Source organism: Phaseolus vulgaris, chromosome 8, assembly GCF_051622355.1.
Source record: "Phaseolus vulgaris cultivar YP4 chromosome 8, ASM5162235v1, whole genome shotgun sequence".
NCBI classification, from domain to species: domain Eukaryota; kingdom Viridiplantae; phylum Streptophyta; class Magnoliopsida; order Fabales; family Fabaceae; genus Phaseolus; species Phaseolus vulgaris.
Window position 1 is genome coordinate 11,305,935 of NC_143505.1, and position 63,677 is coordinate 11,369,611.

Genomic DNA, 63,677 nt, shown 5'->3' on the forward strand with positions numbered 1-63,677 from the left:
TGAAACTAGTTGAGTGCTCTTTGGAAGTAATCCAAGTCCAAACCCTTAGTTGTGCCATTGAAAAAAATTTAGTTGCATCTACTATAGCATTTTTAAACACCACATTATTTCTTTGAACCCAAATCTCCCAATAATTGCAATCCAAATACAACCTTAAACCTTATTTCCATAATTTTTTATTATGTGTGACCTAAACAGTTGAAAATGTAGTTTTGGATTAATGTGTTGAACATATAACTCATTCATCCACCTATTACATTTATTCCATACAAGCCAGGCTACCCTACATTCAAAGAAAAGATGAATATTTATTTCCTTAAGCTGGTCACACATCACGTATAAATCACTATCTATGGAAATTCCCCTTCTAAGTAACTTGTCTTTTGTACCCACCTTATCTTCTAACACTCCCCAAACTAAAAAAAATGTGTAAATGGGAGATGCTTAATGATAAGTGTCTTAATTCAGTAATATTTCATACAAAAAGATAAACACTTATGAATTTTAATTGATGAAATATTCAACCTCTAAATTAGGAATTTGAACCTTTTTATATATTTTTGGATTATGAGATGAATAAGAACGATTTATTCCCAATTTTGTGTTATTTTCAAGAATTGAAGGAGAGATGAAGTAAAATGATATATTATGAATAAATATGTCACCTAACTCTAATCCAATTAGGTTAAATAGAAGGTGTGAGAGGCATAACCCTATAAATTATTAGGATAATTGGGAGGAACCAAAGGAAGGAATCCCTAAACTCCTAAAGGAGGCAGCCGTCAAGGAGAAATGCTATGGACCTTCTTTTCTTGTTGTCGATGCTTGTAATAGCCTCCATGAATGACTAATTCTTTTCTTTGGGATTGAGAGTAATATATTCAAACTCTTATGTATTGAGGTGATATTTATATATAGTATTCAATTCTTGATTGAAGATTGGTATTATCACTTTATTCTCAAAAACTTGAAACTATTCATGATTTTAATCTTGTAGATTTGACTAGAAAGTACTTATAAGCATCTGACTTAAATGATAATGCTTAACATATTTGAATGCTAGGAATAAATTTAAAATGTTAATTGCTTTATAATATTTGTTCGTAATGATAAGGAAAGGAGTTTTATATGTGCGAGAAATCGATATTTAGGAGACTCTCTTAATAATTTTGTATGCGAGAGATCAGTATGAATGATTTTTATATATGTGCATCCATGTTAATTAAGATGAAATTTTATATAAAAAGGATTAACCTCATTCCCAATTTTTTTAATTAAATTGTTTTACTCATTTAGTTTGTTTTCATTTAATTTTCACATAAACTTATGTTAATATCTCTCAAATCAAATTATTGTACATATTCTTATATTTAATGAATGTTACGTTCAATATTTTAAATATAACGGTTCCTTATAAGTTCGATATCCATCCTTATAAACACATTATTACTTCCTATACTTGTCGTGAAAAAAAAGTCACCACCTAAGTTCAAAAAAATTGAAACATAGTATGCCCATTTTTAAAAGTTTGTTGTATCCAATTTGAACAGAATATTCTACTGTGGTTCCATACTCCCATTTCCATTCATCATCATCGCCGTCTTCTCTTACAAATTTTGTTGTTTGTATTTGCATTAATTGTGCGTATTCGTGTATTCAATAAAAAAACTATGATTTATATTGTGATTTGTCACTAATACAACCTATCGAGATATATTCGTGAGAGTGGTATAAATTAACACCATTAAATTTCTATAAAAAAATATTTTTTGTTTATACGAGTTAGTTATGTCTAGAGTTAAAAAGATAAGATCCTCTATTTGGAATAAATTTCTTTTCCTAGATTATTATACTCTTTTATGTTTTGGGTTTTTGCTTTACGATTAGGGAACTAAGAAAGAATCAAAATTCGTAAATTTCTTGTTTAGTTACACTTTATAATATATATATGTAGACTTAAAATCTACTTCTTATAAAATATATATTATTGAAGAAAAGGACATAATTAAATATACATATAGAATATTAAGATATGATTAAAAGGTTAAAAGAAAATGATATGAAAGAGGGTATGAAGTAGATTGAAAAGAGAGTGTAAAGAAAAGATGGTTTAAGTTAAAGAGAAAGGTTTTGGTAGGTAAAAAAGTGGTGTGGAAAATTATTAAGGCTTGATTGAGAGTAGTGGAAGCCGAGGCTCGGCTAAGCATTTAGCTAAGGTAGGGTTGTTTGAGGAAGCAACGGCGGCGTTAATAATCTAAAAAGTAGGTTAATTCAATGTAAGGAAGCAGCTGTTGGTATCCACTTCCAACCACTCACTCTCACAACCACCTTCTTAACCATATCTTTCTCTCTCTCTTTTTTATCATCTTCTTCCTTCCTTAACTTATATCTCACGATACCCTTTTCACTAAACCTACTTTTACACAACAACAACAACCTTTTTACGATCCCTTTTCTTAAATGCCTCTCCTATTTTAACATTCATCCACTACAAAATAATATTATCTTCCTTTTTCATAGTTTTCATTCAATGGTGTCCTTTGGAAATTTAATCCTTTCCATTTTCAGTATTAAGATTTTATCAGATTAACTTCCTAAAATCAATGTTTTTCTTTCCCCACTTCTTCCCATAAATATTTTATTATTATTTTGTACTTCATGTTTCTATTTCTCATTTTCAACCACTTCTTTGTAAAAAGTTATCATTACTTTAACTCCCTCACCCCATTTTAACCATTTTTACGATTTTGTACACTTACTATTGTTTCTCATTAAAACTCTGTTTTTGTATTGTTTTATACACAATTTAGATGGAGTTCTTTATATATTAATGTTTTTTCCAATTATATGACAGCATATAAAGATATTATTTTGTAAAATTAATAAAAGCGTTTACATGTGTATTTATTTTATTAAAAAATTTCATAATACTTGACCAAAATATAGAGAACTTTTTGTAAACAAGGTATTTTTATAAGTATTATTAACCTTAATTTCTGTAACCAACATTGGTGTCTTGTGTCTTTTAATCATGTTGGGAGGGAAGAACACTCTCTTTCTTAATAGCCTTAATAACTGTTTTCTACACCAATACCTTAATTGGGTATACTATACACACCAATTTCCCAGTGTATAGATCTTTAAAAGCCCCCCAACTAAATTTATTTTTTCCTAAAATTATTTTATCACAAAATTACAAAAAACAATACTATTTATTATGTTTAGAAACTCAACCATTATTTAATGAGTATTCACTATGCATATCACACTCATTGACACATGATTCATAACATTTAGAGTAACTTTCTATTTTATCACTATTGTTAATAAAATATTTTCTTTTCAATATGAACTACCTATATTCCTTTTGGAGTCTTAAACACAATAATACACTTGAGATCCAAGTTGATACCTATAATTAAAATAAGAAAAAAATTATGTAAACTGATAATAAGTTTGATAATAAATTTTATATATATATATATAATAAGTTTGATAATAAATTAATAGCATTAATTTTTGTGGATGAAATAATAGAGAAAGAAAACATAAAAGTGTTGTAACTACAATCCTCCCTGATTCAACTTCCGTTTTTAAGACTATATAAAGTATAATCACTGTAGCCCATACAATATTGATTATAATTCATGCAAAAAATGGTTGAACAACAGCACCTCCTCTCCTTTTAAAACCCCCTCTTCTCCCTCCTTCTCTCCTCATAATATTTCAAAGCTGGCTACCCTCTTCTTCTCCACCATCAAACAAGCCACACCTCATCACTTCCCTCCCTCCCTTAACCTTCTCCTCTACCTCTCATGGTCATGGGAGCCTTTCGCCACTTCCAACCAATCTCCAAATGCACCACAGAACACCGATCACACCAAACTGTCGCCTCAGACTTGGATGGCACCCTCCTCCTCTCCCCCAGTGCCTTCCCTTACTACATGCTTGTGGCCATCGAAGCCGGCAGCTTCCTCCGTGCCCTCCTCCTCCTCATCTCCGTCCCCTTCGTCTATTTCACCTACATCTTTCTCTCAGAGGTTGCAGCCATCAAGTTTCTCATCTTAATGGCCTTTGGAGGCCTCAAGGTTAAAGATGTTGAGATGGTTGCAACCTCGGTACTTCCCAAGTTTTATGCTGAAGATGTCCACCCCGACACCTGGAGAGTGTTTAACTCCTTTGGAAAGCGTTACATTGTCACTGCCAGCCCCAGGGTGATGGTGGAACCCTTTGTCAAGGCGTTTCTTGGGGCTGATAAGGTGCTTGGGACTGAACTTCAGGTCACCCAATCAGGGAGGTTTACTGGCTTTGTTAAGGAGCCTGGTGTGCTTGTTGGGGAGCACAAGAAACTTGCTGTTTTGAAGGAGTTTCAGGGTAATTCACCTGACTTGGGACTAGGAGATAGTAAAAGTGATCATCAGTTCATGTCAATTTGCAAGGTTGGTCAATTGATAATACTGTTTTTTTTCTTTATGTTACATGTTTAGAATAGATTTTAACTTTGCTTATTATGTTAATATGGATAAACTCTCTGAGTGTTTATAAAAAAATATAACAAAAAAAAAAGTATATGCTGTTTGTTAACTTGTAAGAAAAGTAACTAAAATCAGTTGAATGATAACTTCTGTACAATCTAAAAGACATAAGTTAATTTTACTCTATAGAAGATAGTTTGCAGATAAAGAATGTCTGAAGACATGAAAACGTAGTGATACAGTATAAAGAAGTAGTGTGGGATACTCGAGGAAAGAAAGGATTTGACAAAGTGTGAAGGAAATATGAGAGAATGAGAAATCATGATTGCATAAATATCAACTCTGTATATGTTGTTTTCATGTCCCTATGTTCAATTTTACTGTTTGGAAGACATATCTTTTTAGTTTTTCTTCTTCTTCCAATTGGAGTAAGGTAAAATGGTAATATATTCTATTTAATATTGAACTTGAGTTGGGTGAGAGCCTTAATGAGAAGAACATGTTGCTATCACTAGTAACGAGCCTTTCTTCTTGTTGTTCCTGTTTCCCTGTATCTGTCTCTGGCTGCAATCTCTCTCATTTGGTCTTATTCCTCTTATTTTTATTCATTCATTTACTAATGTCCAAGTGGTCCCTCTACATTCTATAGGCCAATTTATAGATACAACTTGTAACAGCTTCAGTTTGAGCTGTCCATGCCTCAGTTTTTTATTTATTTTCAGTTCATTGGTTCTTTTATCATTAGTCATAACCCTTAACTACTTTTAAAGACTAATAATTATAAGTTTCCCCCATTAGTTATTTTGCCTTCCCAAACCAAATTTCATTTCCAAATTTAGGAAAATAGATTACCATGAGTTTCATATGCACAACCCACTTTAAACACAAAATCTGCGCCCTGTTGGTTATGGCTCATGCAGAAGCAATGAAGAGATTTAAAGCAAATCCCTGCATAGAAAATCATCAATAATTTAGTGAGCAATATCCTTGTGACATTCCCCTCAACTTAATCTAAAAAATCTCAGCTGTACTTTCTGATTTATTCCACTTTAAATCCGGGGTTCATGGGAATCATTTTAACCCTTTAGTAATTTTAGCAAAGAGGTATTGTGAACTCTTGGAAGTACAAAGATATCCAGCGTCCTAGATCAATTGGTGATAATTTCAAGAGTTAGCAAGCCATCATCATAAACATAATTTTATGGAAACAGAACTGACGATTACTTTCAGTATATGTATCAAAGAGCAATGTCATCAACACACTTTTTTTTTCACATATACGGTTGGAAGATTTCATGTGGAGTCCAATAAGAAAAACTCAGGTCCACACGCTTTTTCTTAGTGGGACACACGTGACATTAACCAAGCAACCATAAATTTCATCTCTCAATTTTTACAGCTATGTTTCTGTTCTGTCTTTTTCTACCTTATCTTTTTTTACCACATATGTTATTTTTTATCAATTCTCTTTTTGTCTTCTTCATCTCGTTCCCAGAGTGTATAAACCTTGAGGGAGTGAAAAAATAATAATATTTTGGTCACCCAAATCATTGTGTCTCAACTCAAAAAATGTTGCTACTTATCATCATTTCACATGTGTTCAATCAAGTCATTAACTATATTTTTCCCTGCAGGAAGGGTACATGGTGCCGAGGACTAAGTGTGAACCACTACCAAGAAACAAGCTTTTAAGTCCAATTATTTTTCACGAGGGTAGGTTTGTTCAGAGGCCAACTCCTCTTGCTGCCCTCTTGACTTTCCTATGGTTGCCAATTGGCATCATACTCTCCATCCTGAGGGTCTATCTTAACATCCCTTTGCCTGAAAGAATTGCTTGGTACAACTACAAGCTATTAGGAATAAGAGTTATTGTGAAGGGTACCCCTCCACCACCCCCAAAGAAGGGTCAAAGTGGAGTCCTATTTGTTTGTAACCACCGCACAGTTTTAGATCCAGTGGTTACTGCAGTTGCACTTGGAAGAAAGATTAGCTGTGTCACATATAGTATAAGCAAGTTCACTGAAATAATATCACCAATTAAAGCTGTGGCCCTATCAAGGGAAAGAGAGAAAGATGCAGCCAATATCAAGAGACTTCTTGAAGAAGGGGACTTGGTGATCTGCCCTGAAGGTACAACTTGCAGAGAGCCTTTCCTCTTGAGGTTCAGTGCACTTTTTGCTGAACTCACTGATAGGATTGTCCCAGTTGCTATTAACACAAAGCAAAGTGTGTTTTATGGGACAACTGCTCGTGGGCACAAGTTGCTGGACCCATACTTTGTGTTCATGAATCCCATGCCCACATATGAAATCACTTTCTTGAACCAGCTTCCCAAAGAACTGACCTGCAGTGGAGGTAAATCCGCAATTGAAGTTGCAAACTACATTCAAAGGGTTCTTGCAGGGACTTTGGGATTTGAGTGCACCAATTTGACAAGGAAGAGCAAATATGCCATGCTTGCAGGAACAGATGGGACAGTTCCATCTAAGGAGAAAGCTTGAAAGAGAGAGGGACAAAGTTCTCCCTTTTGATTATTCTGTATTGGTGCCCATTGTGTTTTCAAAACACAAAATTATGATAGAAATAAAATCTGATTGTGGCTGATAAAAAAATTACAGTTTATGTATATTTTGTTATTTTGATATATACAAATCATAACTACTGTTATTGGGTCACTCCTGAAATCTAGTTAGCACATTATCTTGTTTTGAGAGTTTTTTTACAAGTTTGTTCTAATCTTGTTATCCGTTTTGTGACGTTTTTTCCTAAAGGTTTTACTTTTACATATATCGTTTGTGTCAGTATGAATATGGAATGGGTATGGAACATGTAGGACACAGACATATAGCACATGGGATCACAAGGTGCATTGATTTTCAATAGAGCAGTAATGTTATATTGTTGTTGTATCATTTATTTGCACGCAAGTCCAGCTAGAAGGCTGACAAACATGTCTAAACCAAGATAAATATGCCTTAATGGTAGAAAATGTACATATGACATAACAAGTTAACATGATCCAAATCTTACGATGAGGGGTCTTACTCAAGTAAATTGGTAGGGACTTTTATCAACCAAGGCAACAGAATGCATTCAATTTAATAGGAAATAAGACAAACTGTCTTATAGAAAAAGCACAAGCAAAGACTTGGATCACAGCAGCAGAGCTAGCATTTATATACAGAGTCATTCCTCCATTTTGATGACTTAGCATTAGTTTATGGGAAAGTAAAGGCACTGGATTGCAATTGAGGCAATGGATAAACAAAGACATCCTATATATTTACATGTAGATGGTGATGTAAAGATATGAGGCTCCCTTGACCTCCAGGCCTTTGTACCAAAGAATCAACTTCCAGAGTCTCCATGCCTTTGTTGATGTTTCAAATGTTCAAAATTCAACATCTAGTACGAGGGAGAAAACAAATCAGTCCCCTGTTCGCTGGGATAAATGATGAACAGTTTTTTTGTACGAGTAGATGTGTTATTTATTCGTTTGTTTTTGTTAAAGAAAATTTTATAAGGGTTAATTGCACTATGTTATCTGCATAAAAAATCAAATTGTATAAAACGAGAAACCATTCCTAGCATGAAGTTGTGAAAATGAAAACTACAATGTAAGTATATATGTTGGTTTGTTTTAAACATGATATGTGACATCAAAGGAATCACCACTCCAAGAAGCAGTAGCATTTTCCCAGCGATAGGCATGGAATTTATCAGGGTTTTCAGTTTTGGTTGGAAGTAATCTTGATAAATGTATGATGATAAGAGAGAAACAATATGATGAAAAGGGTGAATAGGTCGCAATGCACCATAAGAAACAATCATGTGGAGTGCGATAACTGCAGAATTAATGCAGTCACAGTAAACATAATGCTGCAACAGTATTTCGAAATGTCTAAATTTAATGTCACGTTCAAGCCTGCTATGCTATAAAATACATACAGTATCGTAGATCACATACATATATAGTTAGAAAATGTCTTTTAAAAATGTGTGTGCCAATTACAAGCTGAACCTAACTTGCTAGAGAGGCTATTTGTGGATGAATTAACAAGAGTTTGAGGACCTTCCTTCTTCAGAGAAAGCTGGGGGATTAGGGTCCATTTGGCTATTGTGTGCACTCTTTAATGACTAATGAAACTACTGAGACAGTTCAAGAAGCACATGGAAGTGCCAGTCTGTAGCACACTGGACTAAAAAATCTGATAGGATCGTGTTTAATTGGATTTTAGTTTCTGTACAAATCCAACACACACAATTGGGAGGCAAATAAAAGCTTATTTGGACTGTGTTATTTGTGGAAGTACACTTTGACAAGAGTTTTGATTCTGTTGTAAGCTTCTGCCTATTCATTGTGTTTTACAAAGTCACATGTATAATTGATGAGAGACTGTTTTGTTCATGTACTGGTAAAGCCTGCACCACCAAGACCTCGGTCATTACACCGACTGACACCACAAATCCAATTACTCTTAAGCAGAGTTAGAGAGGCTAATCATCAATCAAGAGTTAGGTAATACACTTCTAAATATGACCCAAGCTCTCTAATCTGACCCAATAAGAAAGACCCACCAAAATAATATAAATAACACAAATTCCAAGAACCAGTCATTATACAGTACTCAGAATACGAGTATCGAATACTAAATCTGACTAGAGCGTCGGAGTATCTTCTATAAGTACCATCCGAGTCGGGACTACGTGAAGACCGAGGAGTGAAACGAGTAGAGGGGAGGAAGGAACTTGTTTGGAGAGAAACCTGTGCAAACCGACCGACCGACCAAGAAAACAGAGGAGCAGTTTCAATCCTTGTTTAGACTCCAATCCTGTTCGACAACCGTTCAAAAGTTATATCAGATCACCATAGATAATGTGTTTTCCTTTTAAATATTTAACACACTTAACAAATCCAAGATTCAAACTCAAAATCACTTATTAATTAAGCTGAAATAACCTCATACCAGTTAATTCACAGGGTTGGTCAGTTATTCCTCCTACTTACATGTTCTTTTAATATTATAGTATTCAGGATTAATCCCAAGGAGCTAATCATGCAAGATAAGATAGACTATCACATCCAACAAGTCACAAGCTTAATCCTCATTCATCTTGGGACGAGGCTTAATTATTCTATCATTTTAGGAGATTATATTCCTCTCTTTGGTGTCATCACCTTATTTTTAAATTTTGATTAGTCTTCATAATTAAATAATGGTAAGTTTACTAATTCTCTCCTCTTATGTAAAATTTAAATTCTAATAGAAGATAGAACGGGTGTAAAATTTTATTCTGAAATAGGAAAGACTTTCACGTGATCTAGGTGAGATTGAACCGTGTTCTGTAAAAACCAATTTCCACAAAACCAAACTAATATCTCAGAAATATTCCCTTCCTAAGCAGAAAAACAGATTCAAATCTACAATGTGACTACATAATGATGGAACTTTGTGAGTATAAAATCCAAAATCATTGTAAAATAAACCAATAAAAAAATGTTACAACATACAGTCAAGGCGGAATACAATAACACTTCCAAACACTGATCATACTTGAATCACAGTAGCCTTTTCAGCCTGATAAAACACCAAGTTAGCACTTAACGGACCATATACAGAATAATGGCATGGCCTAATCTTAACTCCAAAATGTCTCCAATAAGCCCTTTTATACTAGCATGTAGAAAATCTTCAAAAACACTTTGTTGCTCCTACTGCATCAGATGTAGAAGTATGAAGAACATATTAGTTAGGAATGCATGTCATCTGATTAAAAGAAATACTTCTAATGCATAATTATTTTTTTTTCATTCAATCAAATCATATGAAACATCAAATGTTTGGTGTTTAAGTCACATTTTCCTGTTACAGAGTCAAATCAGTCTATAAGATTAGCAATCAAGGTGTCACTTTCAACAAATTTATAGAACCCCTCTTGATTGGCCTACCACCAGATGATTCACTTGACCTCTTTATCCCAGACCAAATTCTTCTTGGTTTGGATATCTACATCTACGTGCAAACAAGTAGTTACACAAGTTCAATAATATATTAATATCACTATAATTATTGTTCTTTCTTTTCACGAAGATAGTCAAATCAGCCATGCATTAAGTTGCAAAATAGCAATAAATTTCCAATAATCTGAAGATTCAGAGGTAAAGAATAATGCATGCATGAAGACAATAGAAATTCAGCTTAGGAGTAATAATTAAAATGCCATATTCAACCATATGTGGCTTCAGATGAAAAACATTTACCTATTGACAAGACCTTTTCCATACTTAGATTTTGGAATAGACATAACTCTACCTCACAGAAGGGTAGTTTCTCATTTAAATACTTTAATTTGGTCATATTTTAAATGATCTCCAGCATCCTCTCAAGTTGAAGAACGACTTGAATGTAAAGTTGGCAGGATTAACATTTGTGTTATAATGGTGTGCTAATAGGCGATCAATAGGTCTGACAAGACAATAATAACTAGAAATGGTGCTAATTATATGCTTTAAAATTTTAGCCATATCAGAAGTACAATAAATCTCCAACACGCATCACAGAAATCTTTCAGCAGACAAAAAGCAATACAACGAAATTCACAAGAGTGATCAAGCCAAGTCAAGAATTACCAACAGAATATAAACCATATAAAAACTTATGACTTATCTTGAAAGATCTCCATCCTCGTGAACAACACATATTTACTTTTTCAATAGGTAACTTGGTATTCAAGAATTTTGAAACTGCTGCATCTACATAACTAACAGCCATAACATTTGATGGACAATTGTAGAAGAAATCATTCTTTTACAATGTCTCGAGCATGACTATGATGATTAGCCCCTCCATAATCTTCCAACAAAGATGTCATTTTATTCTTTTCTAAGTTATTTAACTCCATGTTAAAATTCAAAACTATTGCTCTCTTTAGTCATCTATAATGAAGTTTGATGAAGCAAGTTTCATGAACCAATTCATATTCTGTCGTTTTTCTCATCAAAGCATTACTTTTGAAAAAAGAAATAAAAATTATTTCTAAAATAATTGAGAGACACACCGGAATAAAAGAACCACCTTATGAAATAGCTAAACTGATATAATAAAGGTAGATATGCGTCGACTTCTCGGTAAAAAATTACAGAAAAATATAAGAAAAAATGAAACGAGTTTTGTCATAAGCTAAATGCAGCTTGTACACAATTAAAAAAAAACAAAGAAATTTTATGAGGAAACTTTTATAAAATTTACTTATTTTAATCTATGGAAAAATTTATTTCATTTTTTTTTTTTGGTTTAAAAATGTTAATGGAGAAAGTTAACCAAACAAATCGTGAAACCCTAAGACTGTTTTCACTAAAGCACTTCACCCTACCTAAACCATTAATTAAACATACAAAAATTCTAATCCATGGATGTAAATGTTCCTTTGATTAGATTAAATGAAGAGTCTCTACCATGGCATAAGGTTGTACAACCCTGATCCAATGTGGAATTATGTGTTTACTAACCTTTCCACCTTTCAAACAATAAAGTAGGTTTGTTATTAATTTCTAACTTATTTGTTAAACCATTTATTTTTTTTCTCGCAATTAATTAACTTCCTTAAACTTTGAGGCCTTGTTATATGGTAATTTGTAAATATGGAAAAATAGGTCAAATATTGAAATAGTAATAGTTTTGGTGTATGGATCCCAAGTATTTTTAGAGTGAAGAGAGCAAAGAGCAAAGAGCAACCCAACACTTTTTGACAATTCATTCAGTGTATTTAATTCGCTTAACAACAATTGGACCAAGAGAAAAGATTTTTGTTAGAAGGAATTTTTCACTAGATAGTTAGATTTGTTGAGTGAAACTAGAGCTCTAAATTTTGGAGGTATCACTTAAGAAAATTTGCTTAACAAATCTTGATGAAAGTTTCAAGGTAAATAATACATTTTTAGAATTTGCTCATAATCCTTAGTAAAAGTATTAAAATATATATAGTTCCTTCTTTTTTAGAGTTGAATAATATAGTTTAAAAAAAAAACATGAGAGGGGAGGGCTAGCTAAAGTAAAAGGCATAAGGAAAACCACAAAGAAGTCATTGGAAAAGTTTTGAAAAGAGGAATTTTCCAAAGTCTCTCATGTTCAGCTTAGTTTGATTCCTTATCATTTGTCCTAGGGGCAATTCGGGAAATGGGCGCGATGGAGAATCATTTTGTTAAAAAGATGGATGTGTCAATTTATCCTGTGGGTATAAAAGTGCAAGAATGACATAGGATAAATTTATAAAGGAGGAGAGGGTATGATTATTGTTGGATTTTGTTTCTGTATCGGTCGATATCGGACGAGTCTATCTCGGTCTCGGTGATCGGTTGTCCGAGTCAAATAACGTAAAATGACAGAATAAATAGACGAGCAACAGTAGTTATGATAACGTTGAATGTGTCAAATAACATCCCAAAATATACTAGAAATATCTCCAACATAACAGATAAAACTGACTATCTCCAACATAACAGATAAAACTGACTAACTGAAAGATACATGTTCCTAGTATTAAGGGATCAATGCGTGCTAGTTAATAACTGATATTCGACCCATCAGAGTGAGGATCCATGAACCAATACTATAAATAGAACTCTTTGTTGAGTTATAAGGTACGTTTTTACATTCTGCTAGAATACACCTAAATCAGGACTTAAGCATCAGAGTGTAATTCGTAGGAACCCCCCCCCCCCCCCACCCGAACGAGCATCAACATTGAAGGAAGGAAGCTTGAAAGAATTTGGAAATCATCGACACGCCAGCAATTGTACATCCAATCACAGGTACTATTTGGGCTCCTCAGCCTATACAGGTACAATTGGCGCCCACCGTGAGGCCGAGGTAGTCTTCAATTTTCAGCGGCAAGTAACAACCAGCAACAATGGTGTCAACAAGGAACAATGCTAGCAACGACCGTATGGCGGATGAGCAGATAGCTATGATCTAAGCCCTTCAAGCACAAATGGAAGAGTTACGACGAAAAGGCATTGATGATCAGTTACGCAATGAGGAGGATCAACGTCGATATGAGGAGATGTTCCTATTGAAGGAGCAGAATAAATATTTACAACAATGACTTGATAGGCATGAACGGGAAGAACAATCTTGAGCACCGCTGATCGCCCTTCAAACCTATCAAACCCATCCTGCCCCTCAAACCCATCAAACTCATCCAGCCCCTCAAACCCATCAGACCCATCAAACCTATCAAACTGATCAAAGTTCTAAAAACATTCCTCTTCCGGATGACGTGGAAGACCTCAAAGGACATCCATTCACAGACGACATAATCGACACATCACTCCCTCCAAAGTGGAAAGGATTAACTATCAAATTATGTGATGGTTCCACCAACCTAGATGAGCATCTGAACGTCTTCAAAACACAGATGACCTTGTACACAACCAACAAGGCAGTATGGATTGCTCCGACTTCCCTCCAAGAAGGTTTGCTCGATTGGTTCACTGGACTCCCTCCCAACTCTGGTAAACTTCGATGTCCTGACAACGAAGTTCATTACACAATACGCACCAAGTCGACCGCATCATACCTCATTCATGTCTCTCCTTAATGTGAAACAAGAAAAAAGAGAGTCCTTAAGAGCATTTATGGATAGATTCAACAAAGTTTTCATGGGTATCAAAAACTTGATGCCCGAGATAGCCATGCATCACCTCGTCTCGACAATTCGACCAGGTCGATTCACTAAAAGCTTAATCAAAAGACCGGCCAAAAACATGGATGAGTTGAGGAACCGCGCAACCAAGTTCATGCAGATAGAAGAACACATTGACTGTCATAGGAGTCATCAATATCAAGGTGCCAATAAGGGGAAAGAGAAAGAAAAAGATAGAAGCAATCGACCTACACCAGGTGGGTCCGACCGTTTCAGAGAAAATCAGGGACCTTGATTTCTTAGTTACACACCACTGACTATTCCAAGGGGAAGAAGTTTGGACGAGGCAATGCAGACCGAGTTAATCCCGACATTGAAGCAATCACAGACTTCAAGAAATGCATATACATCTAAACATTTCCAGTATCACCACAACTACGACCATACGACCGAAGGCACTTCCGCAAATTTATTAAGACTGACACCAAAACATATCGATCTCCTCAAAGGGATCGATATCCACCCATAGAACAGAAACAACAATATGATCGGCCAGGACGAGGGGACTCACGTCGGCGTGATGACAACCAACGTTCAATAAGACAGAGACGAAGTGAAATACATGTAAGAAGGACTCGACCACGAAATGAAAGTCTTAAGAGGAATAATCGAACCAGGCAAAGGGTCCAAGAGGTTATCAATACTATTGTCGGACCAGTTTTACTCGACATTCTCGAACGAGAAGTTAATACAATAGTTTGAGGCTTTATGGGAGGTGGGTGCTCTAAATCGGCCAGAAAGAAACATCTCTGAGCCATTCAGTCGATCCATTCCACGACCACCCGAAACTGACCGAGGATGCCCCCAATTACATTTACTGATGATGATTTCACCGCAATAGACCCAATACAGGACGATCCAATGGTAATTACTGTAGAACTAGACAAGTTTGCTATTACCAAGGTCTTGGTAGACCAAGGTAGTTCGGTGGATATCCTTTACAGGAAGACCTTCAAGAAAATGAGGATCCCAAAAATCGAAATTCAGCCTTATGATGAACAGATTGTTGGATTCTCAGGTGAACCGGTAGATACCAGAGGATTTATCCCTTATACATTACGTTCAGGGAAGAGGGGTATCTCAGTAAAAGTATAAAAGTCAGGTATTTGTTAGTTAATGCAAATACCGCCTATAACATACTGTTTGGACGGTCGTCCATAAATCGTCTAAAGGCGATAATGTCCACCCCTCACCTAGCCATGAACTTCCCGTCAATGACTAGAGACATTGTCATAGTCCATGTGGACCAGAAAATTGCTCGTGAATGTTATGTCGCAAGTCTAAAGGTTGAACCTACCAAACGACTATATAGAACATCACCACGCAGACGTTTTCGTGAAAGAGTGGGACGGTCGACCGAAAGGCACTCTCGTGACAGGAGAACGATAGAACATATGGTTGCACTTGTTGATTTGGACCCTCGACTTGACGAAGCCCGTATAGAGCCAAGCAAGGACCTTCGTCCCTTGCCCCTTTGAGAAGACGACCACAAGACATACATTGGAACGTCCTTGAAACCAGATGATAGCAAGCTGATAAGTCAAACTTTGATTGATAATACCGACTTGTTTACATGGACAACTGCTCATATACCCGGGGTTAGCTCAGATATCATTACACACAGCCTCTCCATTTACAAAGAGGCCATACCAGTAGCCTAGAAAAAACGAAAGATGGACAAAGAAAAGCGTAATGCCGCATGATAAGAAACTAAGAAATTGATGAAAGCTACCTTCATCCGAAAAGCACACTATACAACATGGTTAGCCAACGTCGTCATGGTTAAGAAATAAAATGACAAGTGGAGGATGTGTGTAGATTACATTGATCTTAACAAAGCATGCCCTAAAGACTCTTATCCCCTTCCCCTGCCGAGTATTGATCTACTAGTAGACAGAACAGTCGACCACACTATTCTAAATTTTTTAGATGCATACTCGGGTTACAATCAAATCTAAATGCATCCAATAGACAAAGAAAAAGTAGCTCTTATGATTGACTCCAACAATTTTTATTATGAGATCATGCCATTCAGCCTCAAAAATGTCGGAGCCACCTACCAGAGACTGATGGATTACATTGTCAAGGACATGCTTGGCTGAAGCATTGAAGTTTATGTGGACGACATTATCGTTAAATCTGACTCATGTGCACAACACATCAAAGACCTACACGAAGTCTTCCAAGCCCTTCGCCACCATGGTATAAGACTTAATCCCGACAAGTGCGCCTTCAGGGTAAAAGGAGGAAAGTTGTTGGGCTTCATGCTAACTCATCGTGGCATAGAAGCAAACCTTGAAAAATCTCGATCAGAAGTCTTGCAAGCACATTTGTATATATTGAATAACACTGATGAGGTTATACCTTACATAGATGCTCATAAAGCCATTGTGAAGGCAAATAACCCAAGACAACTAGAGAAATGGATCTTGATGCAACATAATATAACTTTCATGCCTTCATTTAAAGACGAGGTGTTAAAGGATTCAACGGCATCGGAGACCTTGACCCGGTTGGCTACCGGATTGAAGTTTGATGTCAATTCTTGTACAGGTTACGAAGTGAACAATTGTATATTTTACACGAAGTCTATGGATGAAAAGAGCACAGTTCAAAATTTTGGTATTACTCTTGAAGCTGAGTCGATGCAGTTTTCCACTTCAAAAGATACAAATCTCGTAGTTGGATAAATGGCATATTATGGTATTATAGAAGAGATATGTGAGGTTGACTATACTGAGCCTTTAATTCCAGTTTTCAAGTGTAAATAGGTTGACAATAAGAGTGGGGTTAAAATTGATGAGTCAGGATTAACATTAATGGACTTTCGAAAGATAGGTTATCAGGATTAGCCATTTATAATGATTCAACGAGCATCTCAGGTTTTCTGCGTCAAATTTCCTACGTCAGAAAATTGGTATATTGTTTTACACGGGAAAAAACAAAGGGAGGTTATTGATGATATTGAAAATGGTGAACCATGTTCATTCACACCAATGATAATGAATAAAGATGACGATTTAGTTGATGATGTACATGCAACCTATAAACACTAGGAATTTACATATGAACATTCAACCCACTATGTACGAATTTAGAAATATTTTTTATAATATGAATTATGTATTTATCTTATATGATTTTCTTTCGATGCAATTTAACTAATGTTTGTTGCCTAATTTTTTAACACATGATTGACGATCAAACTCCAATTTCTTCTACCTCCCCTTCCAAAAGATTCACTAGAGGACCTACTAGACTGAGGCGTCTCTCATTGAGACGTGCTAGTGGTAAAAATACACCAGTCAACATTGACGTCAACACCAAAGTAACTCCTGGTCTTAGTGTTGATACTTTTAATAGCTATCTTGGAGTCGTTGCTCGTGAGAGGATCTCCATATTGACAAATTCATGGGATGATGTGATTGAGGTCGACCGGAACATGCTCTAGAGGATGTCCTGGTAATGTATACATTATTATTGTTATCATATATTTCTTTTTAATATTAATTGATCATTTTTAATTTCATGGTATTTTTTGTAGGCGCATTTTGATATCCCTAATGTGGAACCGCTGAGATCGAAGGTTTTAGGAGAAGAATCATCAGTTGCAACAAGAGTTTCTATCGCAACAGCTTTGTGTTGAGTGACTTGTTGCTCCCACTCTCAGGAGCACAAAAGAGAGTTCTACAACTCCTACAACATCAGGGGATTTCATTGGCCAGATAAGCCAATGTGAGTTACTTACAGAGGGCGGTATCTTTCCTCAAGTGGTGGCCATTGGAAAAGTCTTTCAAGAGGTCACTATCTTACATAACGTCCCTCTCCCCCCTGATGTGGTGAAGGTGATGGTGCACAAAGTACTAGTAGTTGATGCTCATGTTCCACTACCTACAGATGAGATTACTGCGGTCGAGGCATTTCAAACATTTATAGCCTGGTCCAGACACCTCGTTCGAATTATTCCAAAACCCTCGATAATAATTTAATTTCATTATATTAATTTATATTTATGTATTACATCTAATTTAAAACAAATATTCTTTATTTTATAGAAACCTTGTCGGAAACCAAGTCCGCAAAAGAAGATTCTGGTCCCCATTGACGATCTTATAGCTTCTTTATCATCAGTGGCTAAAGATATTGGTACAAACCCACTCAAGGTTATGTGGGATGATACTTTTTTTTAGGGGTGGCAATGCGGGTTGGTCATGCCCCGCATTTAGCTCGTAAAATGTTGGTTAGATTGGCTCGTCCCACCTAAGAGGTAGCCCACATAAGGAAAATATTTCTTTTAAATTAAAATTTAATTATAAAAAAAATTCTGCTGCTAAAAATTTAAAATTCCATCCTTGTTTTAATTCATTCAATTAAGATAAAAAAAAATATATAAAGACGTTCAAGTATGAGGGTTGTTAGAAGGCTTGATTAAACATTATTAAAGTTTTGTTTTGAATATATTTTCCTTCTATATGTATGCAATTGTACGAGAGTATCTTATCAAAGTTTTTCTACAAAATATTTTAATGAAATATTTGTTGAACAAGGTGCTTTGATGCCTCCAAATTTGTGTAGAAGACTTGAAGAACCTGTTGTTGTGTTTGTGTGTGTTGTCTAGTAGCTTTTGAATTGTTAATTCACACCTTACATTGATCCAAGCTCACTTGACTCTTTTTCACTTTTAAAAGAAGTGTTTTCTTAAAATTTGAGAAATTTTAATCAGTTATTTGTCAAATCAACCTGTTGAAAAAGTTGTTACTCAGAGGTCTTAAGGCTATAGCAAGTTTTTCAACCTGTTGAATTTTCGAAACATTTGCTTGTTTGACACTTAGTGGTTTTCAAAAGGTTTTGAAAAAGATTTGTTTTATTTTGTCTTTGTTGTCAAACTGAAACAACCGGTTATTTCGATAAAACAACTAGCTATTTTATTTGAAATCCTTAACAGAAAAATTATTTCAATCAGTTGTTTTCTAAAACAATTTGTTGTTTTTCTAGCAGAATTTTGTTAAGAGGTTGAAATTGTATTTTAAATGATTCCAACTGCTTTTGATTTATGATCTAACAGTTTTAACCACTTCCTTAAGTCTATATAAAAACTGTTTTATGATCTTTTCAGAAACCTAAGATAAAGAGCTTACCAAAAACGTTTTCAAGGGAATCAAAAGCTTTGGATCATCACTTCTGTGTGAAATATGACAGGGTTTTGTATACTTTTGTACCACTACTTTGTAAAAGTCAGGTGTATTATATTTCCTTCATTTTGAATAGTGTAATTCTATGTAATCTGTGTAAGGTAGTTTCAAAAAGGGTTTATGAAAATTGTGGTGTTGCCAAGGAGTGTTGTGTGTTCTTGAGGGGTTCAAGATCAACACTTTTAGTGTGTGTTTTGTAATCTTGATTTGATTTCTTATTGAATTCTCAGTGGTTAGCTGAGGACTGGATGTAGCTCTTGATTAAGAGTGAACCAATATAAACCTCTTTGTGTAAATCTCTCTATCCCTTTTCTTATACATTGTTTTTAACATTGTTCTTTCTCTGTTGGTATAAACAACATGTTGTTTCAATAAAACAACCGATTGAATTTCTATAAAGAACTATAAAACTGAACTTTTATCTAATTGAACATAAAATCAATTGGTTGATTTTTCAAATATTTTCACTCTACTTCTAATCTTTGCGAAAATCTTGTGAAAACAATTCATCCCCTCTTGTTTTGGCCACACATTCTAACAATATCTTCTTTATATTATTTCTTATTAACAAATTTTAAATGTAAAATTTTACTTAAAACTAAATCCACTCTTATTTTAAATATTAACTTCTTTTATATGATTAAAATAAAACATACTTTTTTTTACATTAATTTTTTTTAAAATAAAACAAAATAAAGGTCACAGTGCAACGGCGCCAAAAACTTGATGACTTTTTACGGCAAGTGCACCGCTTTTGTCAGAAGTAATAATTGTCCCTAAGGATGGATATCGATCCCACAAGGAACAATAAATTATCAAGTACAATATTCACTAAATATAACAACATAACAATAAAAAGAGTTTAGAAGTGATTGTTTTGGCACTGATCAATAAGAAAACAAACAAAGAATTAGTTGCTTCAATTGGAAAAATAGGGATTAGGTTTCATCTCTCTCACTCTCATGTATTTTGATTAGATTAGCATGTTAATATTGAGTTCTTTGATTGAAATTGATGCCCGTATAAAAATCATCTATATCGATTCCTCGCATATAAAATCCTTAAGAATGTCCCCTAACTATCGATCCCTCGCATAATTATAAGAACAACTTAGAACGAAGCTCAGACGTTTAATAGAAATTAACATTTCAAGTCTATTCCTAGCACTCAAATATGTTAAGTATTGTTGTTTAGGACCGAACCCTAAAAATACCTCCAGGTCAGATTTAAGATTCTTAATTTGTCACGGAAAATTAAAAGTAAAACAACAATACCAATAATCAATCAAAACTGAATATTAATATATAAAATATCACCTCAATACATAAGAGTTTGAGCAGATTACTCCTAATCCCAAAGGATAGAATTAGCCACGCATACTTCTATCACCTTCCATTCTCCCAATTGGGTTACAATTCACTCTATGGTGTTTTCCTCTCAATCTGACACACTAGGGTTGAGCCTCTAGCCCTCTATTTATCCTAGTTTTCTAGGGTTAGGTTGCTTCTTGTGTCGCGCTAATGGGCTAAATGATAAAACATAAAAAAAGGCCCAATCTTTCTTTGCATATTTTTCCATTCTGGGACCTTCCGGCTTTATCTTTTTAGCTCAAATTATTCTCCTTTATTCCAAATCTCCAGTCTTCCCTAGAAATATGCAATTAACACCAAATTTGGGAATAAAATGCTTTTATTCAAATAAAACTCATAAAAATGTAAAAAGGTATAAATTCATAAATTAGGGATTATTTTATATGTAAATTAGCAATAAATCCTCATAAGTGCCTAGATTTTAATATGAAATATTACTGAAATTAGGCACTTATCAGCAGGCCAGTGGGCCAACTCGCCCGCCCTGCTGTTGGCCCGTGCCGGCTGCGAGTTATGCGGGGCAGGCCTAAGCGGATTAGCGGGCTAGATTAATGAGCTCGCAACGCACTTTTTAGTAGCGGGTCGCGGGTCAGCCTGCATGGCCGCCCCACATTGTCATCCCTATATTTTTTGGAAGAAACACTGACATACCTCTATACATATACATGTCAGATGTGCTAGAATTTGCAACTGGAAACTAGGAGCTCAATACAACTATAGTTCAATTTTTTATGATGTAAGTATCTTTCACCTATATTTCAATTTACTTTATGTTAAATTATTACTGATTGTGCTTTAACTAATAACTTGTAGGTATTTGTCTGGAGTTTTTATTAATGATGGTAATCAAGATATTTATGGATTCTTGGATCCTTATTTGATTAATCCAATTGGAGCAAAGAAAGCTTAAACTCTATCATACATCACCAACACTTTGAGTTCATATGGAAAACAAATATATCTTTGCCCTTATATTAATTAGTAAGTTCAATTATTACTATTTCATGCTTTAAATATTTACAAATTGTTTTCATGGATGATGTAGGGGTCACTAGTAGTTACTTGTGTTATCATAGTTAATAACATTGCTATGTGGTTTTGTTCACTGCACAAGAAGTCATCCACACATCTGAAGCAAATAGTTGATGTGTAACTACATTATAAACTTAACTGTGTATGTTATTTAAACGTCTACTAACAAGGTTTTTTGTATTAGTGTTGTAATACATTTTATCAATATATATAATTTGTTTCTTTGAATGAATGTGTCTGAATGGTTGGGTTTAAATGAATATGTTAATAAGAAGGGAAAACGCATAAAACATAATGAACTAAAAAAATGTCCACAATAGATGACGATTATGGTTATAAGTCGTTTGTACCTATCAAGGAAAGGGGTATAGATGGCAGTTATGAACAACCGTCGTCTATACGCTTATGGGATAATGTATGTACATATTTATTTTTGTTATACCATTGTGGTTGTAAAAGAACTGTCGTCTATATGTGACTTATAGATGACAGCTCTAAAATCGTTGTCTATACCACAATAGAATAGATTACGTGCTTATTGACAACGGTTTCTAAATCATTGTCTGTTAAAAAAAATGATGTTGATCTTTTTTGCACTAGTGTAACTAATTTGTAATTTATATTTTCAATAATTCTATATTTCACAAAAAGACCAAATATATTAAAATAAATTATTATTTTGTATATTAATGCATGTATTTGTTTTCTTTAAATATATACACTAAAAAAAATTATTAAATAAAAATTAATTTTAAAGACAAAAAATAATTCCTTACTATATTAACTAAACTAAATAATATTTTATAGAGTAAAAAATTATTGGTATCTAAATTAATTTTTATTATTGATAAATAATTTATAAATTTGTATCTAATTAATTACCAAGATTTTAAATATCAAATTTAAAATATAAATAATTGATAATTAAAATTTTGATAACTAATTAGATACCTATTAATAATAAAAGCTAATTTAGATATCAATAATTTTTTAAGTTTATAAAATAATATTTAATTTAATTAATATACCAACTAATTAATTATTAATATATAGTAGTTGAGAAAATCTTCTCGTGGAGGAGCCTAATATGCATAAAATGTGTCATTGGATTCTTGATCATGGCCTGCACTGTTTGTTCATAATGGCATCTGGATTTTTTGTTTTCTTGTAACCATGATATCATTAGTGGATCATAATTATTACCAAACGTGTGAACACTAATACTTAACTTTTTCTTTATTATTTCCTGCACCATCATTGCATTGCATGCGCCTACCTAGCCCAGCTTCTTTCTACACATTTCTATCTACATAACTCCTTTTACTATAACCCTCCAAGTTTACTACTGTTACACTGGATAATCATCATCTTGTTACTGTTGCTTTAGTAAAATCCTTTCAACAAAAACAAGTCAGAAAAACAAAAGGAAAGAAAAGGTAAAATTGTCACAAGGAAACAATTGTTGGGTCAATTCTTTTCTGCCCTTTTTCATGGGGCTTTGCACCACACCTGGGAAAAAACAAAATTTTACCACTTATGTTTAGACCATGTTTTTCTTTCTTCCTATAATTTTGTTTACTTACTTTCTTCTTTTTTTTCAAATTTTAACTTTCTGAATTTAATTATATGTTTAGTTTTTATAGTTTAAATTATTTAATTTTAATATTTATATTTTAAAAATAATGTTGGAGATCCCACGTCGACTAAAGATTAGGACATTTCATTGTATATAAGTGGGTGCAAACCTCACCTCATGAACCGGTTTTATGGGTTGAGTTAGGCTTAAAGTTCACTTCTTAATATGGTTTCAGGGACATTTCGAGTCTATCTTAGCGAGTGTTTGTTGGACTTATCAGACCGTTATCGGATCACCCATAATATGTTATCCCATGCACGAGCTGTCGCCGATTTTATGGGATTGAGTGAGGTTTACTTCTTAATAAATATACAACTTCAATGTTGGCAGTTTTATTTACTCAGTTTAAATATACATATTTTTTAAAAAAATGAAAAAATATACATAATTATTTTTTCACATATGTTTATGTGACACAAAATTATTGTTCAATTAAAAAAAAATAGTTAACTGGATTTATTTATCACACATCTATTTATATAACAAGAGAAGTAAAATTGTTCATTGTTGAAGAACAAAATTATCATTTCTTAAACTAATATACCAAAATAAAATAATTAAAATTATAGAAAACGGAAATTTTCTTGTTAGAGAGAATAGAAGTTTAATTAAATATAGTTTTTTATATTGAAAACCCTTTTGAAAGTGGAAGAAAGTGGGTTACAGAAAGTTGGTGGTCATTATGTAGACTGTGTATTACTATATTTGGATTTATACGTTTTCCCAAAAGTCTTGTTGATGCAATCCGATGGTCCTCCATCACCTGTGATATAGTTTGTGTGTTGTTTGGATGTAACGCACCCATGACTTAGTGGGAAATTACATCATAGTTCATATTTAAGGAGTGGTAAGTGCAGCACTGTGACTTGTACTGCATATTGTTGGATTCTTTTTTGGGAACAGGGAATTTGGTGCCATTATTTCTGATTTTGTGGTCAAAGGGTTGTTGTAAAGTTGATATCAATAGGGATATTTGCTGATTTGCTGGATGTGGTTGACATTGGCTTTTCAAATGTTGGACAGAATAGAAGAGGCATAGATACACCACAATGCTCTCATCTGTCACCCATGTGGGGTAGCCATGTTCATCTCATAACACCAAATATGCTCACCAACTTCTGTGGCTCATACCTTCATCTCATGCAATGTTTCCAATACCAATATCAATTAATCTCCAAGATTTGTTAGTGCATTAAGAGTGATCACCCAATCCATACCCTGTGATTAATGTCTTCTAAAGCAGAGAGAGAGAGTACATTTTCTCTTGACAAAGTCTTTCTGCATAATGCTAGAAATCAACTATCTATTAAATGCATATGTCTAGCCTTCTTGGTGGAGCAGTATCCTCACGCATCTTGTGTCTTCTCATGGTGTATTTAGATTACATACATGTAATATATCTATGTAAATGTTAAAATAAATAAAAAAATGTGTTTATATGATTTCAGGATACTTCTAATGAGTATAATTTACTTTAGAGTAGTAATCAATTTATATGTATATATATATATATAATAAGGTTAAAAAAAGTATTTGATTCATTGAACTTTGTTTTCATATTTGTCCCTTTTTCTTATGAAGACAAATAAAAAAACACAGCTAATTGTGCTGAACCACACTTTGTTAAGCGAATGAGTTGACTGTGACATAATCTGCGAGGGTTGTGATGAAAGTTTAGCCGAGCAAAAACGAAAGTTCATTCAATATATTACGCAGAAATGTGATGGATTTGTTTCTTTTATCATTTTTTTAGCGAGCATAAACGAATAGTAAAAGTTTAATGATGAATCTATTATGCCAAGAAGAAACATGGGGAAGTAGAAGATCCAACAATGTATTATGAATGCAACGCTACAATCTGCAATTCAAACTATGATTTGGGCTAATGTTAATATCAGAACCTCTACACTCTACTCATACAAAACATGGCTCAGAGAAGTATTAACCTCTCTTTCCTTACACATAAACTTTAAAGCATACCCTTTTGCAGTTAATACACAAATCTGAATTCTGATGCAAGTAGCAGCCTCATAGAACTTAGAGAATTTTGGTTGAGATTTGAGACTCAACTCAACTTGGTCTCTCCCTAGATGAAGAGGAATGCAAGAACTCAATGCAGTCTTCTACAGTTTCAGCTCGGTGTGAATCAGTGAGGTCTGATAATGAACGTGACCTCACCAAAGTGGATGAAGAAACCTTCCTGGAGGATCTCCTTCTCACAGAAACATTTCTTATAGCACTTGCTACCTTTTCTCCTAGCCTCAGTAGCAACCTCACAGGAGAAGAGTTTGTGTCCATATGCAATCTGAATGTACATGTTCTTGTGATCCTCATCCTGTTTCTTGAAACTCTTCCACCGTCGTTGTTGTCTTCGCCACAGTGCCCGTGTTTGAGAAAGATGGTTGGTTTGTCGTTGACATCAGGACTAAAGCACACCCTTTTGCTCTTTCTGGACATTTGAACAGCTTCAGGAGAAAACTAGTTGCACAAAAGATTGTTGGGTTAAACTTCCTAGTGTGTGCTTAGTGAAGTGGAGGGAAAGAGAGAAAATGGAATAAAGAAAGAGCAGAGGAGAAGCTGAGTGGAATGTTTGTGAGAGTAGACACGTTTGGATTCGAGTATATATAGATCAATCAATTCAAGGAAAAGCAAAGCTAAAAACAAGCTACCTAGTAAAAGTGAAAAGTTGACAAACTATAATTAAAATTAATCCCATGTTCTATAACATCACACAGTTTGCGTTTGGTACAAGAATTGTGTTACACTCTGTTTACCTGAGAATTCTGCAGTAAAACATTTCGTTTGTTGAGTAATTTATTGGGTGGCAAGGAGAAAGAGAACATTTTACTCCTAAGGGTTAAAGTTAAAGGTCAAAAGGTGTTAATTATGGGATGCTAGGTTCTAAACTTGTATATGTTAGTTTGAAGCAAATTGAAAGGTAAAAAAATGTTTTATATTTGAAATGATTTCAAAATCACCCAAGATTAATCAAGTCTAAGTCCCTCTGTACCCAGGAATAAATTATTAAGTGGTTCTGCTTCATTATTTTCTCTATGGTTTTTTGTAGCACATATTCAATTTTCTTACGATTTAAAAAAATTAATGTTACTTAAATTATATGTTTTTGTATTGTAATCTTCAGGTTATATCATATCTAGTTTACTTAACTCATTAGAACTCGACTCAATCACAAAACTGGTTATAAGATTGTGTAGATCTAAACCTAATTATACACATATCAGACATTTGTGTACTTATATACACTAGAAAATCTCAAACATTATGGAAACTGTTAATCAGTTTTGTTACCTGAGGCTTTGGTGAATTTATATATACGTGCATGAGACATGCACACATGGAGCTAATGTTGAATTAACAGTATACATTAATGGGGGAGGCTTATGATATTGTTAAGGTAATGGTTGAGACAAAGAAGGAACAGAAGGAAGATTGTGACAGAATTTCTCAGGGACCAAGAAGGAGGGAAAAAACAATAAAGGGTTTGGTCAAAAGACAAAGTGGTGGTGGAGCAGTGAGGTGTTGAGAGGGAGACAAAGAGTGAAACAGTTGTGTGCTGAAAAAGGAGGTAACAGAGACAGTGAGGATAGGGAACTGCTTATTAGTCTTCCAATCAACGTTGCTTTTTAGGTGGTATTGCAGGGCCAGGTTCTGCTTTTTGCTACCCCTTTGCTTCTGCTTCTGAAATCCAAAATCGAGATATCATATCATTGCACATATACCTTCTGCAACAAAAGAGAATAAAGAGAAGATGGAGAGGGAATCTGTTTGAATATGTTGTTGACGTGAATATTAGGGAACTAAGTTCTTCACAACTTCTTCTCATAAGTGCCAACTTTTCCTAAGCATCTTTCTTCTGCAACAAAATTCACACACGCAATATTTTTATATTATATTATAGGTAATCCGATAACGGTCTGATAGTGAGTAACACCGGTAAACTCAATAAATATTTGTTATGATAGATTTTAAATGAATTACAAAATGTACTTTAAATCTAATTAATCTCATAAATCCAATTCATGAAGTGAATCTCTAACAATAGGTTTTTTTTTTTACACATGCAATATAATAATACATTATATCAAACGCTTCAACTTCTAATTGGAGTTGTGAAATACAAGAACTTCTAACCTGGTCATGTCTCTAAATGCACTCATTTGGAGTCAGCTTTGGCAGAGCCATGTTGATTATTACATGTCACAAGGCTTGTTGGAAGATAAATGATGAAACAAAATAAATAAAAGTAACAAGGTGGCTAAGTTTTTTTTAATTTTTGATTTTGGTTATTAATTAAAAAAAGTTGTATTTAGTTCCTGTAGAATTAAAATTCGTCACTTTTGATTATTGTATTATATGATATTAATTAAATACTTTAATATTGAACAAAAAGTTAATTTTTTCAAATTAGCCTAAAAAAATCTTAAGATTCATAAAATAAATGGTGTTATTTGTCTTAAAATGTTAAAGAGATCAAGCTAGTCAAGAAATATTTGAAAGAGACTAAAATCAAAATTCATATATATTTTATAAGATTAAATACTGATTTCAAATTTTATAAGAATGAAAAATAAAATAAAAAATTATAGATGTCAAAACCAAAATTCACTAATTTTAGAGAGGCTAAAACTATAATTATTTTTTATTTTAAATATTTTAACAAAAATCTTCTGTTATTATTTCTTACTAGTAATAAGAATGTGGATGAGTTGTTTCTTTATTTGTATTTGATTCCTAAGAAAACATTTACAACTAAACTAAATGGACTCTCTCTTATGTTTGTTGTCTTTATGGATAAAAACAAAAACTCAAAAGGAGAAAGAGAGAATGAAGAAATCTGACATGGAAATAGAAAAAAAAAGGGTTAGAGAGAGAAGCCCACTGGAGAGGATCAAAGTTCTTAAAAGAAGGTCCTCTCAATATGTAATATCATGACATTATTTTATACACTTTATTTTAATAGCATTATTATTAGAAGAATATTGTAACTCTTGTTGAACAATTAATTTTTACAATAATTATTTGGTCACTAGTTATGTCTTGTTTCCTAGTAAAAGGTCTTTAGAAAAAAAAAATTAAAATTTTAGAAATTAAAATGATTTTATTTTGAGAAATTTTGTATTGTTTTAAAAATATTTTAAACATTTTTAGCTGTATATTATTATGTCTATATTGAAACATACTCCATAACTTTTCATATTTTGAGTATAAATTTTGTTTTAAAATGATTTTAAAATAAATATTATATTTTTCTTTAAATTGAAATCATTATAATTTTAAACTTAAATGAAAACATTTTAGTTAGTTTGAAGAATTAAGAATTGTTAATGAAAAAATTAATTGTTGCAAAACGCTTAAAAATTTAAAGACGTATATTAGAATTTCCCTTTATCAATCAATGAAGGTACCACTACCACTTCAAAACAAAAATCAAGGTACACACCATAAAATTGAATATTATTTAATCTATTAAAACTAATATTGAAAAACTAAAATAAAGTAGTATTTTATAGAGATTAAAATTATATTTAAGTATTATTACTGTTTTTATCAATATTCTTCATTGGATTCTCTTCCCAGCATGAGGGCAATACCAATCCTTACTTATTTGTATCCCTTTACTAGGACTTTTTACTACAAAAATGTTATTCACGTTTTTTTTCTTTTGTAGGGATCACACTCTTTTCTTTATATGATATTTAAAAAGTAAAGAAAGAAGAAAAAATATTTAAAAATTTTACTCCCTCCTTAAATAAAAATGCAAAAGAAAAAAAATAAAGAAAAGACTTCTTGTATGCCCTAACTCCTTCAAATGTTAACATTACAGAAAGAGTTTTTTTTTTTTTAATTATTCAAACATAATTTATAATAATCTTACGAGTAAACACGGGTTTATCTTACAAAAGGTTGGGTTTAGTGATTTGCTTTCATCAAGCGTGCGTTTGAAGTGATATAAAGATATAAACTAAGCTTTAAGGTTATCATGGTGAAAATCTTTACTCGTGGACCATAATTTTATATTAAAAAATTATATATATATATATATATATATATATATATTATAAATAAATCATCAAATAAAAACTAATTTTAAAAATAAAATAAAAAAATATTATATTAATTAAATTAGATATTAATTTAAAAATTAATTTATATATTTAAAAATCACTTTAAATATCAATAATTTTTTAATCTCTAATTTAATTAATATAATAATTAATTAATTTTATTTAATAATTTTTTAATATATATAAATAAGATTTTGATATCCAAAGTTTGACGTTGGATTGGTCATTGTGGGAACCATCACTCCCCTTTGATATTGAATTTTTAAATTAATATAAAAAAGTAAAATATTTTTAATGTTTTCTTTTCTTTTTACTCTAATAAGTTTAGTATTTGTAGTAAACGAATATCTCAAAAAGTGAAATTGGCTTTTCAATTAAATTTTTAATAAAAGGTAATTATAATTTAAAAACTTAATTTAATTTCTAAAACTAACTTTTAAAATATTTGTAGACGTGGTTAATTAATATTGAATTTTTAAATCAATTATTTTATCATCAACTATTTATAATTAATCTTATTAAAATAAATCAAACTCGCATTTTCTTTCAATAAACTCTTCCTTTACATTTCATTGTGATAAATTTACATCAAGTTGGAAATAATGGGTTTTACAGAACGCTAACATACGATATAGATAAGGGTATATTATTTCACTCCCATAATTTTTTTCATATTCTTAGAAATATAAGACGTTCTCACTTTGTCTTCTTGATTTATGAAAAAATATTTTTGGATTACGTAATTAAAAGTCTTTTTAAAAAAAATAAAATTACACAATGTAAAAGTCAAATTTTTTTATTTTTAGGATGTGCAATGTAAAAAAGTCATTTTGTATATGAAAAAAAAATTCTTCTTAATTATACAATTTAAAAATATTTTTAAATTTTACAATTTGTAAACTTTTTTAATTCTCGATTATGGAAAAAAAAACTTTTTTTACTTCTAAATTGTACGATAAAAATCATTTTTTTAATGAAAAAACTTTTGAATTATATAATATGAAATCTTTCTGCACAATTCTAAAGTCACATATTTAAATTTTATACACAATTAAAAAAAATTATACAAAAATTAACTTATAAATTACCTAATCTAAAGTATTTTTTAATTACATAATTTATAATATTTTTTTCTTTGACTTCATCCAACACACATAAATAAAAGTAGCCACAACGACAAAGGGGCAGCGATAGCAAGGAGACACTTTAGTGTTTTAACCACCCTGGGTGTACACAAAAGTTATAGGACTGCAAAAAGAAATGATTGAAAGAGAAAGGATATACAAGCCCATCTTGAATTAAGTGGGTAAGGTTTTCTAAAAGAATAAAAGAAATTTAAAGTTAAAAATATCTAAAAAAAAGAGTAAGTTATATTAAGCAGTCTTTCTGGTTTTATAAAAAATAATTAATTAATTTTTGGCAGTTTAAAAGATTTTAGTAATGTTCTAATAATTTTAAATTGTGTAAATAAATCCTTAGGAGTTAAATATCATCAAACGCTACCAAAAATTATTCACATAATATACTTTTTTTATGTGAAATATCCACTTATTTTATTCCTAAATCTTTTGTTTCTTCTTTTCCACCATTTTTTTATTATTTTCATTAAATAGTTTATTCCAGAATTCCTTAATATCATAAAAGGTAGAAATTATTAGTCTGTTCTTTTGCACATGTGTTGGCATTTTTCATACATTTTCCCCCACTCGTTTAGAACGTTACATCATGAATGTATAAAAGAAACCTAAAATATACTTGTTGCCAAGGACGATTGACCAGAATGGAGGTAAAAGTTCCACACAAGCCTGAATATATCCAAGTATCATGCTCACATAAAATGCATGATTAACAAAGAAATTTCCATCTTCATCTTATTCAACATTTGGTTCATGAGGTGGCTCCTCTACAACATTTGTCACATTAGTTCCTAAAATTTCAGAAAATATGGCTCGCTCTTCCCAGATATGCAAGGAGGTCAGGGAGGATCTGTACCAACCGAAAAGTTCATAGTAGCTCAAATGACTTTATAACGTTCTTCTTCGCAAACTTTCAAAATGGGTATGGAAAACTGGACATGATCAAGATTTTCAGAAGATGGGTTAGGATTAAAAAAATGTTTATCTCAAGAAGACTTAACAAATGGGGGAAAAGATTTGAATTTGTTAGATTCTTCGAAATGAGAAATATGGGAATGACTTTACAACGTTCTTCTTCGCAAACTTCCAAAATGGGTATGGGAAACTGGACATGATCAAGATTTTCAGAAGATGGGCTAGGGTTAAAGAAGTGTTTATCTCAAGAAGACTTAACAACTGGGGGAGAAGATTTGGGTTTGTTAGATTCTTCGAAGTGAAAAATGTGGGGAGGCTGGAGAGGGATCTAGACCAGATATACATTGGTAACAAGAAGTTGCACGTAAATATTCCGAGATATAGGAGGAGTGAGGTGGAATCCAAAAGGGTGGAGAGTGAAACTAGGGTGAAACATACGAAGAAGGTAAGGAACCCCAGAAAGTTGCAAGAGGAGGCTCATGTCTTTCATGAATGTCTTTCATGAACAGAAGAGAACAAAGGAGGTCTGGAAGGTGAAGACATGGAGAAAATCTTTCGTAGACGTAGTCAAAGATGAATCACAAAGGACTGGAAATGGCCAATCATCAAAACAAAACAACAGGTTTTACCTTGGGTGGAGTACAGTGTGATTGGCAGTTTAAAGAAGAGTTGGACTTTGAATAGCTGGGTGACGAATTTGTGAAAGGAGGTATGAGCATGGTTAGAGTGAGGTATATGGGGGATAATCTTGTCCTTCTTACTCTGCGAGAAGGGGTCAACATGGAGGAGCTGATTAATCTTAATAAGGAGTGGTTTGAGAGTGTCTTCCAAAACATCGAGCCATGGTCGGCGGAGCAGGTTGCGAGCCACAAAGTTGTGTGGGTGAGATGCTATAGGCTACCACTAACGTTTTGGAATAAGGATTGCTTTTCAAAACTGGTAGGTGAGGTAGTGTCCCTAGTATCCATAGACGAATCGACGACGATGTGGGAAAACTTGGAGTATGCGAAACTCCAAGTTCGCTTGCTTAAAAACTGTAATGCTAAAATGGCTAAGAGTACGAGGATTAATGATCAAACGATGAGTATTTACATTGAAGAAGAACACCCTACAAGATTCGGAGGTCAGTGTATGTGTCACCGGAATTTCTACGGTACTTCTAATAATGTCTCTTTCTCAAAGACCTATGTAGAGGAAACTACTCTATCGGTGTCTAGCGGTGAGGTGAAGGTCACGTGTGGAGGGGAGGTCCGTTGTTCAGAGGAGGAGATGGATGGAGGAGAGGCTCTAAGTGCGAATAGGATAAAAGTTTCCTTTTCTAAGGGAGTTGCTATGAAAAGAGCTGATTTACAGATAAAAGAATCTTTGTTATTCACCAAAGAGGAAACTAAGGGCCATAAGGAGTCTGTGGAGGCTGCTTTTATTAATCAGGCTAAAGAAGCATATTCCTTTTCACAAAATTACCATTCTGTGCATGTTGAGTTGGCTAAGTTGGTGGTGGATGTAGAATGTAGGGGTTCTCAGAGAGAGCCCAATGCCTCTTTGGACCAAGAGCGGAAGCAAGAGGCCTCTGAGTCCTAGGGGAGTCTCTGGAGAGTGCAATATGAAAAGGATAGATACGTTCTCTATTGGAAGGAAGAATGGTTCAGAGGAAGACGGTGATGGAAGTCATGCAGGAGGCTCGGAGTCACCTAATTGCATGGAAGAAGGATGTGGATCAGGCAATTGGTCGAACTATCCCAATCCTAACCAAGCAATAGGGCCTCTCGTGGAGATAAGGAATCAAGTAGGTTTGAAATTGCAAAGTTCGCTTGAAGCAGAGGAAGTAGAAGTGGGAAATACATGCAAAATGCCTCCATGACGGTGCAAGATGAAAGGGCTTAGCGAGTTGGGGGAGCCAAGCACCCACCCAAGGCGGTCCGTCAGGTTGAGCGAGAGATCGTCTCAGGTGAGGAAGAAGTTGCTGCCCAGAGAAGGCTTGTTAACAACATCCATTTCTGCTGGGGACATTAACAATTGTAATGCTCGAGTTCGCAAACCTGAAATTAAGGAGGAGCCAGCTAAATTATGGGATCTAGGAAAACAGATTGGGCTCGCTTGCCGTGGGGAGGAAGAGGATGTGGTCCAAGAATTCCAATGTATGGAAGTGAGATATTTGAAGTTTTTGAAGAATTTAGAGGTGGGTAATTTGAATGGTATTATGCTGATTTTTAATTTAAATATAAGAGGTTTGGGGGAAAGAACAAAAGTAAGGTATATGAGGTGGTGCATATCTACAGAGGAAGCAGAATTTGTGTGTCTCCAAGATCAAAAACAGTAGAAGTTACGGATGTTAGGTGCTACTCCTTATGGGGGAAAACAATATCGAATGGATTCACAATGGAGGGGATAATGGAAATTGAGGTCTTCTTTCTAGGTGGCACAAAGAAGCTTTCAGCTATGAAAGCCACTCAATGGGGAAGGGTTATATAGCTATTGTGGCCAACATAAAAAATCTGCCCACAAGTATTGTGTGGTTAATGTGTACGCGATGTGCACCTTGAAAGAAAAGAAACTTCTCTGGGGAGGAATTGTCTAGTTGTAAAGAAGCTTCTCAAATTGCTGCGTGGTGCTTTTGTTGGGACTTTAATGAAATAAGTAGTTGAGCCGAAAGGCAAGGAGCAGATAAGGGTGACTTTACCAGTGAGATAAAAGGCTTCAATGGTTTCATTAAATCAAACATGTTATTGGACCTGCCTATTGTGGGGAAAAAATATACATGGTTCAAATCAAACAGAATGGCAAAGAGTATGATCGATAGAGTTATCGTAACTGAAGAATGGTTGCAGTGTTGGCCTATGTGTAAGAAATATGTCCAACGGAGGGAAGTGTTTGATCATTGTGCTTTGATGATTAAGTGTTTGGATAAAGACTGAAGTCTCAAACCTTTTAGATCTATTGACGCTTGGCATTCAAAAAGGGGCTTTGATGGGATGGTGGAGGAAAGGTGGAAGTCCTACTTAAGCCAAGGAAACGCCATAAAAGGGCTCAAGGAAAAGTTCAAACTCCTGAAGGCTGATTTAAACACATGGAATATGGACGTCTTTGGGAATCTGAATTCTATTAAGATGTCTATTATGCAGGATATTGAGAAATATGACTACCAAGATTGTAATGGTCAACCTGTGGAAAGTGAGAGGCAGATTAGAACCGATCTGGTAAGGAAGCTTTGGGAGACTGACTCAAAGTTAGAATCTCTTCTCCGTCAAAAGGCTAGAACCAACTGGTTCAAATATGGTGACTCTTGTTCTAGATTTTTCCATTCGTCATTAAGGTGGAGGATACTAAGGAATGAAGTGAAGGGTGTTGAGGTTAGGGGCTTTTGGTGTGAGGAGCCTAGCACTGTCTGTTTTGAAGCAAAGAAGCCTTTTGAAACCAGATTTAAAGCAACAAAAGATTTTGGGGTTAGACTTGATGCGGTTGAGTTTAAAACCCTCTTACAGAAGAAAGTTTGTGTTTGATAGAAGTCTTTTCTGAGGAAGAAGTTAAGGAAGTCGTATGGCAATGTGAAAGTTCAAAAAGTCCTGACCCAGATGGTTGGCTAACAACGAATCACGTGTTTAATTTTTTTGAGAATGTTTATAATGAATTGATTGAGTTGAAGGTAGTTTATAAGTGTTAACTTGTAACAAAAATCATATATCAATAAACATATATTTTGTATAGAAAATTGAAAAAACAAGTGAAAAGCATGTTAAATTGCTCTCCAACTCCAACTGCACATAGAGAGAAGGAAGAAAAGAAGAAATCTGCATAAATCTTGCAGGAAAGGGTAGAAAAACAAGCAAACAAGAATGGAGTAAAAGGAGTAATCTGCCCAACACAGAACGAATGACTCAGCGGATTGAGTCTAGAGAACAAACTTCATAAAAGAAACTCAAAATGTTGAGCGCTTCTACATACGCTGAGTGGATTGAGGCCAGAGAAATTGTAATCAAGAGAAGAAATGATTGAGAGAATGTTGAAGGGATGAGTGCAGAGCACCCTTACCCATGAAGAAAGCCCAAATTCGCTTAGAAAGAGCTTGAAACCATTATGCACCAAAGTTAAAAGAAAAGGGATTTCGCTTGAAGCCAAAGTCAAGCTAAATTTACTTCATGGTTAACAAAGGTCACTGTTGGGCTTAGCTTGGAGCGAATCCCTGGAAAATCTTTGAATTTGAAGAACCCAAGAAGCCGAAAGATTACTTAAGGATGAAGAAAGTCAATTTGTTGAGCGTGGCCTACACTAAGCGAATGTTGAATCTCATTCTAAAATGTTATAAATAGGGACCTTGGGATAACATTCCAAACCATCAAGGAAGAGAGGCATCGAGAGGCATAAGAGAGAAATCATAAGAAAACCTCAAGGTTGAAATATGAACAAGATTCTGGAGGAAAGGATCAAAAGCCTGACCTGGCCAAATATATTCAAATGATTCATGTTTATTATTCTTTAGCTTCTAATACTTGAGCATTCATTGTAATATTTCATTATGAGTTGCTAAATCTACCATGTTGGGATTGAATAAGCAATGTGATATTCCCTAAGTTATTGTTGTTTATGAATATTTTTGTTTTTCTTTGAAATTCAAATTCCTTGGATTTGGTAGTGTGCTTAATGCTCAATAGCGAGGAACGATCATTGATTGCCCGTAGAACATGAATGAGGTCGAAAGGCGATTTCATGTATCTGAACCTTCTTCAACCAGCCATAAGACTCAATGGTCGCAGAACGCGGAGCTGAGACTATGATGAATTGTTTCATCTTAATTCATAAATAAGCTATAACATTGACGTATTGTTCTAGATAACCTTGCACGAGAAATCGATTTAGTTTGGCCATAAGGAGTTTGAATAAACATAACATTCATAAGTAACAGTAATAAGGGAGATTCACAAAACTCTTTTGATCCCAACATTATGTTATTCCTTTACTTAATTTTTTTGTCGAAATTTCACTCATCGATCTAAATATCATAGTACTATTATTATAATTATTTATTTACAAAATATATGAAATCAACCTCTATTTACTCATCACTTTATTTGGAAATATATATTTACTGTGATAAATATTAATTTCTCGTGGATACGACAACCCTTAGTTTTACTACAGTTGACTTGGACCACTTACCGAGTAAACAAAAGTGGAACTTAAAGAGTCCCACCAACAATAGGTCTACTCCTTTAGGTGTTGTTAGGAATATTCAAAATGAAAAACATTGTCATTGAAAAAGAGGTTGACTTTTATCTTGTAGGTCTTTACATGCTCTTCTGGGTTAGACGATCCATTGTATCTTTTAGTGCTCAGATGTCTTCCACATAGGGCGAAAGTGGACGACCCGACCTTGGTAGTAAAAGGGTGGTTGTTGTTGGTACATTTATGTGTGAAGGTACTTTGTATAGAACGTCAAACTTTAGTAATAAGAAGCAAAAACTACCCCTGGTTATCTGGATTATATATCTCTACCATTAAGCATATTTGTGAGTTGCTTCATGTGCTCAGCCAATTGCTTGTAGGTGTTGATATCACTCGAAATAGATGGCCTAATCCATGATTCAACCACTTGGTTTGTGTCACGGGCCACGATTTTATTATTGTCTTCAACATTGTGATGTTTTCATTCTCAAACCAAAACACTCAACTTGTCGTGTTGGGCTTGAAGTTCAGTATGATGTTGTTGAAACTCAACTGATGTTGTTATCGAACAATCTTAAGATATTTGCTCAATTGGATTTGAAGGTTTACTTCCACACATAAATCATGCTCAACTCTTCTATTGCATGACTAAAATCATGGTTTGCATTGGTTCACCATTCTTTTAGAGGTGTTGATGTAAAATTAGATTTTTTGGCTTCTTTTTTGTTGTAGTTTTGTATGTTGCGGAAGAATGGACTTGAAAGTGACATCAATGGTTGAATTGAAGTGTAGAGAAGATGAAATGAAGAGGAGAGGTAGAGGCTTAGAAGAGGCGTGACCAACTTCTAAGAAGATTCAAGCAAAACACTAATAGAAGTGCAAACTTGAGAGTGGGAATTTGAAGACAAATGAGCTAGCAACTTGGGCAACATTTCATTATCAATTCAAATCTGATTTACAAGGGAGCTAACACTTGTATTTATAGTGCTATGGGTAGTTAATGTGCAAGTTTTAACCCTAAAAACTCTTCAGATGGTCTAGAGTTGCATTGAGTCCAAGGAGGCCCAATTGTAACTCTAGTTAGACTCTTTCCTTTTCTATTTACACCCTACTCTAATTGGCCCAATACATGGCCCATGAAAATTGGCATAAAACATGGTCCAAGAAAATAGTCTAAATACAAGCCCAAAATAAAGTATACACTACCCTGTATAATATTTATAAAACTAGATAAAAATGGAAGAACATTAACTCTCCCTGAAGTGAGAGTCTTCTAAGATATTTTTTTCTACTTCCAATCTTCTTAGCAAAATGTTTTGAGGTTGGATGGGTTTTCATCAAGTGTTCCGTGTGTGTTTTGAAACTGCTCACTATTAATAAATGATCCATTTTATCATTAGATGTAGAATAGATGATATTATGACATCTATTAAGCACCAAACTTCGGTGGCTTAATTTTTTTTTACTTAATCTGAAGTCAAATATTCTTAAATAAGTTAAAAACTAATTTATTAATTTTATTAAATACACTCTAAATATGATTATTTCTAATGAAATATCAATATAAAGTCTTACTATTAAAATGTTTATATTGGAATAAACATTTTTATGAATAAAATGAATAAATTTAAGTTATATAATAATGTAAAAATAATTAAAATTTAATGCCATTTAACCCTTTATCTTACTTTTGAAAATTTCTGATCTTACTTTATTCCTTCCATTATTAAAAAAAAATTCTCATGTTATAATATTATATATATTTCATTAAAACAACATGTATATGATCATGGATATATAACTCACTTTAATGTTTTCACTCTATTATTTAATGACACGTACTTAAATGGATTAAAATATATTGATTCATTAAAGTACATAGTCCTCATTTATGTGGCTCATGTCTAATTTACTTACTCTTGATTTGGGTAAACATTTCATGAAAGAGTAAATGTGCCTTAGAAGTATGTTAGAGAAAGAATCTCTAGTGAATTTATTTTTATTAAAAAACACTTTGGAGTTGTTCAAAGGATAATGTAACATAAGAGTGGTATGTAACTTTATAGGTTAATCTACCCACTAAAAAGGGAAAACATAAAAAAATAGTGTAAATGCGAATTTTGAAAATTATAAAAAATTGGTAAAAAAGAAGTTACAGTTGTCTAAGATCAAGAAAAATACAATAAATATATTATAAAACATTAATTTACCAAAAAAACATTAAATCAATAGTATTCCGTATTTTAAAAGGAAAATACTATTTGATATAATTTTTGATGTGATAGTTTTAAAAGAAATATAAAAAAATAATAGTATTAGAAATTGTAAAGTAACTATTAAAAAAAAAAAGTGAGTTATAAATGTAAGATCCTTCATTTTAACATCATGAAACGGTTTTTCAAATCGGAGAAACCTTATCCTAACCCAGTTAATCCAAGAATACAATGCTAAATGGACACTATATCAACTGGTTCTAACAATTCTGCACACAAAATAAGGTCCTCTGTAAGCGCCACCACCCCATTAGGAGGGAGAAACAGAACCCTGTTCATAACTTTTTCACTGGGCAGTGAACTGTTTCTCAGAAGGTGGAGAAAAATAATTTGTCCTATAGACAAAAAAGTGATCCTTAGATTCCTTTCCAACTTCCTTGGATTATTCTCTCTTCCCACACAACCACTTTAGTTGGATACTATTCTATCCCAACTCATTCATCAGATAGCATCTTTACAACCATGAGAGCCACTGCAATCACTATAAATCCCTCGTTTTCTCCACCCTTTTGTTCCTCATCGTCTTCTCCACACCCTACTAGATTTCAACGTTTTAAGTCCGCAGAATTAAAACCCATCACTCTTTCTTGTATAGGCGCACGGTTGTGCTCTTTTCAGGGGTTGAAAGCTACTGGGGGTAGAAAAAGTTTTGTGCTTGAGGCTGGAAACATCATCACGGCAGAGGTTGATTCTCTTGGAGAAGGGGAGAACGAGGGTGCTTTGCTTGGCTCCGAGAATGAGGGCAATTCAAGACCTCGGAGAATCGCTCTCTTTGTTGAACCTTCTCCCTTTGCGTGAGTCCCCTTTGTTGCTGCTTTTGATTTGCTCTTGGTTGTGCTTAGTGTCCAATGCTTCATTGAATGTGGGGTGTTTGATAGACCTTGTTGCCTTTTGCCTTGGTTGTTTTGCAACTTAAGAACCGTAATAACAGGGCAAGTGTCATGCTGCGCTCAAGGAATCAACTTGTTGGTATGGCTTTAGAGTTGACTTTGTGGCATTTGATGAATTGACTGAGTTAGTGTGTAGTTTTATGTCAAGTGACATGGGCAAGGTTTTTAAGTCGGAGCTTGCAACTGCATTTTTTGCCGTAATGTTGAAGTGTTTTTTTGAGGTCTCTGCAATTGCATCAGTTGTATTTCTCCACAATTTTTTGCAATATCGCTAATCACAATGTAACTGGGATTGTATCACAATTTAAAACACTAGTCATAGCTTTTTATGATGTCAAAGTTCCACATTTGGTTAATCTGAGTTTATATGTGGGGTAATGTGTTGATAATACATACTATAACTAGTTGTTCAAAGAATACAGAAACAGTTTTTCAGTTTTTTTGTCTTTTAACATGCTATTGCTACTGTACTCAGCCATTGTGTTGCATATTCTGTTATGAAGTTGGATTTAAATGATGTTCTGTTGGAATTAAGATTGCGTCAAATTAATTGAGGTGATTCTGTGTTTGTCTTTTTCCAATGTCTATTCGATTAGCGTAGTTTAACAATCAGAAAAGTTTGATGTTAGCAATTTTATCGTGCTGCATCTTAGATTTCCGAATACTTGGTGTAAAATAGTGTTTAGTATATGCAAACATGTATGTACCTAGACATTAACTGTGGGAACTTAGATGAGCAATTGCTCTACGAAGGTTCTAGCTTCTCTCTTCATTGCACTCCAAATGGGTTTGAACTATACTATGCATTATTCATTCTTCAGAAGATGTGTGGTATCAGCAGCATACGAATTCAGGAAAAATATGTTTTTAAAATTATGTCTATTTTGCAGATATGTCTCAGGATACAAAAACCGGTTTCAAAACTTCATCAGATGCCTTCGTGAAATGGGGGATGAGGTAACTTTTTATACTTATGTTTCTATGTTGCACATGTTTATTTACATTATCCAGAAAACTCAAAATTTAGATTAGATAGCTTCTGCGCATTACAGTCATAGTGCTTACACATTTTTCCTGTATTTTTTTTTCTTTTACATCACATGCTAACTAGTTATGTTTATTTGTCTGTTATAGGTGATGGTTGTGACAACACATGAGGGAGTGCCCCAGGAATTTCATGGAGCCAAATTAATTGGATCTTGGAGGTTGCTAACACTGATCTCTTAGTTTCTTAGCTCATTTTTCACTTTCTCAACCCTTTTTTCTACTTGTAATACTAATTTTTTTTGTTTTAAATCACAATTTTTTTATCTTTCTGTCGTGAGGTTATCTATTTTTTCTTAATTTTATTCGTTGCATATTTTTGTCAACTGTCATTCCCCTGCCTCATATTCTGCTGTTATATATTTGTGCACTCACTCTTAAATTTCTCTAGTATCATTGCTTTAGGATTTTTAATATTTTGATATCCGATTTAGAATGTGAAGACATTTTGACATTTTCTACTATCATTCCTTCCTAGTTTTATTGATTGAGATGCTCTCTAAGGATATGATTACCATTGTGGATACGCATGAGGAAATATCTGTGCTTGAATTACACAGTGGAGGCTCTATTATAGAGTTAATATATAATCACAAGAATCATAAATATCCTAATGTAATTACGAGATTTTCTATGTAGAAGAAGAGAAAAAGAAGCATATGAAATTTATGTTTATAACCGTTGTAATTTCTATGTTTGCAAGATTTTATTGGTCTTTTTACACAATCAACACTTTTTCCAATTACTAGCACGACCATGTTTTTTATACTAACAGTTTGCATTTATACCAAAACACAATGAGAAATGCAGCTTTCCCTGCCCTTTGTATCAGAAGGTACCTCTCTCCTTGGCACTTAGTCCAAGAATAATTTCAGAGGTAGCCCGGTTTAAGCCTGACATAATTCATGCATCGTCGCCAGGCATAATGGTTGGTCTGCAATTCCTCTATATTTTCATTTGTTAAATTTTTTGGGGTTATTATGGATTGTGTAGTGTAAAGACTTATTTGCCACATTACGTATCTAATGCTGGCTTAATTTCAGGTTTTTGGAGCTCTTATCATTGCAAAACTACTGTGTGTTCCTATTGTCATGTCCTACCACACCCATGTACCTGTGTGAGTTCTATTCAATTTACAGATTTTCTGAATATATTTACCATTTTAGTTTTCATGTTGTTAACTATTTGACAAGTTTATCAAGTAGTATTACTAGAAAGTCCAAGTATAGTTTCCCAATAGATTTGCGTGTGTTTAACCAATTGTGCAATTTTACTAGTTCTTTTACAAAAGACTTAACTAGAGATATTCATTAGAATTAGATGGTGAGGTAATTATAAATTAAAAGCATTCAAAACAACCGAACTTTAAATTATATAACCTGCCTAGGATAAATATTCACGGGGTTGGATCTCATGAAGTCATCTCAATACACTTTCTCTAACCAATACATCTCCAACATGACCCAACATTCACACAACAAGTTCATTAGCCCTAATTCCTAAAAGGCGAGTTCTAAATTTTAATGCAAAAATACCAATTCTTTAATTCTTTTTACACAAAGTTTGCATGAGGATCAAGTGTTATAAAATGCCTCAGAGATAATATAGTATGTATGTCTAATATTATACCCCTAAGCTGCATAGTCTTGAGGACCAAGTTCTAAATACTTTTTATCAACAAGGACCAAGTTCTAAATCATTTTCCAATATTTAAAATCAACCCAAAGCATAGTTGATTAAGCCATACAACATTGCATTACACCCTGGTGGCTAGGCCTGTCTCCAAGCCATGGAACTCTAGCATCAAACTGAGCACCTATTATCATGTAATCATCATGTACCTGCAGAGAAAGAAGGGACAACTTATGCAAGATATTAAACCATGATCCTGAACTGTCCTTGGCGCAGAGGCCATTGGTAGCCTAGCGAACTTGTTAACACTCTCGCTGGGCGAGGCTTTTGATCGTTGGGTGAAAGGCTAGAGTTGACTTCAACCTTCCATGGCTTCAAGCTTCCATTTCTCTAAAAAATTGATAAATAGTAACCACTTCTATAACCAAAAAATGTTTAAATGACTTTTAACAGCAAAATGAAGTTTATAGCATGAATACAAATACAGAGGTCAAATGCATATGATAAAATAATTTATTATTACACTTATCACATGTCACTTTTGCTTATAATTATTCTGATATGACATGATGCTATGATGTCAGAAGTGATCTATGTTAAATCATATATTACTTATGGCTGATCTTGTTTAGTTTCCAGGTACATCCCAAGATATACCTTTAGCTGGTTGGTGAAACCCATGTGGTTGATCATAAGTATGTATACTTTCTTTCTTATTCTTTCTAATTTGGACTCAAATATTGATAAACAGAACATTAATTTTTTTTATGTAGAATTTCTTCACAGAGCAGCTGATCTGACTCTGGTTCCATCTGCTGCCATAGCGGGGGATCTCCTAGCAGCTAGAGTCACAGCAGGTGAACATAAAACCCCCTTATCTAGTCTTTTTAGCTATTCTTAATTGGTAATAGCATCTGAAAATATGCATTTCTCGGTGTGCCTACTGTTATGCTGCAAAAATTTGACGGAGTCTTTCCCGTGTTGGAATCCAGCTAACAAGATTCGTCTTTGGAACAAGGGTGTTGATTCTGAAAAATTCCATCCCCAATACCGCTCCTATGAAATGCGATTAAGACTAAGGTTTGGACCTTCCTTTTTTCCTTTTTCACTTGTGTTCGAGTTTTGTTAATGATGGCATTTCATCCTATTCTTAAGCATTTGTCATGCAGCGATGGTGAACCGGAGAAACCCTTGATAGTTCATGTTGGACGGCTTGGAGTAGAGAAGAGTTTAGATTTTCTCAAAAGGTAGTGAACATCATTATGAAATTTGCATAACTTTGAGAAGTATTTGCATTCAAAATTTCCAGTCAATCTTAAAAATCCAGCATATGAACTAAGAGCAGCAAAAACTGCTTATTGTTGGTTACTGATGTATCAATGCTAAAAGAGGACTAATTGCTTTTGGCAGGCTTATGGATAGGCTTCCTGATGCCCGAATTGCTTTCGTTGGCGATGGACCATACAGGTGACTAGTTCTGACACCCCTTCTAAAAAAACCCTGTTTGGTGCTTTTGTCCACATCTCATGCTTTTATGATATATATTTTACTCCCCTAACTCTATAGATAAAGCAATGTTAACATAAAGACTTTGACAACTTCTAGTAATATGAGTTAACTACCAGGGAGGAGCTAGAGAAAATGTTTGAAGGTATGCCTGCAGTGTTCACTGGGATGTTAGGAGGGGAAGAACTGTCCCAAGCATATGCTAGTGGAGATGTGTTTGTCATGCCTTCAGAGTCAGAGACACTTGGTCTTGTGGTTTTGGAAGCCATGTCTTCAGGGATACCTGTGGTGGCAGCACGTGCTGGAGGTATTCCCGATATTATCCCTGCAGATCAAGACGGAAAAACTAGCTATCTGTATAATCCTGGAGATCTTGAAGATTGCTTGAGCAAACTAAGGCCACTTTTGCAGAACAAAGTGTTAAGAGAAACCATGGCAAAAGCTGCGCGTGAAGAGATGGAGAAGTATGATTGGAAGGCTGCCACACAAAAGATTCGCAACGAGCAATACAATGCTGCCATTTGGTTCTGGCGCAAGAAAAGGGCTCAACTGTTGAGACCCTTCCAATGGCTGTCAAAACGGTTTTCCCCATCACCACAAGTCAACTAAGGTAATGCAACCTCACCTTCCAAGCTTAGGCTGGTTCCTTGCATTGGATTCACGGAAGACTTGTTTGAGATAAATGTGTAGTTGATAGTTTAATGCATTCATCTCTTTTTGAATGTAAGGAAACATACATTATAGTGGCTTGCACCCTATTTGCCATTATAAAGGGGATCAAGATCAAGGCCACAGATTTGATCCTTCATGCCCTATTCTATCAAATGAAATATTTGAATGCAAAATCATATTAGATTATAGGATCATCATAAGAGGCAAAATCATATATTTGATTTCACAAGGTACATGTGCAATCAAGAACATATAACTAGTATTTATTCACGTTGTGAAACACAAATATGTATGGGTGACAAAACACAAAATAATGGATGGCCAAGGGAAAGAACTCTGATGCATGATCATTGGTGCTTTTAGTGCTATTATTTTAATCAAAATTAGATTAATCTTGGTAATCCTTTAAATGTAAAACTTACCCAAGAGACCAACACGAAATTGACAGGACAAATCTCTGTTCAATAAAAGTGCAGTAGTCACTTTTGTCCAACAAAATCTGTTCAATAATAAGACTAATAAAAACAAGTGGTATTTCCTTTGCCTAGGCAAAGAAGTTTCCTGTACCCAAATTGTCTAGGACATAATACGATTAAGAATGGAGAAAAAAAAAATACCAGTTTGAACTGTTAGAAAGAAAATGGCACGGGAGCTTTGGGTGTTTCATCCTACACCCCCAACAAATTTCTCCCTGCACCCCATCATTTTCGGAATAGACTGTTTTACTTCTTTTAAAAATGACTTTATGAATTCTGGATTTATCATTCTGGAAGTCAAAAAACTGTTTCAGAATAAATATTCCAGAATAGTCTTTTGGTCTTCCAGATTTCTTATTCTAGAAACACCTTTTCTTTTTGAAACATCCCCTATTCTAGAATCACCCAAAACAATCAAGGATAATTTGGGTATATTGAAGAATGTAGAGGTGCAGGAAGAAAAATGTAGGAGTGGAGGAAGAAACACCCTAGACGACCTTTTGGACTTCAAATGCTCTTAAAACACCAATCTCCTAACAGGCTTCTTCTTTCTGCACTCCCACAATTTTCGAAATGACCATTTTATCCTTCTTAAAGTGATTTTTGGATTACCCATTCTGAAAATTTTCTAAAACACGCTTTTTGGAATTTTTGGAATATGATTTGTGGAATTTCTAAAATAGGATTTCCATAACAGTAAACAGAATTGCTAATAGGTATGAAGAACATAATAAGTTTTTTTGGAACAAACTTTCTAGAAAATATATATCTTATTAATAAATTTTCTGAAATGAATTTTTTAGAACAAACTTTTTTTGGCAACTCGTTCTCTCTCTCTTCTACCCCTTTTCTTTTGCAACTGTGATGAGTAGCAGCAGCAACAATGGAAGTGGTGGCAGCAGCACTGGTATCGTGTAGTGAAAAAGGATAATTTAGTCTTTTTCAGTTAATAGTAGGATACAGTAAGTCATGGTGGTGGTGCAGGAAGCAAAATCCCTTGTAGCATCATAACAAATCCAGTCCAATCACATAGACACCTCCTAAAATATAAAAATATATTTCAAAATACTCATTCAAAATAAAATGAAAAGTGTCCAAAATTTTATGAAGGTAAGAACCGAAAAAGAATGAAGAGACTCACTGGCTAAAGAATGGCACAGACCTAACAAACAGAGAACAATGGAACAAAAACACAAGAAAGCCATCAAAACTTGCTATGTTACTTCTTTGCCTTTTTTTTTACTCACCTTCTTCTCTTAAATAAAATTATAGAGTTTTTATGCTTTTTGATATTTTCAATACTTTCCCTTTTCATGGTAAAATAGGGAGAGAGAAAAGAGAACAGCCATTTATTCTGTCTCCCTTGCTTTCCTTTAAAAGTGCAAAAATTCAAAAATGCATGAAGAAAGTTAGCATCTTTTCACTGTCATAATGGGATCACTCTTTTGATAAGTAAATGATCCTCATCAACTATAATCACATTCCATATAATTATTACAATCACTCATATATTGAGTCAAAATGTAAATTATTAGTTACACTTTTCTGGCGTCAAGCAATTCACGTGCAAAGAATATGGTGATATTACTCATTCAGGACTTAAGTTTTACTTTCATTTCACCTTTTGTGTACACACTTGATTACTATAAAGTAATCATAATATTTTTTTACATTTCTTTATTTAACTTCCCTTTTACACTCTCATTATTTGGTTAACTTCTATATTCTATCTACTTCTTTAGTTTATCTTTACTTTTTTTAAATGTGAATAGACATGGAATATCTCTCTTTCTCCAACTATTCATATAGAAATAGCACCAGTTTGTATAGTAAGGAATCTTTCTACAAGTAGCAATCGTAAATATTTTTATTGATTAACAGAACAGCACATTCTGAATCAATTTAATAGAATATCATATTATTATAGTAAATGTGGTTAATAGATGCGATATAAGTGATAAATAATCTAGTATTTTAAATATGAAATTATGAGTTTAATTTCTAAATATTTATTGTGTCGGTCAGAATCGGACGAATTTTATAAGTCTGATTGATCGACATATTTAAAATGCATCAAGACGAGAAGAAAATTAACAAGCCTGAACTGTACAAAAAATAATTAGATAATACGTTATTAATCGTTATTCAAATGTTAATTCAGTCCAATAATAACAGATTCGTAATAAGTATATAAATAGTTACAAGTTTTGAGAAAAAAAATATGTCATTATTTGTCAAGAATATAGTTGAGCGTCGGAACATTTTTTTGCAGGTGTCATCCCAACCGAAAGCCTACGAAGAAAGTAGAGCTTGAGTGGAGTGGATGAGTAAAAACTAAGGAAATAAGTTAAACTAGTCCAAGAAGTGCAAGGAAGACTTTGAACCAACCAAGACAAAAAAAATAAATTGTTTATCCGTTTCCCTTCATCCTTTTGTACAATAACGTTTATAAAAAAAATGTTTATTACAAAATCATTTTTTAGATAAAATTTAGTAACTCGATTAAATTTCTAATTTTTAAAAAAATACAAAAATGAAAAAAAAGCATAAATGGAAAGCGACTAAATATGTTTATGTAATGAAAACGAAGAGAGACACATGACATCTTTAAAAAAATTTCTTCATAAAGACTTTTAGAGAAGAATAAAATAAAATGAATTTATCTGAAAATTAAAATTATCTCAAATGAGTTTCTTCATAAGTTAAAAAAAATAATTAACTTAAATATAATCTAATTTATAGAATTTCACCGATATAATTTTTTTATATTTTATTTTTTAACATGTAAATAAGTTATTTTTATTTTTTAAAATTATGGAGAAATTTATCAAAATTTCATAAAGTAGTACATTTAAAATATTAATTGTATTGTTAACCTTCTCAAATTCATAAGATAGTTATTTATTAAGGAAGATATGCCTAATTATACGTTATTATTTTAACACTTCATATGGACTTAAAGTTTGGTTTCAATTGTTAGAGAGTTTTGACATGAAACAGCATTAGTTTCTTTATTTTATTTTATTTTTCTAATCTCAATTTTGTTGCCCTTCATACTAAGCTCTTTCAAACCAGTCTAATGAAAACATTTCAAATCAAGGTCATAAATCTAAGCTTCCAATTAAAAATGTTCTGCTGAGAATAATGATTTATCAGTAACACTTGCATGTATCATGGTTCTTCTCCATCAGAAGTAGATGAGTGAGCTTTACTAAAACTTCTTTTAAAATTGTTGGAAGGAGAAACTCAAGATGTTTACACACAAAAATTAAGGAGAAATCTTTAATGGTAGTAAACTAAAATTATTGTAGTTGGAGATTAGTGACCAAAATTTTAGCAACCGTGTGAATAACTTTGACTGGTGTTATAATAATTCAGAATGGTCCTTCAAGTGTTTTCTTCTTGTTAATAAACCCTAGGAAAGTTGGTCATAGAATAGTTAAGTCCTTTAATAATAGTGACATAGTGTAATTTGAATGAAGGTATTGCACCATGAAAAGGAAGACATAAAAGGAATTCCAAGCATATAATCATATTGCCTACGCAAATAAAACAGAGAACAACTCATACCACCAGCTTTTAGCATGTCATGGTGTTCCCCAACCAAAGATCACTTTGTCAATAAAAAAAACCCTAGTGCATTATTATAGTTCTTTTTTCTTTTATGCATCATAGTTTACAAGAAATGTCTCCTCAATAAGACTGTTTTCTTCCTTATTAGAGTGGCTTTCATGTTAGACAATCCCATCAACCACACTTTTTTAATATTAGTCAATGTTTCGACTTCAAATTTGTTGATATAAAATCACTAGAGTCAATTACCATATCCAAGATATTATTCGTTTTGAAATATAAAGTTCCGTCACAGTTTTATTTTTACAAAAATGTTTTGATAAATTAAAAGAGAAATATGTATATAAATTGTTCTTTATTTCAAGTTCTAAACGAGATTAGGTTGGAGATATGAAACATAAACCAATTTTATAAAAAAAATAAAAAATTAAAAAAATTAAAATTTAATCAACTCAAGAGTGTTAGTTAACTTCATTATTTACAACATATTTATTCTGAGATATTATTAGATATCTTAATTTAATTTTGTGATTTTTCCTGTCTCATATTATTTTTAAGAGATTTATTTCATTTAAATGTTATTTAATTATTGATAAAATATATATTTTAAATTTTATTATTATTATTATTATGTATCAAGATTTTAATCTTATTTTTTTTTATCTCATATCAGTGTATGAGATGAAGAAATAAAATCATGTCTTATAAGTCGTGAATAACTCTTAAAGAAGGAATTTTGTGATAATTTATAATGGAGAAACTTTTTGGGTTGCATTATTATTGCTTCATAAGTTTTTGGTTTGAGTGGGTGGGACCAAAATTGTAGGTGGAAGCAGAGTGACGAGTACTGTGCCTTTAACAAAGGTTGCAAAAGCAACAACAGTTTTAGTGCCTACAATTACTAACACCAATAACAAAAGCACCAACAAATAAATAATTCTTTCTATTTCTTTTTATTAATTTTTTATCTATTTTTTGAACCGTCCAAATTCTATGATTTTGGGAAATATAACCAAAGATGAAAAGCCACAATGTTATATATATCTGAGAACTTTTCTTTAAGCATGTTACTCACTCTTTGTTATTTACTCAATGTAGATGGATAAAATATTGGCTTAATCATTTTTTAATGGCAGTCAAAAAATATATACTTTTTGCCACGCATCATGGCTATAAGATCAACTTTTTTAGTTGAAAATGATTGTTAACATCAATTCTAATTTAACACTGCGAATGAAAAAGTTTATGTGGTCTCAATATGAAATTTTCAATATCGTTTAGCTTTTGGTAAATCATGATCAATAGTTAATGATTGAAAAATAAAAAATATAATATCAATTTTTAATTATACTCACTTGTTATATATTTAGCACGAGTTTTTGCACCACTTTTATGTCTTTAAACCCTTGGTTTAGTTCTTGGAAAATGTAGAATGTTAAGTAATATATATATGAAATTAAAAAAATATTTTTAAAATTGAATTTGGTCCATTAAGTTATTTATCCAACTATCATTCGGAAACTTTGTTATCAAATACGTGAAATGACACATCATTTGTCACTTTAATATTATTCACTTAATACTCAATGATAAAAGAGACTACACATTTAGAGATGTTTTTTTTAACATATTATCTACTAAATTTAAGATTTAAAAAAAAAGTAAAAAATAAAATATCTTTAAAATGAGTAAGGGTAAACAAAAAAGAAATCTACTTATTTTAATTTAAAAAATGAAAATTTAAAGTAAGCACAAACATAATAAATATTATTATTAGAGATGTTAAAATAGTCCATCCAACCCACTTTGATTGAACTAACCACTTAATAAATTTGTGTTGACAAGGTTGAACCTCTATTAATAAATCATTTTTATATGTTTTAAAAAATTAAAAAAGAGATGTTTTGTTAAAAAAATTATTTTTATACAAGAATATGATATATAAATTAGAATGAATATATACTTTTAAATAAAATAATATTTCTTTCAATAAAGAATATAGTTATCACTCTATAAAGCAAACCAATATTAATTATAGTCAACATAATAAAAAAATTCATTATCACATATCTCGAATTATTATATACTAAATAACTTTAGAAGGAGAGAATGACACACATTCCACAGCATACATATTATGCATTAGGTCATGTCAAACCCTAATGTTGGGTCACAAGATCTCCAGCTAAGACCATGTTTGGACACTGATAAAAGTTAATGAACCAAACACTCACTATGAAGATAAACTCAAACGATGTTAAAACAAACCCAGATTATGTCACTACACTCATTAGCTATCTAAGTGATGAATTATATAAGAAATGCTTGAAAAATTTTCAATGATTTTAGTTGGTATTATTTTTTTATCAAAATTTATTAAAAATACTTCAACCGATTTGCAAAACTTTTCTTAATTGACGTTATATTTGATGTCAATAACATTTATTTAAGCTAACATAGATAAAAATTACTATTATAATGTTGATGACGAAAGGTTTTAGTTGTTTTTTTTATTAATATTGGCTGAACTAGTTGACATTGGTAAAAAAATCTTAATTAATGTTGACGGAAAATCTTCTCACTTAGTATAAATAAAATACTAACAAACTATAAAAAAAAATACAATTTGTATCAATGATGAAAAAAATTATTACTACAAAGGCCGAGAAAAAAATAATCACACATCAATAAAAAAACCATCATCGCATATCTCACTTGAAAAAAAAATCACTTCACATAAAAATAGTTTCTTTTTGGCAAAAAAAAACTCTATCTAATATTATATAAAAATAACATGTACAATAATAAAAATAAAAAACTCCTGTAAATCACGATAGAACTCTTATTAACATGAAAATTCTAGTGAACAATAACTAAAAAGTAATTATCTCGATAATCTCTGAATCTTATTTAGGTTGATGATATCCTAATCAAAATCAAGTTATAAAGAAAATCATTACAAAATATAAATTAGACAATATAAATTCTTATTTTTTTTATAAAATTTAAATTTTTCTATCTAATTTTAAGTAATCCAATCATTCTAATAAAATTATAAAATTTTAACTTTTTAAAAAGTTTTATCCAAACAACATATTTTACTATAAAAGATTTCAAATCCTCTTAAAAGTATCGTTGAAACACACTATAAAATCTGAATATTCCATAAATAATGTAGTTTCAATTTCATACTCTAATTATTACCTTTAGTTGCCTGAATCCACCTTGTACAATACTTTTCAATTATTAAACAAAACAATATCAAGCGTAACATAAAAAGAATTCAAAGAATTATGGATATATTTGAAGAAACTTTTTTTAAGAGAAAAAGAAAATAAAAATGTAATTCTCCAAATAAATTAAAGTTATCTCATATTATAAGTTAATTTTAACTGAAAAAAGGGACTTTAATTTTTCTTATTACTTTTCTTTTAAACAATGCTTATAAAAAAGTTCTTTTTTCCAACATATCCTACAAGCTTAACTACAATTTGCATGGATCAATTTATTTATTTTTTTATAAAATCTTAGCATATAAATTTGGTCCTAAAGTACAAATATAAAGCTGTTCCTAACCCACAATAACAGAATCCTCCATAGAAAGGCATAAGGTTCCAAGATAAAGAGATTGGGATTTGGAATTTGAGTAAGAACATGATCCCATAGTTTGTTTTGTAATGAATTAAGTATTGATTAATGGGGAAGAAACAAGTCAAAGCTAAGTGGCAAATACCAAAACATAATCATGCATTGAAGATTATATTAAGTAAAATAAGATCACGATGCCCAAAGAGACAAGAAGCAAGAATAAAAAGAAAAATTAGATGCTCAGAAACACAACCAGGTGAAAAGTGAGGAGAAAGAAGCATTTGATGCTCAAACTTGTGGCCTTTGCTTTCATCAATGGTCAAGATTCAGTCACAAAGTCCGTTTGGCCTGGACTCTCATACACTCATATGACATCTCATATGACATCAATAGTCAACTTATTTCTGCTATTATTTTACCAGTTGTACAAACAAATCTTCTGTGTCATTTTTCTCGAGTAGAGATTCGAATATTTCATTATATATAAATGAGTGTAAATCTTATTTTATGAGCTGTTTTATGAAGTTGAGTTAGGCTTAAAGTTCACTTTGTAATATGATATCAAAGCTATTTTTAATCTTAGGCACTCAGTTATATATAATGAAATATCTTTATTTTATTTTAATGTAGATTATTAGCTAACAAAAAGTTTTATTTTGAGAAACACTTTTGAAGAGGTTAATGTATTGATATTAACTTAAAATTTGAAAGCAAGTGCAGATTTATATATCTGAGAGAAAAGTAGCTTGAACGAACTTTTCTTCCATGGAATCATGAAAAGCAAATGAATACATTATGTATCACTTTGAAGAAATGCAGCGTGAGTCAGCAATTCTGGAGCAAGCATATGATGACATGGCCTAGTGCTCAAATGAACTGCTTCCACTTGCCTAAAAAGAAAGCATGTGAGTGAACAATTCCTCCCTATGATAATTAACTCTGCCCACTACAATTCTTCTTCAACCTTCACAATCAATATTCATTCTCCACGTAAGATCAATACACCAATTGTCAACAATATGAACATATATATAATCAAAAGTAACTCGTGGACTTTAATTAAGGGAAGCACATTCAACAATAAACTATTGCACAATTGTGGACTTTCACCTTAGATCTTAATGTCCACCAAGTTGTGGAACTAATGGTTCCAAGACATTATGTTTCATATCAAATGCTTTATGATTGATCACATTTTTTTTTGTACACGAGGACCAAACTTCTGTCCAATTCCTCACCACATTTGAAAAAGTTATGGTATAATCATACTTTATGGCTTTAAATACAACCCTGTTAAGCTAATAAAAATTAACAGTCCAAATTGCTTTATATTACACCACTAGTGCATCAACATGATTGATGCTTTTATTTATTTCTTTATGTAAACTTGGAACTGAATATTTATTTGAAGCATCTTTCAAAAAGGTAAGAGATAACTACTCTTCCTCAGGGCAATCTGCAGAGAACTCTTGCCTATATGGGAAGATGAACATCAGATGAAAGCTCACTCAAACTTTCCATCTAACTACAATCAAATTACCAAATATGTAATCTGAACATCATATTACACATCACCAAACTTAACTCCTCAGACGGACTAGTTCCAGACAACCTTAATATCAGACCAAGATTCGAACTAATCTCTACATACATTCTAGTTACTAAGGACTAACTCGAGTCCCTCCTCAACATATTCACACAAACCATCTATGAAACAGTCCAACATCGCTGAAAAGGGTTCAAACTTTTTGTACCTTCAAAACTCTAAACCCTGAATGAGATGCACAGATCATTGACGTTGCATCAATTGCATTTGCACACCAGTATCACAAGGTGAAAACTGGCATCCATGGAGATTGTCTAAGTATATTAAGCTCCTGTGGTCTAGATTCATATGAAGAAATCCCATGCAGTGGTGCTGCCATGAACATATTTCCATTTGTTGAATTGAAAACAAAAGGCATGTCATTACATGGCAATTTCCAATCATATTCCTGCTTAACCATGCTACACAGTTTCTGATTCTGTAGTGGTGAAGAAGGCCTGGTAGTGTCTGATGAAGGAGATTTTGTTTCTTGGAGATTGACCATTGTGATGTCATGGATACTGGATCTCCTCTTGTCCTTCCCTCCTGTAAGCTGCCTGAGGAAGTATTTCTGAGCATGACTTGCAACCTGGGTAGGTGTCCTTGTGGTCACAAAGTTCCTAGAGATGTTTCTCCAATCCCCTTTACCATACTTCTTCAGACCCAGCAGAAATTGCCTGTGGTTTTTTTTATAACCAAAGACTTCAGAACAGGCAAATAGCAAAAACTCTGAACTTAAGCAGATATGCAAATGCAAGGAACCAACAAGAAAAACATTTTCCAAAGTAAAAATAACATAAAAATCAGGCACATATTTATAAACACTCAACCAACCAAATACATAAATCAAACATCCTAAACTAACCAACAAGGCTTTGTAGTTACAGTTTTGTTACAATTCTTAATAGTATTTACAGATAAATGCAGTTGATAGGAAAGAACAGATGAATGCATCTGATGTGACCATAATTGTAGTCCAAAAAACCTAAAAAAATCTTGATATTGACAACAAAATCGCAGTAGCATAATAAAAAATGACTTAAACAGAATGCTTTTTAGCATCCTAGCTAACCAATGATTCTTGATTATTCGAATCAACCATAAATTAGAACATTGATCTAAATTGGGATCTCTGCTGAAGGCATAACACACACCAAAAGAAGGTGATGAGATGGAGTTAATTACCTGTGCTCTTCTTCAGTCCATGGCACTCCTTTCTTCCTTTCCTGCTCAGATGGCCTAGTGGACGCACCCCTTTTCCCTCCAACACTACAAAACTGCTTGAATTCGTCATAGCTTTGACTGTTAACCCACTCCAATGTGAAAGAACTGGTAGTATAGCCAGGAACTGGAATCAAACCTGCTTCAATGACACTCACATCTTCCTCAAGCTCTCTGTACTGTTGGATCACATCACCAACAGTTTTCCCTGGAATCATGGCTGCCACCCTCATCCATCTATCTGGGGTATCCTTATCATAGTAAGCCAAAGCATTCTCAAACAGCTTGTTCTCTTCTGCAGTCCATCCTCCTCCCTTGCTTTCCTGGAACAACCAGTTTGAATTTTGGAGATAGGAGGCTGGAGACAGTGCTTCAATTGCCCTATGCATGATCTCACTAACAATTGAACATAGCAAGCAGGTCAAAACAATAAATTTTGAAATCAACTCTCTCTCTCTTAGAAAAGTTCAAAGAGAGAGAGATACCCGAGATAGGAATGCACAGGATAGGAGCCTATATTGGACAAAGGAATCCAAAGAGACTTTGTTTCCAAAACTGAAGAGAATCAATGAGGGGCAAAGCATAAACCCGTAAGAAACTCTTCAGATCTAGGAGAAGATGAGACAGTCACCATAACAACGAAAGGAGAAAAGAAAAGGCTAAACCCATATCAAAATTATAGAGTGACAGTCAATAATTGGTAGGGCTATGAAGAGTATAGAAGATACACGTATCTAAGTAGTATTGGACTGTCAGTGGTAGAATCTTTGATAGAACCAAAAACAGTAAAGAGGGGGCAACTGGGAAAAAGCAAAAAGCTAGAGAGATTTGAAGAGGAATAGAAGTGGGTGTGAGAGTGGTACAATGAGTGAAGAGAAATGTGTCAGATGTGTGAAGTGATTGAAGGACAGCGATCTCTGGAACAGAGAAGAGGAGAGAGATAGTCAAAGGGGTTGAGTTGTGATTGGTGCAGAGGATGTTTGTGGGGGCTGAGAGTGAGACTAATAAGGTGACAGTGACTCACTAACAATCTTTGGTTTGGGGTGAGATGATGAAGGTGTCCTTGTCAACTCATCAACACATTCACAAAGGAGAAATGAGAGCATCGTTAGGAGTCCATGCCCCACACTGTTCATCTTTTGCTTCTGCTATTTTTTCTCTAAGTTTAAAACACTTTATAGGATTTTTCCCCCTATTTAAAAACTATTTCATTTAGTATATTGGTATACATTTTTAATTTTTTTTACACTGTAAAATTATAACTAATAAATTAAAATTATATTTTTATGAATTTAAAGGAGTTAAACAAGCATTTGCGTACGAATTAAAATAATTAATTTTTAGATTTAAAATATGTCATTTGTAATAGTTAAAAATTGCCAATAATAATTGAGTGCTAATAAATTTTAATAAAACTTTTAGGATTTTAAAATGTCAAAATCATATTAATTAGATTTATTCAAAAAGTTGAGACTAAAATCAGGATTGAACTAAATTAAAAAAAATAAAAAGCATTTTTTTTTACTTTAGAAACTTTTTAGGAGAGAAAGTAACATTTATTTAAGGATGAAACTGATATACATATCAAATTATTGATCAAGTGGTATGATTTATACCAGCTTTAAAATTGTTTTCAAAGTAATTTTTTTTTTCTGACAATTCTATATCTTTTAACATTTTTTTTAATAATAATGGAGTTTCTTGTAACACTTTATCGTTTCAATGTAAATTCATTATTTGATCTATAATTATTAGGTCTTTAATTAATATAATTTATGATTTAATTTTAGCTATGAATTTAATTTATTTATTTACACTTTTAAATTAATTAGTTTTGCCTGCTATTTTTTAATTTTTTTGAATAGTGATTTAAATATTCTAATATATAAAATTAATATAAAAAAATCCTAATCAAATTTTAGAATTTAATTTTAAAATATTTTTCATTACAAATAATTTTAATAAATATAATTAATTTCAATTACAACTTAAATCTTAACTAGTATTATTTTTATCTTTTGTAAACCTTAGTCCATTAATCAGGAAAAATAATTGGATGAAGGTCATTTATAATTTAAGCCACCACCAAAGCAAAAGAAAAGACAAGGATGAGTCATATTGTCATTCAAAATTACTATTAAGTAATTTGAACTTAATTTTTATCTCATGGAAATGGATAAATATGTTCATCTCATATCTCATAATCTCTTATGAGATTTAATGTATAGATAGGCACGAAAGAGTGAATAGTGTTTCTAAGATTCTTCAATTTGTTATAATTTGGTGGATTAAGTTAGTTTTTTTTTTTTAATTTATCAGTTGTCCATCTTAAATCAACGCTTAAAGGTGAGATGAGGTGGAATTAACCTATTTTTATAAAATTAAAAAATTAAATAAAAATGGTTTAATATTAATTTTTTATATTATATTATTCATTAATACTTACAAAATTAAGTTTCAATTATTAATTAAAATAAAGTAATTTAACATATAAAATTAATAATCATTTTAATTTATCTAATTAAATACATTAATTAATAAAAATTAAGAAAATATTTATGTGATTAAGTATACTTTTTAATATATATATATAATAAAATAAAAATAAACTTTAAAAAAAACAGAAAAACTCTTCTTTAATAAGACATACCATGATTTCATATCTGTTTAGTCATGATGAACTAATCCATTCTAGAGCCACATAATGATGGATCAAGTCTAAAACGAATTGAATTAACTCATTTTACCACCTTTTGAAAGAAATGTTTAATAAGTTGATTTTTTTTCTTTCTCACTTTTAATGAGTACCTATTTATCACTTGAATAAGTTTAAAATAATTCTACTTTCCTTTTCATTTATATCTCACGCTCACTTAGGTATTGTTTGGATCCGGGTGAATACTGTTCACCCGGATTGAAAAGCGAGCAAATCTTGTGTTTGTATCTACTGATTTGCGGGGAATAGAGGGAGGAGAAAGGTAGAGAAAGTGAAAAAAGAATCTTGGCTTAATAGTGAAGATTTGGAGAGAAAGTTTTATATTTCACCTTATTATCCTTCACCCATGTGCCATAAAAGTTGCTGCATGTAGCTCTGCAAATATTCGTTCTGCACTCCAGCTCTTTTTTATCTTCTCTACTTTCAATCTCTTGAATTTTTTTTCTTCCATCACTCACTTAAGTTAATTAACCTTAAATTTAAGTTTCCTACTACATTTATCCTTCAAGTTCTCTACTTCTATCACATATTTCAATTTTATCTTTCATAATCTCCTAAACTCTTTTTATTAGGTGAAAATTTGAGTTACAATTTTTTTATTTTCAAATCTCACTTTGATATAAAACTTCATTGATGTAAAGAGTATTGATTATAAACCCTAAACCTTTGTTATTTTGAATTATTATAAAAAATTGTAACTATCTTGTACATTTTTTTTATCGACAAAGAATAATTAAATTAAAAGGGAACACTTCAGAGATATCTCAACCCTTATACAAATGCCTCAATCTCTCTTTAGAACTTTTAAACATATAAGTACTATAAGCACCTAAGGAAAAAACTTTGCTCCTTGTGAAACAATTCTGCAGCCAAGAAATGCTCCCCCCCATGTGCCTTGTGCTTGTTGAACCTTATGGAAGGCATCTTACGCACCTAAAATTCCTACATAATCATGCTTCAAATTCTGCCTAAGTGTGTTGCAATTTCCTACACAACAGAACTACAAAATTATGCAGTAAACTTCACAGATAAAACCTGCAGCTTTTGAAAAGAACAGAACCTCCCCTGCACCTACAACTTCCACTTATTTGTTTTCCATGGTCTCTTCTACTTATCTACATTCCTGAGGAATCCTGCATCTAAACTCTAAATTTGATACAATAGAGCTGCGACTTCGTATGCTGCTACATTGTATCAGGTACACCACCCTTAGCAGATCCAGAGAACTTGTGCAAATAACATAAGCTACATCTCTACTTAATAGAATTATAGGTGAACAAACACTCAATCATGCTCCTTGAACATAAAATACTACATAAGCCATGACATAACTACTCCACAATAAGCATTTCAAATGCTTTATGCACCTCTGCTAGAAAAAACCTCCTCAATGTTGCTAAGAAACATAGGCATAGAAACGTTGGATTAACATCCACTATTGGAATTTTAGTATATGACTTACAAAAAACCCTTGCACTTAAAACTTTTATGCACTTATGGATGATAAGTGCCTTAAAAAGCATAATCCAACCCAAAACAATCCTAAGAAGCATCCACTATAGCTGAGTGTAAGGCACTAGACAACCCAAGACACCTACAACTCACACAAACTAAAATTGCTGCTGAAATAATAGAACAACATTTTGCATAACCTGTTACATAAAGAATGAACTACATTGAACTACACCTTTCTATGCATGGTCATAAAGCATCAAAAGAAGAGATTGGTGGTGCATCGAGCACTACTCAATCAAGCTATAATTGGATTGCATCTTCACACACCATTACTGCATATCCACACTTGAGAAGTTTTTCCTTTCTCACCTTGCAATTATTCAAGGAGAATAGTGATCCATTCGAAGACCTACCTTTCCTTATTACCTGTAACTTAAATTTTGATTTTAAGAATGAATTCTTTAGATATGAAAATTTAGGATTTAGAATTACATAATGTACATTCTAGAAAAAAAGTTATGATATTTTGAACATTTTTATTCATTTTCTTGTGTTTTATGTGAAAATATTTGCGTTTTGTTTCAACTTTGTTTTTAACATTGTATATAAATGTTGCAACCCTAGGATACTTTTCAAATTAATAATATGAAGAGAGGATGAGCTCCAACAACTTAACTATGTGGTGTGATTTATTTTGTATATATTGAATTGTGTGTTTGAGTTCAACTTTTCCATATATTGGTTGAAATGAATTTTGTGATGTTATTGGGCTCTTTTTGATTGACTTAGTATTTGAATTGTTGAATTTATAATCCTTATATTGTAATTTTTAATTGTGAAATATATTTAATTTTCGAATAGTAGCACGTTAATTTGCTTTGAATGTTAAAAGAACTATAAAAGTGTTCAGTGATGTTTTGGATGTGAGTGTAGGAAATATTGTTGTTTTTTTTCACGGAATTGTTCAATTTGATTTCGGAAAATAAAAAAATTACAAAATATCAAAGTACAAAAGAAAATAGTAAAAAAGGATCATGGTTGCATAATTTCCATGGATCATCCTAACCATAACATGGCAATCTCGTTGTTGATGGTTTACACTTGTACACCACTATCACACTTCTCTATGCTCCCACTTTCCCAATGTTCTTATGAACAAGTACAAGGATCACAAACTCCTTTCTTATATAATCTTTATGTGATTAATAAATCTTTAGATGTCCAAACTGTGGGTCTGTAAAGTTTTTTTTTTTATGTGATTAATACCTTTTAGTTTCTCTAACTAAACCCCACATGCTTATTATTCATTTTCTTTATTTCTTTCAAAGGAAATGTATTGTGAAAAAATATTTAAAGTGTATGTTGTCTGCTTAAAGAAAAAAAGAAAAGAAAAAAAAAAGAGTTAAAAGAAAATAGGTATATCAATTTTTAGATATTTCTACAACCAGCTATTTCATATTGGAGAGTACTATCTCATAATAGTATACTTTTTTATATTTTTATATGAAAAATTATAATAAAGAGTTACATCAGTAGAGTATCTTTCTTCATTAAAGCCCAAGTGGAATTACAACCAATTCAAAAATGGATCATTTGGAGGCTGAATTTTTCAAGAAATGTGTTAGCCTGAATGGTGCCACTCTGTGAATAGTGTCATCGAAGGACATAAAAAAGGTAGTGTGTCAACAAAGAATTGTGGTGAGACAGCCAAATGCAGAGAGATTGACTAAGAACAGTTAAGCATGTGAACGACCAAGAACCTAAAGTTTGGGACTACAAAAGAAACTGAAGAAATAAAATTACATAATAATATTTTAAATTAAAAAATAAAATAAATATAATTAAAATATTAATTTATTGACTTGTTAATTGAATGTAATTTACTCTTTAAAGTGTAAAATTTGGAGGTAAAAGTATGGAGTTTGCATAAATACGTGATAAGTTGAAACCATTTCCATTCATTTATATCTGTAAAATTATTATTTCATTATAATCTAATATTTTATTATAAAAATAGTGATAAAATTAGTTCTTGTAAATCGAACTTGAAACGGTGATCGAAGGTATTGCAAGAGGGTTGCGAACCCTAAAAGCCATTATTTCTTTAAAGATGAAGAAGAAACAGAAGGGAGTTACGCACAACTTTCCTTTTTTTTTTTGGGTGGTTCAATTGCAAGAGTCTTGGAGGATTGACTCTTCTATTTACGTAGGTCTTCCTCCATCTTTGACAGTTGTTCCGTTTCTAGCGGCCATGACCATGGAATGATGCCACTCAACTAGGGTTCGAAGCTGTGACAATTTTGGTTTTCTCCATCTATAAATACTGCCTACCTTTGCTTCGAAAATGCATATTTCACTCATGCTTCTTCTCTTCTTCATCTTCCTTGTCTCATTCACGTTTTCATCTTCCTTTCTTTCTCTCTCTTCACTCATTTTATTTTCTTTTACTTTATAATTATTTTTCTAGGTTTGTTGGCTTCTTACTCTTTTAAGAGTAACTTGCTAGTTCTGATTCTCGAAAATTTCTCAGAAATTCCTGTTGTATCCTATGGAACTTGCGCAATACACTGTGGATAAGTCCTTATGGATAGTGATCACTCACGCCTCGGGAAATAAACTTTTGTTTGAGTTTTAAAGCCTCAATTACTACAATCGTAAGGACTTATGGCTAACAATACGGACAACAACAACTCTGCTCCAGAAACGTCAAACACTATTTCTGCAACGCAAACCATTATTGTGAAACCATTTCCGGACGTCTCGAAAATTGAAGTCTTCACTAGTCAAAATTTCTGACGCTGGCAAGAACGCATGTCCACCCTATTGGACATGTACGGAGTCCCTTTTGCACTTACGACTTCTAAACCCGACTCAGCACGACTACGAAACAAATTAATGCTTGGACCCATGCAAACAAAGTATGTCGTCACACCTTACTCAGTGCGTTATCTAACGATATGTTCGATGTCTATTGCTCTTACAACGTAGTAAAAGATATTTGGGATTCCCCTATCCTAAATACACTGTCGAAGACGTCGTCAGACAAAGGTTCGTGATCAGAAACTACTACCGGTTGGAGATGATTGAAGACAAAGACATAAATACACAAGCTGCTTGAAGATATCAAAGCTGAAAGCATAACCTTGCCTAATGAATTCGTGTTCGAACTCTTGATCGAAAAACTTCCACAATCTTGGACTGATTACAAACAATAACTGAAACACAGGCACAAACAAATGTCACAATCAGATCTGATCACCCACATCATCATTGAAGACACAAACAGGAAGAAGTGTGCTAATTTAAAGGCCAAAACTTTGTCTGTCAAAGCAAACATGGTAGAAGACAAACTAGCTCCAAAAATGTACGAGAAAAAATCTGATCACAAAAAGAAATATAATAATAAAATCTCTCGTCCCAATGAAACTAACCCTTCTTTCAAGAAAAAAAGGTAATTGCTTTTTCTATGGAAAGCCAAGTCCTCATGTACCTCAGTGCAGACATAGGGCCAAAAATGATTATCCTCCTAAGGCAAATCTAGTCGAAGGATAAGATACCATTGTGACAGTTGTTTCACAAGTAAATCTTGTGAAAGCAAATGAGTGGTAGACTCTGGGGCTACCAGACACATCTGCGCAAACAAAAATGTGTTGACCTCCTATACAAGTGTGAGGGATGAAGAAAAACAAGTTTATCTCGGTGATTCCAGGACAACTCCTATCCTAGGAAAAGGAAAGGTTCTTCTAAAGCTCACATTTGGTAAAACTCTAGTTTTGAGTGATGTGCTACAGGTGCCATCGATTAGAGTTAATTTGATCTCTATAACATTGTTAACCAAAGTTGGGGTTAAAGTGTCATTTGAATCTCACAAGATTGTTATGACAAAAAATAATGTTTTTGTGGGGAAGGGATATTGTAATCAAGGCCTTTTTGTATTGAACATCTCTAAAATTATTAATGAATCTGAGTCTTCTGCTTATATTGTTGATTCATATGATATATGAAAATGCTAGATTAGGACATGTGAATTATTTGTATGTTATGAAATTGCAACGACTAGGTTTAATCAACATGCATGACAAACAAAATAGTAAATGTGATATTGATAAGTGCCTAATTTCAGTAATATTTCATATTAAAATATAGGCACTTATGAGGATTTATTGCTAATTTACATATAAAATAATTCCTAATTTATGAATTTATACCTGTTTATATTTTTTATGATCTTTATTTGAATAAGAGTATTTTATTTCCAAATTTGGTGTTAATTGCAGATTTCTAAGAAAGATTGGAGATTTGAATTAAAGATGAATGATTTGAACTAAAAAAATAAAGA

General features: G+C 32.7%; 4 protein-coding genes and 1 long non-coding RNA gene across 7 annotated transcripts; 2 read left to right on the forward strand and 3 right to left on the reverse strand.

Annotated features, from left to right (window-relative positions):
• Window positions 1-3,624: 3,624 nt before the first annotated feature.
• LOC137824373 (glycerol-3-phosphate 2-O-acyltransferase 6) lies at window positions 3,625-7,150 on the forward strand. Its single transcript, XM_068630004.2, has 2 exons — window positions 3,625-4,439; window positions 6,110-7,150. Exons 1-2 carry the CDS (start codon window positions 3,816-3,818, stop codon window positions 6,974-6,976), a joined length of 1,491 nt encoding a protein of 496 aa, XP_068486105.1. The 5' UTR covers window positions 3,625-3,815; the 3' UTR covers window positions 6,977-7,150.
• A 1,336-nt stretch (window positions 7,151-8,486) lies between these two features.
• On the reverse strand, window positions 8,487-11,005 carry LOC150025416 (uncharacterized). Its single transcript, XR_016515069.1, has 3 exons — window positions 10,738-11,005; window positions 10,031-10,191; window positions 8,487-9,307 (listed from the first exon to the last, which is right to left on the reverse strand). It is a non-coding gene; the product is annotated as an uncharacterized LOC150025416 (long non-coding RNA).
• A 14,219-nt stretch (window positions 11,006-25,224) lies between these two features.
• Window positions 25,225-26,021, reverse strand: LOC150025417 (uncharacterized). Its single transcript, XM_090294295.1, has one exon. The coding sequence runs from the start codon at window positions 25,865-25,867 to the stop codon at window positions 25,481-25,483; it is 387 nt and encodes a 128-aa protein (XP_090150421.1). The 5' UTR covers window positions 25,868-26,021; the 3' UTR covers window positions 25,225-25,480.
• A 13,071-nt stretch (window positions 26,022-39,092) lies between these two features.
• Window positions 39,093-44,918, forward strand: LOC137824239 (sulfoquinovosyl transferase SQD2). Of its 3 annotated transcripts, none has more exons than XM_090293998.1 (11): window positions 39,093-39,774; window positions 40,761-40,827; window positions 41,005-41,075; window positions 41,725-41,842; window positions 41,958-42,031; window positions 43,179-43,241; window positions 43,320-43,403; window positions 43,539-43,626; window positions 43,716-43,793; window positions 43,957-44,013; window positions 44,172-44,918. In XM_090293998.1, exons 5-11 carry the CDS (start codon window positions 42,022-42,024, stop codon window positions 44,659-44,661), a joined length of 870 nt encoding a protein of 289 aa, XP_090150124.1. In that variant the 5' UTR covers window positions 39,093-39,774; window positions 40,761-40,827; window positions 41,005-41,075; window positions 41,725-41,842; window positions 41,958-42,021; the 3' UTR covers window positions 44,662-44,918. The 3 variants fall into 3 exon arrangements, with proteins under 3 accessions (XP_090150124.1, XP_068485880.1, XP_090150123.1); XM_068629779.2 differs by having other exon boundaries at window positions 43,186-43,241; XM_090293997.1 differs by having other exon boundaries at window positions 39,095-39,774; window positions 43,186-43,241; window positions 44,152-44,918.
• A 9,023-nt stretch (window positions 44,919-53,941) lies between these two features.
• Window positions 53,942-56,132, reverse strand: LOC137825491 (transcription factor DIVARICATA). Its single transcript, XM_068631160.2, is given in 3 exon segments — window positions 53,942-54,214; window positions 54,216-54,623; window positions 55,132-56,132. Coding segments are annotated over 3 exon segments (897 nt in total). The 5' UTR covers window positions 55,557-56,132; the 3' UTR covers window positions 53,942-54,150.
• Window positions 56,133-63,677: the final 7,545 nt, after the last annotated feature.

Excerpts from the sequence above, each read along its gene's own strand:
- LOC137824373 (XM_068630004.2), top strand. The coding sequence starts at position 3,816 with ATGGTCATGGGAGCCTTTCGCCACTTCCAACCAATCTCCAAATGCACC. Across the intron at positions 4,440-6,109 it reads AGTTCATGTCAATTTGCAAG|GAAGGGTACATGGTGCCGAG; the intron begins GTTGGTCAATTG and ends TTTTCCCTGCAG.
- LOC150025417 (XM_090294295.1), bottom strand. The coding sequence starts at position 25,867 with ATGTCCAGAAAGAGCAAAAGGGTGTGCTTTAGTCCTGATGTCAACGAC.
- LOC137824239 (XM_068629779.2), top strand. The coding sequence starts at position 39,443 with ATGAGAGCCACTGCAATCACTATAAATCCCTCGTTTTCTCCACCCTTT. Across the intron at positions 39,775-40,760 it reads GTTGAACCTTCTCCCTTTGC|ATATGTCTCAGGATACAAAA; the intron begins GTGAGTCCCCTT and ends TCTATTTTGCAG. Across the intron at positions 43,242-43,319 it reads ACCCATGTGGTTGATCATAA|AATTTCTTCACAGAGCAGCT; the intron begins GTATGTATACTT and ends TTTTTTATGTAG.